Source organism: Gossypium hirsutum, chromosome A12 (assembly GCF_007990345.1).
Source record: "Gossypium hirsutum isolate 1008001.06 chromosome A12, Gossypium_hirsutum_v2.1, whole genome shotgun sequence".
Taxonomy (NCBI): Eukaryota; Viridiplantae; Streptophyta; class Magnoliopsida; order Malvales; family Malvaceae; genus Gossypium; species Gossypium hirsutum.
The window spans coordinates 2,380,385-2,431,909 of record NC_053435.1 but is presented as its reverse complement, the minus strand read 5'-3'; the positions used below and the strand labels follow the sequence as shown (position 1 = coordinate 2,431,909).

The 51,525-nt window shown below is 32.2% G+C and overlaps 6 protein-coding genes and 1 long non-coding RNA gene across 16 annotated transcripts; 3 read left to right on the top strand and 4 right to left on the bottom strand.

Moving 5' to 3' along the window:
- The first annotated feature begins 1,804 nt into the window (after positions 1–1,804).
- On the top strand, positions 1,805–5,581 carry LOC107947395 (4-hydroxy-3-methylbut-2-enyl diphosphate reductase, chloroplastic). 3 transcript variants are annotated; one of them, XR_005906009.1, is made up of 11 exons: positions 1,805–2,345; positions 2,464–2,660; positions 2,799–2,978; positions 3,075–3,206; positions 3,294–3,368; positions 3,455–3,560; positions 3,659–3,753; positions 3,928–4,113; positions 4,217–4,303; positions 4,811–4,908; positions 5,375–5,581. XR_005906009.1 is itself a non-coding variant. In XM_041082462.1 (10 exons), exons 1-10 carry the CDS (start codon positions 2,081–2,083, stop codon positions 4,829–4,831), a joined length of 1,344 nt encoding a protein of 447 aa, XP_040938396.1. In that variant the 5' UTR covers positions 1,805–2,080; the 3' UTR covers positions 4,832–5,028. The 3 variants fall into 3 exon arrangements, 2 of the variants coding, with proteins under 2 accessions (XP_040938396.1, XP_040938397.1); XM_041082462.1 differs by lacking the exon at positions 5,375–5,581 and having other exon boundaries at positions 4,811–5,028; XM_041082463.1 differs by lacking the exon at positions 5,375–5,581 and having other exon boundaries at positions 4,217–4,314; positions 4,811–4,865.
- A 304-nt stretch (positions 5,582–5,885) lies between these two features.
- On the bottom strand, positions 5,886–8,746 carry LOC121210815 (deSI-like protein At4g17486). Of its 3 annotated transcripts, none has more exons than XM_041082465.1 (5): positions 8,436–8,678; positions 7,712–7,822; positions 7,577–7,606; positions 6,701–6,988; positions 5,886–6,318 (listed from the first exon to the last, which is right to left on the bottom strand). In XM_041082465.1, the coding sequence occupies exons 2-5, from the start codon at positions 7,785–7,787 to the stop codon at positions 6,077–6,079; spliced, it is 636 nt and encodes a 211-aa protein (XP_040938399.1). In that variant the 5' UTR covers positions 7,788–7,822; positions 8,436–8,678; the 3' UTR covers positions 5,886–6,076. The 3 variants fall into 3 exon arrangements, with proteins under 3 accessions (XP_040938399.1, XP_040938400.1, XP_040938398.1); XM_041082466.1 differs by having other exon boundaries at positions 7,724–7,822; XM_041082464.1 differs by having other exon boundaries at positions 7,577–7,822; positions 8,436–8,746.
- Positions 8,747–22,337: 13,591 nt separating this feature from the next.
- Positions 22,338–23,448, top strand: LOC121210814 (mediator of RNA polymerase II transcription subunit 32). Its single transcript, XM_041082461.1, has 2 exons — positions 22,338–22,510; positions 22,646–23,448. Exon 2 carries the CDS (start codon positions 22,666–22,668, stop codon positions 23,101–23,103), a length of 438 nt encoding a protein of 145 aa, XP_040938395.1. The 5' UTR covers positions 22,338–22,510; positions 22,646–22,665; the 3' UTR covers positions 23,104–23,448.
- A 1,916-nt stretch (positions 23,449–25,364) lies between these two features.
- On the top strand, positions 25,365–31,641 carry LOC107920824 (dehydrodolichyl diphosphate synthase complex subunit nus1). Of its 5 annotated transcripts, XR_005906008.1 has the most exons (9): positions 25,365–26,571; positions 28,670–28,730; positions 29,023–29,293; positions 29,399–29,460; positions 29,914–30,112; positions 30,215–30,311; positions 30,813–30,895; positions 31,322–31,471; positions 31,503–31,641. XR_005906008.1 is itself a non-coding variant. In XM_041082458.1 (8 exons), the coding sequence occupies exons 1-8, from the start codon at positions 26,429–26,431 to the stop codon at positions 31,327–31,329; spliced, it is 915 nt and encodes a 304-aa protein (XP_040938392.1). In that variant the 5' UTR covers positions 25,365–26,428; the 3' UTR covers positions 31,330–31,641. The 5 variants fall into 5 exon arrangements, 4 of the variants coding, with proteins under 4 accessions (XP_040938392.1, XP_040938391.1, XP_040938394.1 ...); XM_041082458.1 differs by having other exon boundaries at positions 28,670–28,721; positions 31,322–31,641; XM_041082457.1 differs by having other exon boundaries at positions 31,322–31,641.
- Positions 25,579–26,231, bottom strand: LOC121211281 (uncharacterized). The gene is made up of 2 exons (XM_041083921.1): positions 26,224–26,231; positions 25,579–26,086 (listed from the first exon to the last, which is right to left on the bottom strand). The coding sequence occupies exons 1-2, from the start codon at positions 26,229–26,231 to the stop codon at positions 25,579–25,581; spliced, it is 516 nt and encodes a 171-aa protein (XP_040939855.1).
- A 321-nt stretch (positions 31,642–31,962) lies between the features above and the next one.
- On the bottom strand, positions 31,963–38,517 carry LOC107928877 (fatty acid amide hydrolase). 2 transcript variants are annotated; one of them, XM_016860155.2, is made up of 20 exons: positions 38,143–38,517; positions 37,922–38,031; positions 37,742–37,802; positions 37,343–37,533; positions 37,134–37,263; positions 36,942–37,019; positions 36,699–36,846; positions 36,422–36,534; positions 36,257–36,332; positions 36,005–36,076; positions 35,757–35,808; positions 35,484–35,564; positions 35,321–35,404; positions 35,117–35,220; positions 34,870–34,962; positions 33,764–33,832; positions 33,318–33,382; positions 32,994–33,055; positions 32,268–32,363; positions 31,963–32,171 (listed from the first exon to the last, which is right to left on the bottom strand). In XM_016860155.2, the coding sequence occupies exons 1-20, from the start codon at positions 38,219–38,221 to the stop codon at positions 32,109–32,111; spliced, it is 1,827 nt and encodes a 608-aa protein (XP_016715644.1). In that variant the 5' UTR covers positions 38,222–38,517; the 3' UTR covers positions 31,963–32,108. The 2 variants fall into 2 exon arrangements, 1 of the variants encoding a protein (XP_016715644.1); XR_005906007.1 differs by lacking the exons at positions 31,963–32,171; positions 32,268–32,363; positions 32,994–33,055 and having other exon boundaries at positions 33,371–33,593; positions 33,681–33,832; positions 38,143–38,456.
- Positions 38,518–47,818: 9,301 nt separating this feature from the next.
- LOC107928885 (uncharacterized) lies at positions 47,819–48,696 on the bottom strand. Its single transcript, XR_001692721.2, has 2 exons — positions 48,475–48,696; positions 47,819–48,181 (listed from the first exon to the last, which is right to left on the bottom strand). It is a non-coding gene; the product is annotated as an uncharacterized lncRNA (long non-coding RNA).
- Positions 48,697–51,525: the final 2,829 nt, after the last annotated feature.

Below are 51,525 nucleotides of genomic sequence, written 5' to 3'. Positions count from 1 at the left end.
CCAATCGAACTATCACTCAATTAGCTGACGTTATTTTTTTCTTTTTAACTTTTCTATAAGTTTATATTATGTGAAGCTAAGTACTCTTAAAATTGTTTTTTTATCCATCTATTATTTGCTCGGTGGTGAAAAATATTTCATGTGTTTGTTTTGAAAAGAAATTCCGGCGATTATTTAAAAACTAAAATAAAATAAACTATGTATATATTTATCATTATATAGGTAACAATAATTAAAATATATTATTTAAAAATTAAATGCGTAATTGCACATATAATATTAGAAACTAGTTAATCTTAAATGAACGAATGAATTGCTTCGTATATTCATTATTTAATACTAGTAATTTTATCACACAAATATGTGTATGGAAACCATATAGTTAGAACCTAGATATATAATTAAAAGTAACCTTGTACTAAATAATAAAATGTAATATTTGAAACTGATTAAAAATAACACACGAAATATGTTTGATATTAAAATTAAAAAAATTAAATTATGAGTAAAATTAAAATATATAAAAAATCAAAATATTATATTTTACTAATACAAAATGATATTTTAGTAATTTCACTAACCGAGTTAATCGATTGACTCACGACACCAACTCAATTAAGTGACTAATTATTCAAGAAACTAACAAATTTTATTAATCAAATAACCTAACTAAAAATATTACAATAAACTAAAACTTCATAAGCTTAATTTTATAACATTAAGGTTTTAATTATATTAACCTTATAATAATGCTTCGTTAAATCATTCTGGCCATGTTTCTACGTTTCAATATTTATTCTTTTATTTGACATGTCTATATTAATAAGGTAGTTCACTTTTTTCTACTTCTATTTTAGTTAAATTTAAGAAATAATCTTTTAATGAAACTTTATTTATTTGTATCAATTAAATTAAATTCTGATTAGTCTAAATTATTTTATTATTATTTGATCTATGAAATTTAATAATTTTTTGTTTTCGAATATGATTTTTTATCCTCTTTGGAGAGATTTTTTCACGTTAAATTTGTGTGTTTAATTTATCAATTTATTCTGTTATTTTTTTCCTTATTGTTTTATCGGATCGATCTCAACAACTAATTTTATTATATGCAAACCACACAAAATGAGATTTTATTCCCACTTTTTTCCTTGTTTGAACTAATTTGTAATGATTTTGAGCTTATTTCAGCAAAGAGAGTTGAAGGTTAAGTTCGAGTATATGGAATGAAATTGTTAACTTAAATTTTAGAAGTCTTGGTTTATATTCTCCAATTTTTTTCTTTGATTTAATGATATTTCTCTCATTTTTTTTCTAAAAATACAATAGGTTTTATTATTTTAACATTTTAAAAAATAAAATAAATTATAATTTTAAAATAAATTTTAAATTAGATGAATGATGAAATTAAAAATTTTAAGATTAATCTTTGATTTTTGTGTTTTATACCCACCTACCTACAGCTCGGGTGTCTTTCAAGGTTTATTACTTTGTTTATATATGTTTGCAAAATCTAAATATCATGAAGAAAGAAAAGATGAAAGCCACTGACTAGTGCTGCGAAGCGCTGTTGGCTGGCAACAAGCACTAGATCGGGATGGCAAAGAAGGGAGAAGGGGAAAAGGGAAGGAGAAATTTACTGGGATGTGAAGAGAAAAAAATCGAAAAGTATCTTATCTAAAAAAAAAGGATAAGATGTTTTCCTAAAAAAGCCTCTTTTTCTGGGAAAACAATAAAAATGTTTTTCGTAAAAGTTTTTTAAGGTAAACAAACACACCTTTGTATGGAAATGCGTTTCCAACGTGAATCGCGATTATGGTAAGAACTAAAAAGTAAAGACCGTTGACGGCCATAACGTCAACGTCGACTCGATAAAGAGAACCAAAAACCAACGATCCTCGTAAACAAAACGACGAAGAAATAACTAATTAACTACCAAACAAAATCCATGGAGTTGCACCATACTTGTGCAAAGATAAAAATGCGCACGCACCCCCTGCCCTAATCACACTGAATTTAGAACATTCCCTACGCTACCCTGTGCCGGATTTCCCCCATCTTCTCTCTCTTTCTCTGTCTAATGGCCACTTCTCTGCAAGTAAACCGCTTCTGCATCCGCGCCGCTTCCGATAATTTCGGCGGAAAATCCGGAGCTCTAAGTTTCCGGAAGCCTCTCAGCGTCAGATGCTCCGGTGATGTCGCTTCTTCCTCTTCCGTAGCTGTGGATCTCGATAACTTCGATGCCAAGACTTTTCGACGTGACTTGACGAGGAGCAAGAATTATAACCGGAAGGGGTTCGGTCACAAGGAGGAAAGACTCGAGCTTATGAATCGGGAGTACACTAGTAAGTTAATCTCCAAATAGAAAAAAGGGGGAAAATCCGCTTATTTATTTAACATATAGAAAGGATTTCATTTGAATTTTGGTAGAAAGTTGATATTTTTTGGATAAAAAAATTTCAGGTGATATCATAAAAAAGTTGAAGGAAAATGGAAACGAGTATACATGGGGAAATGTTAGGGTAAAATTGGCTGAAGCATATGGTTTTTGCTGGGGAGTTGAGAGAGCCGTCCAAATCGCTTATGAAGCCAGAAAACAGTTTCCCGATGAGAAAATTTGGCTTACGAATGAAATTATCCACAATCCAACTGTTAATAAGGTCTATACTTGCTCTTTTCTCCACTACAAGTATTTTTTTACTCAGATTATACTATAAAATGATACAAAATTTCTTTGAAATTAATGAATTACTGGGTTTATTAGTTTCTTTACATAAATATAGTTTTTTTAAATGCAGCGATTAGAGGAGATGGAAGTTGAAGTTATTCCAATTGAAGAAGGGAAAAAACAGTTTGATGTCGTGAACAAGGGTAATGTTGTGGTTTTCCCTGCGTTTGGAGCTGCAGTTGACGAGATGTTGACCTTGAATGAGAAAAATGTGCAAATTGTTGATACAACTTGTCCTTGGGTAGCTAAGGTATCTTCTGCTGTAACTGGTTTGCTGTTTTAGCAATTTTTGTTTCTGTTATCAACTTTTGACCATTGAAATCACGAGTTCTTATTTCTTTTGAAGGTATGGAACACTGTGGAAAAGCACAAGAAAGGGGACTACACATCAATTATTCATGGTAAATATGCTCACGAGGAGACAATCGCGACTGCATCTTTTGCTGGAGCATATATCATTGTGAAGAATATGACTGAGGTATGTCATAAAGTGGCTAGTATTCTGCTCTTGTGTTCTTATAATTGTTTGTAAAAATTGTTTCTCCATGTTGTTTGATTTGTGGAGGCAATGTATGTTTGTGATTACATTCTTGGAGGTGAACTCGATGGATCTAGCTCAATCAAAGAGGCATTTATGGAGGTATAGTCTTTGTTTTTTAGTTTCTTCATATGTAAGATGAACCTGCCATTGTGAAAATGTTCAGACGATTATCAGCTCTTTCGCAGAAATTTAAATATGCCACTTCAAAGGGATTTGATCCAGATCGTGACCTGGTAAAAGTTGGCATTGCGAATCAAACAACAATGCTGAAGGGAGAGACAGAGGAAATTGGTTAGTGGCACTCATGCACCTATCACAAAACACCTTTTGTTTTTGCAAGGAATTGCTACTTGAGAGTTGAGCCACATGTTACATTTTTGGTTTAACAGGAAAATTAGTAGAGAGGACAATGATGCAAAAATATGGAGTGGAAAATGTCAATGATCACTTTATAAGCTTTAACACAATTTGTGATGCAACACAAGTAAGTCAAGCATTTGTGATAGTTTGGTTTCCTTTATAAATTTTTGAATCTATTTTCTTATGGAGGACTTTACAGCATATACTGCTTCTTCACGTATTCTTTCCTCTCAACTGATTATATACCAATTTTTCTGTTAGTCATTAAATTAAACTTGATTTTTCATCTTTTTCAAAGGAACGACAAGATGCTATGTATAAGTCGGTGGAGGAAGACCTGGATCTTATGTTAGTAGTCGGTGGGTGGAACTCAAGCAACACCTCACATCTTCAAGAAATTTCAGAGGACCATGGGATCCCCTCATATTGGATTGACAGTGAGCAGAGAATAGGTCCAGGAAACAGAATAGCTCACAAATTGAAAGTAAGTCTGAATCCAAACTAATCCAATTCTTAATCAACTCTAATTATGCCAGTCAAAAAATTGCAATTTTTATTCTGACTATGCTTCTGCTGGGTTGTGGCAGCATGGGGAGCTGGTTGAGACAGAAAACTGGCTACCAGAGGGTCCCATCACAATTGGTGTTACATCTGGTGCCTCCACACCAGATAAGGTAACTGTACAGTTTGGTTTACTTATAATTTGCATGAATTGTATGTCCTTGTTGTACTCCTTGCTTTGTAGGGTAGAAAAGTGAGGTTGGAAGGGGGTGTGTTTAAGAGTGAGAGAAAACATTTTCAAAAGTGTTCTGTAGGAGAGAAAGTAAGGAGGAAGAAAATAGGAAATATGATTATTTTTTATCCTTATCAGGAAAAAACAACGACAACAACATTTTGAATAAAAAAGATATATTACCTACCTAGCATATGGATGGGAAGAAAAGACATCTATTCACTCTAATGACTACTAATAAAGCCTAAATGTTTTATTCTTGCAAAGACTCGAGATCACTTGTTTATAGTATGAACTTCACAGCTTGCAACTTTATTGGATTGTAGCTAATGCAGGCAATGATCATACCGTAGATGTTGTATGAGCTGATATCATGATTCTTTTTTATAACACAATTTGGTTCGTACATTATATAACTAACCTTTTTCTGCTTAATTGTATTAACCAGGTTGTCGAGGAAGGTGTTTGATATAAAACGCGAAGAATTGTTGCAGGTAGCATAAATATAGGTTTACAGAGGTGCATCAGCCTTTTGATGCTTGTTTGGTAAGCACAATATTGTCAATATAATTAAAACAGCGCAATAGCATGTACCCTTGAACTGTAATGCTGTATGTTACTATATATATTTTTATTTATTTATGATATATGTAAACTTTGAGTACCCATTTCAAAGTACACAGATCTAGACCAGGGTGAAGAGTAGTGAACCGGATTAGTTTTCATGTGTTTTAAAGACATTGCCTTTAGTCCAACGTCCTAGTTAAATCAGCCGTCCTGTTTGATTTGAATACTAAAGAAGTTGGCGTTTTTTTTTTCTTTTAAAAAACTTTATCCGTGTTAATGTGAAGCAACCTTAGATTAGTCTATAATCTGACATTTTTAAGAGGTAACAAATAATGCATGTTTGATTTAGCCTCTAGTAAAATTGATAACGCGTAAGTGTGATAGTATTTTTTGTCATAATCGTGTTTAAAGCCTTATATTATGTTTCTGTTCTTTAATACTACAGTTTTATCCCCCAAAACATGATCCTTTCGTGCGGAAAACAAAGTGGAAGATGCTCGTCCCCTGCGTTTATCTGTTTCCCAGTTCTCCGTTACAATCTCATAGTCGGTAACTAGCAAATAAATAGTTTTGCAAATCAATCTATACAAAATCATGATGATAAAATAAAAAATAAAAAGAAAGAAAGAAAAGAAAGCCCAATAAATTTTCTTCCATCGTCACAAGGACCTACACTTAAGACGCATGAGACATAGATTTGCTCAAGACCCGAGCTACCTACACAATCTATTGGGCTGGATATTTAATAGACCACTCTTTGCATCAGGCTACGTGTCCAGTCTTATAAGCTTGAGATGGCTGGAGCCAGGACAAAGCTGGTACAGCCCATATTAATAATAAAACTAATATCTTATTTAAATCTAATTATAAGAATATATATATATGTTTTTTAATTTCAGGTTTTGTAAAACACAAAGAATGATGAAACTGTAAAAACACCTAAAAGCAAGGGAAAATACGGAACACCGGAATCAATCAGACAGTATTACATTAACATCAACAACCAATCAACTTCCCAAGCTGCGGTTAGTAGAACAGAGTCATTAAAAAAATAAAAAGAAAAACTCCATTGCTGACATTCAAAAAGAAAAAACTTGTACAGATTTTGCCCCTTCAAGTGACACCAGTGCTTCAATAATAGCTTTACTCACTGTTGTTTCAATGAGCTACTTTTTGATCTCTTTAACTCCCATGGCGGTAGACAGCCTTTATAATGAGAGTGCAAAAAGAGGGAAGACATTGACACTTCCTTTTGAGGCATTGAGATTGAGGATAAGCAACTGAAAGCACTTCTTAGCCTCTTCTTTTCACTGTCAGGTCGGAAGTTGGGGTTGTGGCGCACTGCAGACGCTTTAAGAGCCTCAGGAAGAATGCAGTTGCACAATGAACCTACAAGGAGGATCCAAAAATGACAAGGTGAAGACCGACTTCTAATGGCCTAAACAAGACAGGTTACTGTAGCCATTGATTCTGCTTCGGTCATAACCTATATTGGTAAATCATCTCTATCAACAATAATAATATAGCTTCAGCATAAGGTGTATATCATAAGCCTACTAAACACCTCGTGCTCTAGAAAAGTAGGAAGTAACATGTGATAAGCATCTCTCAATGGCAAAAAGTAAATAGAGGGTTGCCTAAAGTGTTAAATTAAAAATTCGGGTTAGAATAGTTCATTAAGGCTCCATCAAGACCAACATATATACTAAAGCATTCAAGCAAAGATATGCTGTTGACCCCAAAGAATTTTAGGCTCAATGTGTTATAGTACCGATTCTTGCAAGTCGATTCACCCACTTTGGTATATGGTTCCCTGTCAGCTTGTAACATATATCTTCACAGAAATGGTTGCAGTTCTTATAAATCAAGTTATACGAGTCACCATTGTAACTTGCAGATTGGTGTTCCACAAATTCTCTCAGCTGGACAGGATCCAAGCATGTTGTTCCCATGAAAATTGATTTCCTAAACTTGAAGCCGGGGCACTGTCGAGGTTCAACCTCAAATACACCACTAGTTGGGTAGTCATGAGCTCCAAAGGCATACTCTACACCTTGAACTGTAAGCATGCAAACATCATGAGAATACTATAAAATAATGCAAAACTATGTAACTTCTTGTTTTATGAGAAAAAAAAAAGTTTATTCAATTTCATGTCTCATGACAGCCATCAGATACACTTCCGTGCTTGTTTATAGATAACCAAAGAAACCTTGAGAATACATCTAGGAATTTATGAAGCAAGGAGAAAATGAAGGTTTTTACTTGTCATATCATAGTTAGTCTAAAGAAGATGAGTTCAGACATCAGAAATTATTAAGGACCCAGCAGAGCATTTATCGGTGAACAATTAGACGGCAAATGCTAAGTTTCTGATATAATAAATCTGCACCAATTCACTGTTTGGTCCCTCCTTCCCGGCCTAACAATAGACAACAACCTTATGCTTCCCCGGTGCCAATGCTATCGCATAGTAGCAAAAGCAATAACTAGTTACTTGAGTTGCATTACGTTCTTGCGCTTTTGCAAATTAAAAGAAAGATAATGACTGACATCTTTTGCATTCGAAGACTTTTAGATACCATTATAACAGTTTCAAGCCAAATAAATAACCAAGAAAACTGATGAACAAAGAAACAAAGCTAACCTTCAACCCCAGTGTGAAAGATACCAAGACCTGCCCAATAGACATAACCATTGACATTTGTTAAGTCATACACATTAAGGTAGACAGGAGCATTGCCAGGACTACAGCCTGCCGACTTTGCTTTCGGAAACATACAAAATTGAGTACCGGAATTGCCTCGGCGTCGAAGAGGCATAATAGTGTGCCAACCATGTTTTGGTTGCAATTTCATTGATACTGAAGAACAAATCAATACTTAGCTCCAACCTGCAGATATACAATGACACCTATATTATGTATGGAGAAATACAAATATGCGAAGGGTTTTAATTCAGCTGACAATCTAACAGCTTTATGATCCCAATGGAAGTCATCTCTTAGTCCTCAATGCTAAAATACTCAGTTGAATGAAAATACCACAATTAGTCTAAATGAATATATAAGTACACCCCAGATCTCATAATAAATTACCATTAGATTCAAGATTTCAAGCATTACTGTATTTGGAACTTTTCTTATTTTGGACTAATATAATGCAGGCACCATTACCAAGGAAATGCAAGTCTCCATATAGACTTAAAGCAATATAAAGGGGAAAAAATTCTTTCAAAGAGGCAGATCGAAAGACCCCAAAAGATGGAGTTTAAAGAGAAACCAAGTAATGGTACTTTGCAATCTTAACTCTAAACAATGAAAGTCAACTAAAAGAACATGGAGGAGCAGTGCAGCTATTTGTTGCAACTAAAGATGCAAAAACAAATCAACCAACTATAAAAGGAGCCAAACCCATGTTAGAAAACCTCCAAATCAAGCACACATTGTACACACAATGATAGAAAGGAAAAATGGAGAAAAAGAAGCATGAAAGAAAGAAACAGGCCTCAGTGGAGAGAAGTGTCAAGAGAAGAGATCCATGATTGAGAACACCACAAGGAAAGGTTGGCCAAAATGCAGGGAAAAGGTATCGTGAGGAGTCAGAGTAAAGAGAGGAGAGTGTGCTGCGAACTGAAAGGCTGAAACCCACACATTTGGCTCTGCTGTTTCTTTTGTTTCTTCTGACAAAAACCAAAGCTGGAGTTGCAGTTTTCAGAAACTATTTGTCCTTTACATTTCTTTGAAAGCTGAAAATCTATAAATTAAGAGAAACACGTATAAAATTAAATTTCTAGTAAAGTATTGTTTTGCTGCCATAATAAAAAAAAGTTAAATTTATGAAGATGTGGATTTAATCCATTCACTTTAATTTAGTCATTTGTAGTTTTTGTACTTTTTAAATTTTAAAATTTCATTCATTTCCAAACGATAACAGTTAAATTTATTAAGTTTAGCTATTTTTAAAATTTAATGCGATAAATATATTATCATGCTAACTTGCTGTTTCCGCATATTACTTATAAAGAATTTAGTTAATAGATTAATGATTGTAATTTCCGCCAAGATTAAAATTTCAAAATCTAAAAATTATAGAGACTTACAATGATCCAATTGAAAAAGATGGATTAAACCTACAGTTGTACACATAATAAATGACTAATAATTAGATTTAACCAAACGAGTTTAATTGTCATTATTTAAGTCAAGATCAAATTTTCAAAATTTAAAAATGTAAAGATTAAAAGTTTCAATTCAAAAAATATAAATACTAAAATTAATCAAATTAAAATATAGGAATTAAATTCACACCTCTCACAAAATATAGGGATTAATTGCAGAAGTTAACCTAAAAAAGCCTCTAATTGCTAGAATATTTTAGTTTTCCCTTGCTAGATGCTTTTTTCAATTTCGTCAGACACAGAAAAAGATATATTTTATGGTAAAATTAAGTAAGGTAGATGGCAAACGTATATTGTACTAGATTTGAATTTACAAAAAAATTAAAACTCTATTTACCATTTTGTATGGGAAATTACTATACCATCCTTGTGTATTTGAAATGAGCCGTATTCTCGTAAGAATACTTTTCTCTTTTCACTTTTTCCTAATAAAATCAATGTAAAATTTGTATATAATAATATTTATTTTAAAATTATTCTTTTCACCCATATTATTTATATATGTATATATATATTTATAATATAGTTGATTTAGTGTTATAAGTCTATTCGACATCAACTCAAGCCAATTACGATATTGTAATAAACAATCGGAATACATTTAATATTTTTAATATAATATTATATTTAACTTTCTAAATTTATTTTTATTTGTAATTTAAATTATTTTTTTATTTTACGTACATATTACGTATATGTTACTGTTATTATTATTATTATTATTAATTTCAAATATTACCCTTCATTATTTATTATTTATTATTTTTAAACACATATTTATATCCTAAATACAATAATGTAGATACCATATTCGAATTCCAAGCAAATTCATCTATCCATCTCAATATACAATCTATATAGTAGCTTTCATATAAAAAAATATACAAATTGTAGCAAAAGAATAATCCTCTACTTTATATGCCAGCTTTAATCTGGATAATCGTGATTCTAATAGTTTAATTATTAATTGAGAGATTTGAGAAGAGATCCAGTAATCATGTTCTAAATTCCTTACATCAAAACTAAAACCATCAACCCAATTCAAACTAATGAACTAAATCCATCCAACTCCCCCATTGAACAAGCCTCATGAACTGAACCGAAGCCATCCAACCATACCCATGAACCGCCTATTCATTAGTTTGGTTTAGCTCAAATGAAATGTCGAAGATTTATCCAATCCTATATCATGTTGTAATTCTTGATTACGAGGAGTTGGAAGTTCGATATCTGCAATTGCTACCATGTGTGGAAGAATATCTTTAAAGACGAATTAGAAACTGAAAAACGAAAGTTGATGACTCACAAGCAAAGCATTTTAATAACATGCACTGGTCAATGTAGAAATATTAATAATTCTTCTATCAACCAAAAGAAGGGCACTCCACTATGGTTGAACAAATTTTGAAACAAAACTGGAAACACGTGAATTCATGATCATTGAGGTAAAAAATGATCACATGTTATCTAGTCAAGGATTGGATTATGGTTTCGGAAAACAAAGCTCGCCCTTCCTTATTCGGATGCATTTCAAAAAAAAATGTAAGATCATGAGAAATAAACTTTAGGTCTCCAAAACAAACAATACCTTGGTAACAAAAGCAATCCAATTCCTTGCAACAACAAAGATCAGTATATGTGCCCTTCAAATTTTATAATAGGTAAATCTAAAAAAATATCAGCTTAGTAATAGATTGGGAAAACAAGATATAGTCATGCCAACAAAATATAAATATTTAAGTTGCAGATTAATGCTTAAACAATACCCAAAGCAGTGATGATCTAAATGTTGGAGATATCAAATGGAGATGATATATTTGGAGACTATATGGAATTAAACAGTAGATTTTGAGCTGTGGGTAACGCTTTCCAAAGAGAACTATTTGTCCCGCACAAAGTTGCTAGAGGGTTAAGACAAAGGTCGTCCTCCCGAGATACAATGAAGCTTTTGAATTTCTTTTGGTTAGCACAATCGATGAATTCTCTAACTCTTACTCTAATTTCTGAAATTGGATTGACTGTAATGTACATTGTGACCATCATGGTCTCTCTATTTATATGCACTCAATGGATACTATTTTGAAGAGTCACAACCCTTCATGTTGGGCATACTTCTTAGAAGAAACATTTCCCATGGAAATGTATCCACTGGATGATAAATGATCACTTTTTAATTTTAATAGTGTTCATGAATAATTAATTTGCAATCTACAATTTCCAACAATCCCCCACTAGATGACTAATTCCAGAAAATAAGTACACAACGATTATGCATAAAGAAGGGTGTTCGCAAATTAAACATTCCTTTAATGCAAACTCTTAAAGTATTAACAAAGTGAATGGTGGCTAGTCGCTTGAACCATCACACTTAAAGTTAATACTGGAAAAATTTCACATAGCCATAACATATTAGAGTAAGAGTTTATTTGCTTTAGCACCATTATGGCCATGTACTCATTCTGTTTCATGAACATGTACGAGAGAAAACCATAAATAAAATCTCGTTGAAATGACACCACTTTATGTCCATATAGGTGGATTTCATGGCAATTAATGTCCATCCATTAAGAGTAAAACCCATCCTCCTAAAGCATAAACACTAAACCCTTTGAACCTCGAAACTAACTTTTGGCTAGAATAAGGTAAGGTTTCCATTATCAATGACGCGATTAGAATGGTTTTGATCTCATCTTAGTGGTGGTACTCTTAACCAAATCCCTTGACAAACCTTTAGTCAATGGATCCGCTAAATTGTCAATTGACTTAACATAAGTAACAATTATCACATCGTCTCTAATCAATTGTCTCACATACTTATGTCTCAAACTTATATGTCTAGAATTTCCATTGTACACCTTATTGTACACTTGAGACATGGTGGATTCACTATCATAATATATGGAAATGGCAAGCCTACTTTGTGGCCACAACTTTATATCTAGCAAGAGATCTTTTAGTCATTCCACTTCCTTGCAAGTAGCTGTTAAGCTATAAATTCAGCCTCCATAGTTGAATGTGAGATACAAGTTTGTTTCTTAGAGCCCCAACTAATGGCTCCACTTTTGATCGTAAAAAATCATCTTGATGTGGACTTATTGTCACTTAGACTTGTAATTCAACTTGCATCCGAGTAACCTTCTAGTACTGCGAGATAATCATTATAGAATATTCTCGAATTTTTTGTTTTCTTAAGATAGCCAAAAATCCTACAAATTCATTTCCAATGATCGACACTAAGATAATTTGTAAATCTCAACAATTTGCACATAGCAAATGCAATATCGGGTCTAGTGCAATGTATTACATACAATCGACTTCCAATTGCGCTGGCATACTCAAGTTGCACTATAGCCCTGCCATTATTCTCACTTAACTTGAAGTTTGAATTGTATGGAGTGTTCAAATTCTTGATATTCAAGTGTTTGAACTTTTCCAATACTTTCTCAATGTAGTGAGACTAGCTTAGTGCAAAGCCTTGTTGGGAAATATGCCCATATTGTAGTAAAGATGTAACTATTTTCTATTTATTTGAACGATGAATAAATAAATAAAGTTAATTTCACATTTCACTATTATGTCTTTTGTATTTATGTCTTTTATATTTTTCATGCATAGCAAAATTGTAACAAGCAAATATTAGCTCATTATTTGTCTAAAGTTCAAACCGAAGATAAGTAGCATTGTAAAGAACGTTTATATTGTGAGAAAGATAACTTACTTCAGTAGATAATCTAAATGAGTCCATAATCCTGTAAAAGAATCAAAGTGAACATTTGATTCAAATACTGAGGAGGATTATTATGTCATCTACAATTTCAATTGAGAAAATGACTACTCTTGGCTATCGGAGCAGTTGACTCCATGAGTAGAGACATAGATGTATTCATTGGTAGAATGATACATTAGACTGGACCAAAGATGAATTAATTTTGACTCCGTTTTTGAACTAATTCACTTGTGACGTTCATGGTGTGATTTACCTAAATCCTAAGTTAGTCAATGACCATATGTATGCAACTCATGTGCTTTGCTATAAGTGGATGCTTATGCTCTAAATATGATTGAGCCTATAGCCAGTATTTTGGGTACATGATTTGTGTATGGCATGACTTTACTAGCAATAATGGAATTCATAGTTCAATTAAAGAGTTAATTATATTATCTCATTGGCATTGTATGGATTGATAAATATGGAACGTGGCTACAGGTTGCTCATTCTCGAACGAGCAATTTATCACATTCATCCGTTGACAGTGGTCATATTAATTATTAAAAAGACACAATGGTGACAATGAGATAAAATAGGATTGTATTGAGTGAACAGATTTAACTCAAAGGAATCAAGGATATCATATGATGGTAACACACACATGACGGGGCATTGGATAAAATAGTTGGATGAATTGCATTCGTAAAGAGTATACAATAAGGAGTTTTCAATCATGATACTTCTTATAGACTGACTCCATGATTAAGTAATTGTGAATTATTGGATCAATGCTTCTAGACATAATTGCAATCATTAGAGCCTAATGTATATGTCCGATTGGTCCCTCCGCTAGCTCAACAAAAGCTTGATCAGACTGCATTTGAATTAGAAGAAAATTCTACGATTTTGAGAATAGTTTAATTAAGTCAATTTATTCAATGTGGAATTAAATTAGGTGGTCGTGAGAATTGTTCAACTAGAGAATTTGACTAAAGAATTTTCGTGAAAAATTAATTTGGAAAATCTAAGTGATTTTTGGAAAAATTATTTTTGATCAAGGAAATTTAAATTAATTAAATCGATTAAAATTAATATGATATTTTTAGAAGTTAATTTTCAAGTCAGACAATTGACCCAATGAATAATTGAACTTGAAAATTGGACCTAAGATCATAAATTAGGCCAGAGAGCCCAAAACCGAGACCAAGACCCAAAAATTGGTCAAATCGCACTCGGTATGTGAAACCGAGCTAATAGTCCAACCGGTGGCTAGATCGGACCGATCAGGTCGTCATTGACCTAGACCGAACTAGCAATAGCCTAACCAACTCGAGGTGTCGTAAGGGTGTCGCACTTGCATCACTAGACACGACGGTACCGGTGGCGTAACGATGGCGTCCCGGTGGTCGATGGCGGTTGGTTGTCGGTGCACTCCTACTGGGACTCTACTAGAGAATTTGGTTTCAGATTAATTATTTTAAAATTAATATTATTTTAATAGTTTAATATTAAATTTAATTTAATACTTATTTTAATAGTATTTATTAATTTAATATTAAAGTTATTATCTTAATATTAAATTTAATTTAATGTTTATCTTGTAGATAAATATTCTATTATTTTAATAAGATTTAATATTAAATTAATATAATAATTATTAAGATAAATATTAGATTAAATTTAATATTAAAGTGATTAAATTTAATCATAATTGAACTCTCTAAACTCTCCTTATATAAAGAGAGTCTTGTGTCATTATTTACACACACTTGCATTCAAGAGAAAGTTGTAGAGAGAAAATTCTCTGAAGAGATTATTCCATAAAATTTCTAAATATATTTTTTTAATTTACAACTTGACCCAAAAGTTTAGAAAATTTACAAAATTACCCCACTGGTAATTTTTGTGGAAAATTTTCTAATTCAAAGCGAGTCCACACTCGGTAGACATGAGCTTGAGAATAGTAGAGAAGACTACTCGGTTAAAGAGCTCATCCTAGAATAATCGAAAATGTATAATTTTAATTAAGTGTTAATTACTTTAGATATCGCAACCAAGATCTTGTTTTGGAAAAAAAACTCTAGTTTTTCCCTAAATTTATTTTTCCGCTACGTTTTCCAAACCCATTTTTCCAACAAGTCCCTTTCATGCTTTTGAACTTTTATACCTAGAATTGTATATACCTCGTTGAGATCCTTCATCTTAAAATTCGAGGCTAGATACTTTTTGGTCTCATGATCACCTTACATATTCGTCCCAAAAATCAACAAATCATTTACATAAAGATAAATAATTACACCATACCTATTGGTGAATTTAGTGTAAATACATTTATCTACACCATTATGTAAAAAACCATATGACAAGATAACCGAGTCAAATTTCTCCTGCCACTGTTTAGGCACTTGTTCTAAACCTTATAATGACTTGATCAACTTACATACCTTATGTTTATTCTTAGAAAGCAAAAAGCCTTCCGATTGTTTTATATAGACTTCTTCTTCGCGATCACCATTCAAAAAAGTCGTCTTAAAATTCATTTGATGTATATGTAATTTATGGTTAGATGCAAGTGCCATAAGAATTCGAATGGAGGTCATCCTAGCCACTGGTGCATAGGTTTCAAAATAATCCAGGTCTTCCTTTTGCCTAAATCCTGTAGCCACCAACCTAGCTTTAAAGGTTGAGGACCCCCTGTTGGAGTATTCTTCCTTTTAAACACCTATTTAAACTCGATAGGTTTCAATCCTTGAGGAAGATCAACTAGAATCAAAGTATTGTTGGATAATATTGAATCCATTTCATCATTAATCGCTTCTTTCCAAAATGTTGCATCCTTAAAAGTCATGACTTCACTATAGGATTGTGGATCACCATCCACATTAAACATTATGGGGATCTTCCTAATTACAGATTCTCTATTTCCCTCAATAAGGAATGCTAGAGATTGCAAGGAAATGAAATCGGGACCAAAGTCCTTTATTTTTCTCACTCTTTGACTTTTCCTCTGCTCTATATCCTTATTGTCACAAAGACTTCTCTTGGTTTTGTCACTTGAGATCATTGGTTGGTATTCTTTTTTCCGAATCCGTTGAATCATTGAAAACTTTATTTTCAATGAATACAACATCTATTGTTTCAATTATCACATTTGACACTAAGTAAAGAATACGATAAGCCTTCGAGTGTTGGGTATATCCAACGAATGCACTATTAACAACTCTTGGTCCTAACTTTATTCTCTGTTGGTCGAGAACTCTATAATAAGCCAAACACCCCCTACACTTAGAAATAATCTAAGTTTGGCATCCGACCCTTCCATAACTCATATGGAGATACTTTGAATTTTCTCGATAGTATTCTATTAAGGATATAACATACAGTCAATAATGCTTCACCCATAGATCATACGGAAGTTTAGCATTTAACAACATCAAGTTAACCATATCCATTAAAGTATAGTTCTTTCTTTCTGCCAAACCATTTTATGGTAGAGCATAAAGCATGGAACACTCGTACGACACCTTATTCCTTACAAAATAAATTAAATTCATTCGAAAAATATTCACCACCTCTATCACTACGAAACACTTTGATTTTCTTACAAATAAATTCTCAACCTCATTTTTAAAATGTTTAAATATATCAAAAGCCTCGTCTTTACTTGTCATAAGATACATAAAAGAAAATCTAGATAGGTCATCTATAAAAGTGATAAAATATCGTTTTCCACCTTTTGTTAGAGTTCCATTTAATTCACAAACTTCCGAATGGATTAAATCTAACACTTATGAATTCCTTTCACACTTATTAGAAAACCATTTCTTGGTAATTTTTGATTGAATACAAACTTCACATTTACCCACAAACTTATCATTACTTAGATTGATATAACCATTATTTTTCATATATTGTAAATTTTTAAAATTAAAATATGTTAAACACACATGCCACAAAGGATATGATTCAACGATATAAGTAAAAGAATTAACTTTATTCATATCAATGCTCGACTTGAACATGACATTGTTACAATATCCTTTTCTTATATATATATATATCACCCTTAAGCAAAACTAACTTATCGGATTCCAAGATAACCTTGAATCCTTTATTACATAGAAGACTCACACGCACTAAATTATTTCTCACATTGGGAACATGCAACACATTGGTCAAAGTCAATTTCTTCTTAGATGTGAAGTTGAGTTACACCGTCCTTTATCCGAGCACCTTAACCGATTAATAGTTTCCCATTAGCACTTCACGGTTTGACATTAATTCATAACTCTTAAATTATTGTTAGCCATTACATACATGGATAATAGCTCCGGAGTCGAGCCACCTGTAACACCCCTAACCCGTATCCGCTGCCATAACAGGTTTTCGGAGCATTACTACCATTTACAGATCACTAAAAAAATTTAAATACTTACCGATTCAATGCATCATATAAATAAATATATTATCATTCAATCAACAGTTTGACACTTGTATAAGCATCAAACAACAACATTGTTAGTATACTTGCACATATCTCATATAAATTCAACATTGATATATCTATTTTCTCGACATATCGCACTTGAGTTTAATAATAGTCTCAACTTACATAATTTCCTTGTATCAACATATCAAAGATAATCATATATGTACATGTCATGAAACATATCATGCTCTTACCGTTTCTTCATAAGCATATATCATTCATTTCATTATATCAATATTTCATGCTCCATCGTTTCCATATATTTTATGTATATTTATTCCGGTAATAGCTTATATCAAACTTAATATAAATTATATTCCATGTACTTATACTTATTTCGTTTATCTATCTTCATAATTATTTCATATAACCATTCGTCATCTGATACATATTACCTGAATATCAATTGTTCAACAGATGTTAGAGCGTCTCCCATCCACGGTCTTATTTATCTTTGACATGATGCCATAGTGTCTTTCAACTATGGTCTTACTCATTTTCTGTCATGTTGCCATGGTATCTTTCAACCATGGTCTTGTTCATTTCATATCACGTTGCCATGGTATCTTTCAACCATGGTCTTACACATTTCATATCAGGTTGCCATGGTATCTTTCAACCATGGTCTTACACATTTCATATCAGGTTGCCATGGTATCTTTCAACCATGGTCTTACACATTTCATATCAGACTGCCACGGTATCTTTCAACCATGGTCTTACACATTTCATATCAGACTGCCATGGTATCTTTCAACCATGGTCTTACACATTTCATATCAGAGAGCACACTCCCGCGAACCTCATCCTTACAGTGGGATTACCAGTCCAGGCTAAATCCCTTGTAGTATAAACTCATAGAGTATTGTCGGGATTACCAGTCCAGGCTAAATCCCCCTGCAACTACAATTACTCTAATGAGCTTGGATCTGAATTACCAGTCCAGGCTAAATTCAGACCCTAATTCGGATTACCCGTCCGGGCTAAATCCATTTTACAGGTATTCTTCGGGAGGGCTATATCAGAATAGGATCACCCGTCCGGGCTAGATCCTTTTTACCGTCAATTTCTTTTCAGAAATCCATCGAATTTTTCTTTCATTCAACTAGGACTTATTTTCAATTTATATCGAGTATTATCAATATTTCATCAAATATCATGAATTGAACATTCAAATCATATTTTCATCACATAACCACATATTTCGAGTATTTAAAATACAATTCAAGTTACACAAACTTACCTCATTGCTTGTTTGTGTTTATAATTTCATTAATCCGATATCTTTTCTTTTCCATGATCAAGTCTCATATTTGAGTCGTCCAGATCTTTATAAATAAATTTGATCATCATTTTCATTCATTTCATCTTCTAATACATTTAATTAATGCTCTAGGCAAAATTACCATTTTGCCCCTAAACTTTTAATTAATGATGATTTCGTCCTTAGGGTCAGGAAAATAAAATTCTTGCAATTTAATCCTTATTTCCAGCTATTATTCTCATATATATTGATAACAGTCCATGAATTCTATAAAATATCAGAATTTTCCATAATTTTAACACTTTTCAATTTAATCCCTAAAACATGTTTTCCCCCGATCTTGAACTAAATTAATAATTTCATTCAATTTTGTAATTTAAATAATAAAATAATCCATTTCATGCAATTTGGTCATTTCTGACATTTTTACAAAATTACCCATAAAGTTTTACTTTTATTCAATTTAGTCCCTAAGCCTAAAATATGCAAATTAGCCATGCTTAATGAATATTCATATATGTTTTCCTCCTCCTCCTCTCCATTCCACATCCTTGATGTATGTAGCACACTTGTAAGTAACATTATCTATAATCTTTATTATTTACTTTTATGAATATTCAAGTTGTCCATCTTTGTCATAGTCACTAAATTATTTATATCTGGAGCTATAGGACTCCAAATTAAAATCCACTAATTTTCCTTGAAACTAGACTCATATATCTTCTTACCATAAAATTTTCAGAATTTTTGGTTTAGTAAATAAGTACAGTTTATTCTTTAAAGTTACCCCTATTCTGCTGTCTGACAGTTGTGACCCTTCTTCACTAAAAATTAATTATCTCCTTGTTCAGAATTCGAATGATGTTCATATTTGTTTCTATTGAAAATAGACTCATTCAGGATTATAAAAATATAAATTTAAGCCCATAATTATTTTTATCCAATTTTTTTTATGATTTTACAAATTCAGAACAGGGGAACCCGAAATCATTCTGACCTTGTCTAGAAAAATTCATCATATCTCATGATTTAGAATTCCATTGCTTACATAATTTATTCTATAAGAAACTAGACTTAATAAGCTTTAATTTCATATTTTATTCATCTTATAATTAGATTTATACAATTTTTGATGATTTTTCAAAGTTAGACTACTGCTACTGTCCAAAACTGTTTTAGTACAAGATATTAATTACCATGTTATAACATCCTTATTTTCTTTTTCTACACCATTTCTCATCACTTTCTCTTATTTTTTCTTCACTAACATATCAAGAACATTGGACCTTATGTAAGAAAACTCTACTATAACATTATTTCCATGCTTTATCAATAATAACAAACTTAAAAACATATTGAAATCTTGATGTACTTACCTTTTCTTATTGATTTCAATCTTTAACTTGATTTTTCTCTCTCCTCCAGCTTCGATTTCTTAAATCCAACTTGATATTCTTGCTCCCCATCATCTCCTTGCTATCTTTCTCTCTTGATGGCTATGGAAATTTTTTCAATTTTTAGGTGAAAATAATGAATTTTTGGTGGAAGGACTAAATTGTAAAGAAAGCAAACTTCTTTTCTTCTTCTTATCTTACGTTAGTTTGCATGGGAAAGGAAATGTGTTGATAATTCTTCATCTTTCCTTCCTTTTATACTAAATAAATAATAATATAATAATAATAAACATCTCATAAAATATTAATAAAATAATATTTATCTAATTAATTAATTTAAAATATCATCAACATAATCATTACATTCTAGAATTCTCTCTCTTACTAATTGACCATTTTTCCCTTCATGATCTTTTAGAATTCCATCCTTGAGTCATCACTTAATTTGGTAAAATTGTGATTTAGTCCCTCATAATTTTTTTACCTATTCAATTTGGTCCTAATTCATCAATTTTTCTTGGTTTATAGATCATTCCACCCTTAAAATATTTGTACTATTAGTCCTTCAACTTTTTTATATTTACACTTCAACCCTTTAATTTTTGAGTATTTACTCTTGTGCAACAAGACTTTTCTCATCTTTGCAATTTAGTCCTTTCTTGAATTAATATATCATAATATACTTCTCAATATTGAAATCACTCAAAAATTCCCTTTTTGTCACTTTATTTCCTTATTTTACTATATCACGGATAATATTTTACTGTAAAAATTTTCGGGGTATTACACCACCAATTATAAGACTTATTGGTCATGGCTATGTTGAGTTCAGTAATCATACCAATCTCTAAACTCTTGATCCCTTTCGTAACCATGCCAGTAAAATTTATCTAATCATATATCATGTTGTAATTCTTGATTATGAGTTGGAATTTTGATGCCTGCAATTGCTACAATGTGTTGAAGAATATCTTTAAAGAAGAACTCGAAACTGGAAAATGAAAGCTAGCAACTCACAAGCAAAGCATTTTAATAGCATGCACCAGTTGATGCAAAAATATTAATAATTCTTCTATCAACTAAAAGAAGGGCACTCTAATATGGTTGAACAAATTATGAAACAAAACTAGAAACACATGGATTCATGATCATTAAGGTAAAAAATGATCACATGTTATCTAGTCAATGATTGGATTATGGTTTTGGAAAACAGAGCTCACTCTTTCTTATCCGAATGAAAATTGACCCAATAGGTGATTGAACTTGAAAATTGGACCCAGGAAACAAAAGTAGAGCACAACCACAATAAACTTGATAAGAGAAACAAAGAGAAAAAATAGAGGAAATATCAAATTTATGAACATAACTATCGGTTTGTCTATACTTTCTAGAAAGAACTAGCAAAGATAGATAGGAACAAATACAAATGAGATATCAAAGTCAATATTACTACGATGATAGTGACCTGGTAAATGCCGAACAATGGTGACTAGTTGTTGTTAGCAGTAGGGATTTTGGGAGATTTCAGATGATTTTTAATTTAGGGAGATGAGATTAGGGATTAGGGATTTATGGTTACTAGGTTAGGGATTTCATAAGAGATTGGAGGATTACGTGCATGTCGGATGGTGGTGATTAGTGGTGAGTGTGTTGTCAGTGTTGGAGTATCGACAATATGGATTTTGGGAAATTTCAAAGGATTTTTAATTTTGGGATATCAAAAATCAAAATAGGGTTAGGGATTTTCAATTTTTTTTAGGATTTTTTATTAAATTAATTTTAGTTTTTGGAATTGGGTTGGATTTATTAAATGTATATTGACTAGGTAAGAGTGCTAGGGGGTAGGCTGGTGGTTGGGGCCTGGATAAGCAGTGGGCTAATAGTCTAATACATATAATATATAATATATAATATATAATATATAATATATAATATATAATATATAATATTATTTATTAAGTTCAGTTAATTTGGTGAATTACTCGATTTCGAATCGAATTAACCGTTAATTGAAATTCCAAAAAATCTTTAATCAATTTCTGACTAAACTAGATCGGTTAACCGAACGATTAACTGAATTAGATCAGTTCGATCAGTTAATTCAATTTTAACCTGAAGTTTGAATACCCCTATTAGTCACGGCTTTAATTTACTTTTTTAAAAATAAATGTTTTTAAAATGTATTTTTCATTAAATCAATTTTTAATATTAAAATATTTTTAAATATTTTTAAAATGAAACGGAAATTATTTTTCAAATGTATTTAGATAATCAAATAAAAAATTGCTAATAATAAGTATTATTGAAAAATATTTTTATTAAATACACTACATTTAATTCATATTTAAATATTTTATTTATACAGCCCAAAAATAAGCGAAACAAAGGACTTAATGATCTAGTATCCGAATTCCGAACAAAAGCCCACTGTGATTCCCCAATTTTACGGCAGTTTCTCTTCCGCATTTGGCGGCTGTAGTAAAATCTCGTTTCTTTTTTCTGGTTTTCTTTTTAGGATTCTCAATCAACGACAATTGAATTCCCAGGTATCCCATTAATTGCTAATTTTTTGGTTCTATTTCGGGATTATTTGATTTCTTTGCCCTACACTTGTAATTTTGGTATGTTCGTATAAGTTAGATATGGAAATTAATTCAAGGTTTTTGTTATTTAACTGATAGTTACAAGGAATTGAAGAGTAATGGACAACATAGTAGATTCCTTAAACAGCGCCTACCAAGAATTTGTTGGTGCGGCAGCTCATGTTCTCGAAACTAAGGAATCTTCAGCTGCCCAAAAGACGGCAGCCACCGATGCTGCTCTGGAGAACTTCAAGCAGAAATGGGAATTATTCAGAGTGGCTTGTGATCAAGCTGAGGAGTTCGTCGAGTCCATCAAACAAAGGATTGGATCCGAGTGCCTTGTCGATGAAGCCACTGGCTATATGGCTGGGAAGTCGGGGCAGCACTCAGCCGGCCTTCCTCCCATCAGTGCCGTTCGTTTGGAGCAGATGAGTAAAGCTGTACGGTGGCTTGTGATTGAGCTGCAGCATGGTTCGGGAAATGCTGGTGGTGCAGCGGCTCATGCCCACCCTTCGGCACCTTTCGATGCTAGATTCCCTGAAGATGCTGCTCAGTAGGTATTGTTTGCTCTTCTTCTATACACTACAACTCCAACAAGTGGTTTTGAATGCTGACCCATGTTAGTTCTATGATTCAATTCTAATGTTCATTTCCTTATTTACATTGAGGAGACATATCGTAAGCGTTTAAAGTTGCTGGCGAAGTGATAATAATCCGTTGGTATATGAGTGGTTATGTTGTAGCATTCTATGGCATCTTATGTTTTACTACTACAAATCTATTTAATGATGTAAATCATACTGCAACTCTGCCAGGATATTGGTTACTGGGAAGCATCCCATCTCAATACTATGTACTTTTTTATAATCACGAGTTCAATAAATTCATTTGTTTTTGGACAACTATCATTAGACGTTTAGTAAAGTGAAATGAGATTCTGTATTTCGTTTGTCTTTGTTCCTAGTATATAATGTTACTGTTATTGACTGAGTGTTGTCTGTATTGCTTGGACTTGGTTGAGGCGTGGATGGGGTGCGCGGTGCGCGTTTTGCATTGGTATGTTCTTTTACTTTTATTTTTTGAAAAAAAGGTTTTCTATATATCCAGTCTTTAGAGGATTATCCCCATACTCATGTCCGGATACACGTCAAACATGGATTTTAGACTCCGGTACATCAACAAAAATTAAGATTTGTGGCAATATGGAGCAATGTCATGTGTTAGTAGAAAACAGTGTATGGGCATCTTGACAATTCATGGTTTACAGATTGTTATAGTGCATGTTTCAACTTTTAACATCCTTTGATAGATCTTTTTATGTTTCCTTAAGTGCCCATGTTCAACATCCTTATCTGACACTCACCTCTGAGTCCTATCAACACACATTAGTTAAAAAAGGTTACTAGATTGCCTTACCAAACCTGTCGTTGTCAACTATGTTGTTTAATAGCTTATTTTGCTTCAATGTTGATTTTTCCAACAGTTAATATCTAACAGTTTTCTTTATTATTTCTGATGACAATTACTGTTCATATTACCCTGTTCAAAACTTTCAACTTTTACGAAGAACAGACAATAAGGCTTCCCCTGGTTTTGATGACATAGCTCATATTTCATATTTTCATTGGCACAAGCACACACATATACGTCCACAACTCGATGAAAACATTACCATATCTACATGTTTTTGACAATTTATGATATTGTAAACATATACTTGATCGAGTCCTCTCTTTCTTGCTGAAGAATCATAGAAAATGGAAATATTCCGTAAATGATACGTATGAATATGATTGCATGAGCGATTTCGTGAAAATGTGCTTTATTATTCTGATTAATGAAAATTCTTTGGTTTAAAATTAATCCTAAGTGTGCTATATTACAACTTTTCAAATTAAAAGAAAAAAAAGGAATTATACTGAAACGTGGGGATTTCTTTTTACATTCAAGATGGGAGTATTTTGAAGGTTTTCTAGTTTTTTAGTATCTAATACACATTTTCTTCGATCCATAACTTAGGATATGATTGGTAAAATAGCCTTAATAAGTTGGAGATGTTTGATTTTAATTTTCAATTTATCGATTAATATCCATCCATCCCCACAAATCTTAGGTAAAGGTATATTGAGAATTTTGTATTAAGAGTCAGATTGCATTTTGTCTCATCTACTTAAGAAAATGAGCAAATTGGTCTTTGTACATTAGACCAAAAAGTAAACTAATCATCTCTGTTAAAAATTTATCAATTTTTACAGTTAAAAACTGACATGATTGATAAAATAACTAGACAGCGACATATAGCATGTCATATACATCTCATGCTGACATATAGTGATAAGTTTTTAATAATAAAAATGGACGAAATTTAAAAAAAAAAATTCAGTTGCTATTTGATTTAACTTAGAAAAATTAATTTATTCATTTTTAATATAGAGAATAAAATACAATTCAACTTTTAATACAAAGATTTTTATACAAAGATTTCTATCATATTTTTACCCAACCGTTAGTTTTTGTGTCTTTTGCTCATAAAATTGTAATCATTAAAATGAAAATGAATGTCTTACACCTTTATAACATTAAATTTTGCCGTGTCAATCTCAAATGTATCGACATGATTAAATTGCCAGGTTTATGCACCATTTAATACCCTAATTTTTTATATGCACAAATCTGGAATACTTAGTTCATCACTTCACTGAATAGGTTAAGGGTAAAAATAGAAAAAAAAACACATAATTACTTACTTAACCCTCTTTACATGAAAAGTTATTTTAGTTTTCGATTAAACTTATATTATTTGTCAAATCATTTAAAAATAGATAGATGAACCAATAATATACAAAATTAAGACAGATGAAAATAAAAAGACAAATGAAGAAGATGGAGAAAAACTCAACCTTCAAACAATCATGGCAGTTTTAGCATCTAAACCATACTTATCAGTGTTCATGTGCATGAAAAAATGTAGAAATGTCTAATTATAGTGGAGTTTGATACATACAAGTCGGAGTGACATACAATCATGCTATTTATTCTGGAAGGCCTAACTTTTGCTCATATAGTTTCAGTAAATAAGGATCTTTATAAGGGATGACAAACCTTTGAAGGAATTTCTTTTCAGTAGACTCCACCAGAAGATTAAGACTGAATTTCTGGATCAAACCTTTGGATAACAAAGCTTGAAGAACCAAACACCTGGGGATAATTCTCCTCTCCAAGTTATACGCAAGAAGAACCGGACGCTTAGCAATGTACGACGATTTCCATCCCATTGTGTCGACAAAAAGGCTCATTATCGCACTGATCTTCTGCTCTGAAAACATCATGGTTTTCGGATACTTCTCGAAAGCTGAAACAACTTCTTCATTAGACCAACCCCATTGTTTTAGAAGATCGATCTTCCTTTCCCATGTCGATTTGCTAAGCTGTAAGAATGCTTGAACAGCTGTAAGGAAACTACGTTTTGAAGGATCAAATCCCAGTTTCTTTACTTCTTCAACTATTCCTCTAAACTTATCAGGCTTGACTGAAAAGATTCTTGGGTGAAGGACAAGTTCAACAATAATAGTTGATTCAGGCACGCCGGATTCTTTCAAGATTGCAAGATTAGGAGCAAAAACGGATTGAAATTTACGCGTAAGAATGCTAGAATCGTTCTTGTATGCTAAAAACACCTGATCATCGTCGCATCTAGTGAATTCCTTGAAGGAGTTGAAGTTTGGGATGATGGAGTTATCTAAACTAGTTCTGAAGACACTTGGGTTTACAGCCAAGATTCTTAGAAGTTGAAAACGTGAAATCCTTCTGGAGTAAAAGAATTGAAGTTTGGGAAAAAGGGTTTTCTCAGGGTTGCACAAAAGAGATTCAGGCCATCTCTGAATGATGTTTCTTATCTGGGTTTTTGAAAAGCCATGTTTTTTTAAGAAGGAAATCACAGTGTCTGGTTGTTTAGAGGTCTCAAAATGGAGCTTCTTAGACACTGATACAGCAGATTGCGGAGACAGCCCAATTGTGTTTATGAGGTAAGAAGTCTTAAACCAGTGTCTACTTTCTGCGATTCCAGATTCATATCTAACAACTAACGCTGAAATTATTCGAAGAAAACTCGCATTCTTAGCACAAGTTGGTGGAATCCAGGAGCCATTTCTAATGAAGACTTGGTTTTTGAAAATGGAATAAATCATTGGTTTTAAAACTGAAACGTCAACACTAAAGACTGCAAAATTAAGATCAAAACACTGAGACGAAAACACACCTTGATTTCAAACAAATCTAACTTCTACTAAAACGTCCATTGTTGTTGTCCCGCTTGACTAATTGACTTCCACATTCTAATTGCTGCCGCATGAAATCATTTCACTCCATTCCTAGGTTCCCTTTTAGCTTTCGGTAAAGCAGATTTGGTTGCAAATTCAGATAGAGAAGGTTTTTTGAGTTTAGGGATCCACTCGATTAAAGCCTATCATGTGTTCGACAATTTGCCTGTGAGAACCTTCCTCACGTCTCACGCGGGCATAAAACGGTTGCTCGTTTTCCATCACGGCTAACGTGCGTATGAAACTTTTTTTTTTTTACATGTGGTGCCACGAGTAAAGTTGTGGTGATGTAGCATTATTTTATTTTATATCATATTAATAAATAATTAAAAATTAATATTTTTCATACAAAAGAAATTAATATCTTTAAAAATATAAAATTATTAAAAATTATAAAAATATTTATTAAAATTTTATATCATGTTATTGTTATGATATCATTAGTTAATTTAAATAATTATCACTTTTGATAATTTCGACAATTGATGTTGATTTATTAAAACATTTATTTCAATTCAAAATACTGAAATAGAACTTCTTTTTGTTAGAATAATTTTTTTATTTATAAAAAATATATCAAAATTTAATTAAAATAGTTAATGATATTAATTATTTGAACTAACTCATGACATTATAAAAATATAGAAATTAAATTATGTTAAAAATAAAAATTTAAAATTTAAAATTTAAAATTTAAAATTTAAACATAATAAAATAACAAAATTAAAATATAACCATTTTTATAAGGTGAAATAGGAAAAGAAGATCACTGTCACCTTTTAACAAAGCCATACTTTTTTTTTTGTATATTTTAAAGATTTTAAATTACATGAATTAATTAATATTAGAAATATTATTACATAGGTATGTATGTGAAAATTATAGATTTAAAATATAAATGTGTTTAAAAATAACATACAATAAATAATGAAATGGTTTAAAATTAATTAATCATAATAGCATATAAAATATGCACGATATTAAAACAAAATGTTAAATTAAATTATGAGTAAAACGATATTTAAACATATAAATACATTAAATAAATAATATTAAATGCATTACAATTAAAATAAAGATTTATCCGAGTGGTTAATTAAAGGCTTTTCTAATACTATTGGTACGAGTTCAAATCTCACTATATGCATATTTTAATTGTTTTTTTGTTAAAATGAAAAAACTAAAATATTGAATGGTATAATTTATTTTAATTAAAAAAGAGTATTTCCATATTTTTTTAACTAAATTGATAACCCAATCGAGGGTGAGACTAATTTAGTAAAATACTTAATAAATAATATAATAATTATAAAAATATAATAATTAAATTTGATTAGAAATTAAAGTATAAGAATTAAATATTAAATTTGAATGAATGGCACGTGTGAAGAAGGAAAGCCTTTTACATACAGTTAATAGATATTTTTGCAGTTGCAGTAGAAAACGTTGGGTGCGACTGAGGAAACGGAAACAAAAACGTTATACAATTTTCAGTTCTGTCTTCACTGAGTTACGTAATTTTCACTTTCTTCCTTCTTTTCTTATATCTTTAATCTTCAAAACATGCCCTTTTCCTCTTTTTCTTCGGGTCTTACGCACTCTCTCTTCTCTTGCAAAGCTTTTGATTTGGATAAATTTCCTTTCGCTCCAAGCTTCGATTCCACTCAATAACAAGAGCGTTATCCTTCACCTACTTGGTTTAAATGTTAGAATCTTGATTGATTCCACTTTCTTAACTCATTATTCCCTTCAAAGTATATATATTCTCCTTTGTTGACTAATTGGGTTTCTTTTTCTTTCTAAGATTAATGGATTTCAGCAATGAATCACGGGTGTTGCATCGCTGTTCTGCTCAAGTACGTGATGTATATTTCTTTTACTTTTATTACTAGCTTTACTTTTGATGTCCCTTTTCACTGTTCAATTTTCTATGGATAGCTATTCAACGCTTTGAATTGTGATCCGTTATCAATTGTTTTACCTTTTTTTTTTTGGGGGGGGGGTAACAATTATTTTAGTGTGTAACAAAGGACTTTAAAGAGTACTAGAGATGAAAGTTTTGTGTCAAGTTATCATGGCTGATGTGCTGGTGTTGTTTTAATGTCATTTATTTTTCTTGAATTGAATTAGATATTCATCGTTTAAGGTTTTGCGCAGATCGGAAATCTTCTCCTTCGATCATTGTGGCATCTCGTACATTTTATTATCAGCATATGCAACTTTACATTGGATATTGCTAATGTGCTTGAAAGCTATCTTATCTCTTCGGGACTGCTGGGTAGATACAAATCCCTCCATATAGCCAAGCTCCGCTATCTGGCTATTGTGATAGAAAGCGAAGGAGCTTATCAAACTTCGAAAATTATCGAGCTTTTGCAATGGCTGGAAGCTGTTGGTGTCAAACATGTTTGCCTTTATGATAATGAAGGTAGGAGTTCCGGTTTCTCATTGTCACTAGGTTCATTAGGTGAATGATATACCCGCAGTTTTTATGTTTATGCAATAGTGTTGTTGTAACATTCTGTTGTTCTAGGAATACTGAAGAAATCAAAGGATTTCATCTTGGAAAACTTGGATGGTGCAATATTGTTTCAGGTACTATCTCTCTGCATAAGGTGGAACCACTCTTTTATGTAGTTTACCATGTCTTATTAACATCGTTTACTCAATATAAATTAACCAAATTGCTGATCAGTTGCCAAAACAAACTTGCATGTTTTGTAACAGCATATTGATCTTTGATACTCAAGGGTTCTTTATGATACCAAGCAGCCAAAAAGTTGTAGTTATAATGTCAACTTCACGCACAGTCTTGAACCTCCTATAAAAGCTTGATGCATATTTGTAACATTTGTATTAGTCTTATTGTTGACTGCTTTTATACTCTTGCACTCCTAGGTTTCTTTCTGAAAAATTTACATCCTAGAGCTATTCCTTATACCTTTTGTTTGCTTGGCTCCAAACTGGTGTGAAGCTATTGATTACTATTTTGATGTGATGTTACGAAAGGTACTAAGCTACTGGCAACCTTCCATATATGCTATGTAGGATGCTCATGAAAATAATGTGCTATTAGACCAACAACATATGACTCTGGAGTTTGTGTCATTTTCTGATGGGAAAGAAGCAGTTGCCAAAGCAGCCAATGTACTTTTTATGAAGTACTCAAAATCAGGTGTGACTGACCAAAATCAGAAAGAGAAAATCTTCACTGAATCTCAAATGACCGAGGCACTCAAAACTGTTGGTTTGTTTTTCTTGTCTGATCAACTTGGTGAACTATAGGTGTTATTATCAGTTCTTTTTACTATTTGTTAATTTGACTTTTGAACTTCATCTTTTCTGTTAGGGAGCGGAGGGCCAGAACCGGATCTTTTATTAGTATATGGACCTGCCAGGTGTCACTTAGGTTTCCCTGCCTGGAGGATTAAATACACTGAGATTGTGTAAGTATTCTCTTAACGTAAATTCTTTGAGACTTGGAATAATGGAAACTACCATTGGTTTTTTCTTCTTCATCAATGATGCTTAGAATAGGACTCTGTCTGATGAAAGACTGAAACTTTCGAAATGGTCTTTCTTGCAATTTATCAATGTGTTTTATAAAAGAAAAAAATGAATAAATGTAGATCCGGTGGATGTGTATTCCTCTTTCCGTTTTATGTTTGAAGGGAAAAAGTAAAGATTGCCATTGAGGAAATACATAAAAGCTCAATTAGTTAATTTTTGCTTCGAGATTTTTAAGGATTTGGTTTTATCATGCATGATCAGGCATCTGGAAGTATTCTTAAAGCAATTTTAGTCTTAGCTTGAGTGCTGCTGTGGTGTTTGCATAGGTTCTAGCGTGTTAAGAGATATAGTTAGCCATTTTAGAACTTTAGACTTTTTTTTTTCCATGAATAAATCTGCTCCCTTATGCCTAATTATAATCTGTTCTTTTTAAACAGACATATGGGTCTCTTGAAGTCCATGAATTATGGGTCACTAATTAAGGCTATTTACAAATTCACAATGGTACGACAAAACTACGGTAAGTGTTCCTTTGACTTACACTATAAGTTATAGTAACCTCACAAAAAGGGTCGAAGGAAAAATAAAGAATGGAAATGTTTTCAATAGAAGATAAAGAACCAAACTGATATATATGAAATGGTGTCCCCAAACTAGAGTTACTATAATTTATGCGATCTTTTTCTTTCAATTTTTGAAGCTCCAAGTTTGCTTCTGTCTTTGTTCTAACACAGTCAATTCTAAACCAAGCCTAAGTTCCATGTGTTTTTATCTATATAACTTAGCTATTCAAGATCTCCATCTGAGGAAATAATCTTGTTGTCGTGTGAGACTGGCATGAGGTTCTTGCTAATGTTTTATTATCATTATTTGGTAGAATTGAGCGTGTTGTGGAAATGACAATTGCATTTTGGTGAAACTGATCTAGGGTTTCATGTTTCAACAGGTAAATGAAGTGCTGAATTAAGAGGTCATTTTCCTGGACAAGTCGTCATGTTATAGATAATATATATGTGAGCTTCAAGTTTGACCAGTAATATGGAAACCTTGTTCGCTGATAAATTTCTAGATGCAATCAAACATGTATTAAAACATATTTATAGTTGTTAATTAGAAAATTAACCCTTTTATTGTAAGCAGACAGCCAAGTCAGGTGATAAAAAACAGGGTTTCAGTTTTAATGATTAGATATGCATGTATTTGATAGAATTCATGTAAACTCTTGGCATGAAAAATGTTTACTTATAGAGCACTTTTAGTAGTAAATTTGTAAACATCAATTGGAAACGTGATTACAGTAGGCAATGGCTATGAAAGTAAGCTCTAGAATATCAAGGGTGGTAAATAACAGCATAGCAGAGAAAAAGGCTTCATCACTATCTGAGCTCAATTCTCTGTTTCCAGACATCGTCAGTGAATCTATACTCTCTAGTCTGTAATTATATAGATGAAATATTTTGATATTGACAAACGAAAAGGTAACTATTTGCTTCCTAGCAATCCGTTCCATGTAGCTTCAACTGAAAGCACATGGTGTGGTAAAACTGAAGTCAATAACAGCAGGTAGTTTATAGAAAACAATGTAGATGAATCAAATAGATAATCGGTTTATTTCCAGTATGGTTTGTCGAAATGATAGCAGATATCAAATAAGCAAACAATGTTTACATGATACATCATCATAGGTGATATAAACATAGGTATCTGCAATAAAACGTAGTCCATGAATGCTTTTACTTGGTCTTTAAGAGGTCATGGAACGAAGCAGGCTTCCTCCTGGATTCAGCACAAAGTTCCTGGAAACACGAGATGATTGCCTTATATTTAGTTATACAAACTCGAATATAAAGTTGAGAGCGTTATCTTTGAAGGAATATAAACTTTGTTTGTACCTCAATTGCAGAAGCCAAACGTAGGATTGTAGCTTCACCCCATGGACGACCTATTAGTTGTAAACCTATTGGAAGTCCTTGTTTGTCATAACCAACCTGGAATCGACAAAAGAAATAAGAAAATGAGCCAAGAATGGTGATGGTTTCACTACAACAACAGTTTAGGTATTCTTATGGCAAAACATGATAAAATCGACCCGGTTTAGGTTTCGAGGTCGAGCTGGAACACAAAATTTAATAAGTTTGACGAAAATACACCCAAAGTTTGACCTTGACTCAACTAGTTTTTGTCCTCTTTCCCCCTTTCTTTTGGCAAATATCATTCTTGACATTTCCGTTTTCCTGATCAAAGTCTAAGCTGTTATGCAACAAGGCATAACCAAATCCAACAAAATATAAGATCGCTTTTGGAATCTCAAGTAAAAAGGCAGTGCTCTTTCAAATTCAAGAGGCAAGCCTTTTTCAATCATTCGCTCAAGAAAAAGCGATGGAAATCACTCCAATGTTTCCAGGATCCTTGACTCAAAGTGTCAAATTGAGTAAAGTTAAAGTAAAATGTTCAAATTCTTAGCACCGAAGCTGTAGGAAAAACAAAGGTTCCAGTAAGTACATCAAACTGGTCTGCTCCATTACAGAAATAGTAGATTTGAGTTTTGACCCTTTCTCCTGTCAATTGTTAAATTTAATGCTATACCATTACGGAGAAAAGAAATGCATCTCACTTACAGGGACAGTAATGGCAGGAAGACCAAGAAGATTAGCAGCAAGAATGAACCGCATGAGATAACCTATAACAAAGTGAGCCACGTATCAGAAGACAGTACAGTCTATACGATACAAAGAGTAAGCCATATGTCACTCTGTATGATGATATGAATTAAATTGTTCGGACTCAGATCTGAATATCAGATATATGTCCAACACCGGTTTCTAAGTTTTTTTATGTATTTGGAGGATCATCTATCCATTTCCTAGTCTGGGTATGCTTGAGATATGGGTGTCAGATATGGGTTTTCTAAGAAAAGAGTTGAAGCAAAATAGATGACAAACCTGAAACCTGCATGTTCGATTCTCCATTTTCCAGAGCACCAGGTGGTATTTTTGGTGCTGTCATGCTGTTGCAAAAAAAAAAAAGTCATTTATTGAAAGGATTACTGAAAGATATTCTCATATGCAAATAATGCGGGAATAAGAACTAGTTCTTAAGCAGCAGGGTTTGAGCAGAGTTCCTCCAGCGTGCAAAAGAATGGTATCTGGTAGTTTTGCAAGTTACACCATTTCCCCTTTTCTAATGACTTGGTACATCCTCCCACCCTAGCACCATAACTTACCCAAGAATGGCATGTTTAGTCAAACAGAATAATTGTTTAAAGGCTAAACTCTTCAAAGAAGAGGCTTGAATCAGTTCAATACCAGAAGTCGTTGCAAATGATGATGATAGATGAGCCCACTGATAAGAATTTCATCAAAATAGTTGAACGATTAAGTTTACATACCCAGTTGTCGGGGTCACTATGACATCAACCTTCTTGAAGATCTCCATGTGATGGTGCATTATCCTTCGCCTGAAAGACTGAAACAAGTAAGGCCAAGTAGGAAGTAACAAATGCATTCAAGTTTTAAGTCAGTGAGGGGGGTGGAGAGGGGGAAAAGCGTTCATCAAATGTGGGTTTAAGATAGAAGTGTGAACTCTCAAAGAATGTGCCCAATACACTGCACTTTCATTTCTTCTCTTTCTTTTAATTAAACTTCCAATTCAAGTAAAGACAACATTCTCAATTATTATCAGATTCAAATCCAAGATTTCAGGGCAATGTTGCTCCTTATCTCCCTGACATCTTCAGCATTCTATGGTTAAAAAAACCAGACCAGTGGTAAAACTAGTCGAAACAATACTGGTCGGTTTGATCAAAACCATTTTTAAATATTCAAAAAATAAATTTAAAGTTTAAGAAATAAGAAATATAGTAAATAATTGATAAGGATATGTTTTTGACTTAGTGGTAAGGTTTTTAATATAAATCTAAGAAGGTTCAATCTCATCATTGTTAAAAAAAAAAAAAAAACTATAGAAAGCAAATACTAATCTTTACCGGTTTAAAAATATTAGTTATATGCATTATATTTTCCAGACAAACCTCCAGTTTCCAGTCTGACCAGCCAGTTTGGCCCGGTTTTTGTTTTCCTCGTTGTATCCTTCTTTTGGTTGACTATGCCATCACCCTTACTTTTGTTCCCTTCCCTCTCTTCATTTTACTTTTTTAAAAAAAAATAGAATTCACAGTTCGATACTAAGAACTCGGCATTCTATCATCCAGCAAGCTATGGCAGATCTTTCAAGAGAATATTTAAATGGAAACCAGATTACAAATATCTCTAACATCTAAAAGACATTATTTGCCAACAAAAGCAAAGCTCTTTCTCCTTTAAGGATCATAAATGTTGAGGATTCATTATGTGTTGAATCTTCTCTTTTCTTCTTTCTTTCGCGCGCGCGCGCGTGTGTGTAATTTTGAGATGCTTGCTGGTTGCAAATAGCTACTATAGATCCCAAGATCAAGCAACAGAGTTGTAAATCATACTATTGTCATTTTTGCCTTACCTAAGACACTGGGCAGCAACATAGTCTGATGCAGTGAATGTTCGAAAAAGTGCCATACAAGTGCGAGTATCACAATTCAATTTCACACCTTTCCTACAAAATTTAGAAGGAAATTAGGCCATATCTGTCTAAACTAATAAGGCATTGAAGATAGGGAACTACAATAATACTTTTATACTTACAATCATTAGTGTTAATAAATCCCCAGTTTTAGTTAGGCTAAATATTCTAAAGCAAAGAAGCTTACCCATCTTCTATATCAGGATTTAGCGAGCATAGTGATTCAGATCCAATTGAAACAAGATGAGCTATACGCATCTCATGTAGTTCTGGTATTACTATCTCTATTGTCTTGAAACATAACAACATCAGTTGTAAAACATGAGTATGTCAAATGATAAAGTTGAAGAAAATGGGAAAAGACAGCAAACAAAAATGGTAACCAACTTACCTTACATCCATGGCTTTTTGACAGAAGGTTGAGAACATCTTCACAGACGTCAGAGATATCAGTTGAATGCACATCATTAAACCACTGCAGGGGAAAACTGCACACTGAGAAACATTTATTACAAGAAATAACATTACTTGAATTCAATCTACTTCCAGTTTACCTCTGTATACTTCCCCAGTTGCAATGATCCCAAAATGTTAACATTCTCAAGTGATGACAAAATAGGCAAACAAGGGGGAGACTACAAAATACATTACAACAATGATTATTAACAGATGCAATGAAAATGCAAGGCTGACTAGCTTAACTCAATTAGTAACTTAGAAAGAAATTTACGGTTCCTTAACATGGAATAGGAAAGATGGAATTAAGAAGCAGTAATTCAGTAGAAGTAATATTTTTGGACAAGTACTACTAAGGCTGTCGAGGTTACCGGTTTCAAACTGATTCTGTCCTCAGGACTGGAACCCAAAATAGCTGCATACCTGGAAAAGGCCTCAGCACACTTAGCAATATTACGAAACACCAGTTTATCAATATTTTCCAAGTTCCACCACTATCAGAAAGTTTAGCTGCTCAGTTTACCAAAAATCCAGAATTTGCATGATCTAACTGCTTAGAGATTACATCAATTTGTTACCACACAACTGTAAAATCTATTGACAAGCACCAGGTTCTTACACTAGTATGACATCTTCCACTGTTGACGCTATTGGTCCAGCAATTTCCACAGTCCCAGATCCACATAATGATCTACGCAGATAAATCATTGCAAAAACAATAAATTTAGTCCTGAAGGTTTTAAAAAAGGTTTGCTTGAGCATTATAAAATTTTGGTTCACAATTTCCATGATAACCAACAATGAAGTATTCTTATGTTTTCAATAAAATATAAATCAGTAATTTGTTATGCGGCCTAGAAGAAGAGCTTACCCTCCCATGTTTGTCCTTCCATAAGTTGTTTTCAAGCCCACTACACCACATAGGGATGAAGGAATGCGAATAGAACCTGCCTTTTTTATTCAGTTAACCAGTAGAATATCAGTATATGGTAAATGAAATAAAAAAGATTCAAACTAAGGTAATAATTTTTCCAACCTCCACCATCTGTTCCTAGGGCAGCAGAACATAGACCAGAAGCTACAATTGCTGCTGGGCCAGAGGAAGATCCACCTGTATATCTTTCATGTGCATAAGGGTTTCTGGTTGTTCTGCACCTCAATACATTAACAAGTATAAATATGAGATAACTTCTAGAAATTTGGGTGGAATAATAGTCAAAAAAAGGTAAATACAAATAACTGCCAATAGAAACATTACTGAAGTAGCATATGCAAGTGTGCATCTTTATACATCTGGAAAACAAAAAATTTACCCATAATTTGGATTGTTTCCAGTTGTGCCCATGCCAAATTCATGCATATTGGCCTTCCCAATAAAAATCACACCACAGCTCCGCAATCTTGAGACAGAAACTGCATCCTTCTCAACAGACCTAACCTCATGCATCCATGTTGATGCACCTGTCATTAAAAAGAAAATCTAATCTGTCCTTCCTGCCATTAAAACCATTTCTAGGAAAATTTATTTTGAGAAAATAAATGCTAAGCTTATTTACCCTTAGTTGGATGAGGATAGCAGTCTATGTCATCCTTGATTGCCATGAAAATTCCATCCAAGATTGACAATGGATTTCCTGCATGGCTCACAGCAGTGAGATTTGAATTTACAAGATTTCTGCAGATAGGAACCCTATAGTAACCATTATATGTGGATTAAAAAGCTTCGTGAACAGATAATGCTGATATACCTTCCTTAAACCTTTGTGTTGAAGCTGCTGCTTGCTTCCTGATATCCTCAGCATCAAATGAAATCAATAATGGTGTTGGGGCCTTATGATATTTACACCCCTCAACAAGTGTGATGATTTGTTCTGCTATCTATACACCAAAAGGAGAGAATCTTCATTGTAACTGATTTAGAGCCAAAAAAAACTCTCTAGCATTTCATATGACTTACCTTAGAAGGTGTCACAAGTTTTGATCGATAAGCATAAGCAAAGTCACGAATCTTCCAGTACCGGAACGATGGAAGTGTATCCCCACTCCAGCAACTAGCAGGATCATAATGAGGAAGACACTTAAGGGCTGATTGAACTCTATCAGTAGGTTCCCCTTCTTCATCCACAATGACAACAGAAGGTTCTGCTTCTGGTTTGATATCACACAAACAGTCAGCTAGGTTTCTAACTGACCAATGACTCATGGGAAAATGCAAAACTATCGAAAAATTACTCAACAGCTAGAATCAATATTCATGGCTTGAAACATGGTACACTTTTCATCAAAGGAACAAAAGTTTCTTACAAAAACAATCAAACAAGAAAAAGAAGGTGAAAAAGGGGGTGATGAACTAAACCTTGAGGAGGAAATTCAGGTTTAAACATGGGTTTTTCTGGTATCTCAGTGTTCTGCAACATCTGCAAATACAAAAATCAAAATCATCATTAAAATTTTCTTAAGAATACCCTATTTTAAACTGAGTAATAACTAGTAAGGATATTAAAGCCGAAAGAAAGAGCGACACAAAATAACGAACCTCAACCATGTTATTCTCCTTTTTCATGAAAGATATGATCAAAGAACCTATAATTGGAATTTCAATTATCCTCACAAACAACTTCAGTATCGATCCCATCAAATGAGGAGCTGCACCCCAATCGATCCAAATAAATAAGAGAACAAAAAAGTTTATCAAATTCCAAGTCAAAGGGTCGAATTGTATCACATTTCCCATATATAATTAATAAAAATTGATACCTTGGATTGTTTCTTTCTCGTATTTAACGGTCGACAATTCCAGTTCCTTGGCCGGAACCATTACCCGCTTCTTCCCCATCGTTGGTAATCAGTGTTTTGGTTGATTTATTTTCTCGTGAATTTATGAATCTGGGAGTTGTTATTATTGGATGGTAAGTGTTCAACAAAAGCACGTGAGTCAGTCACTCTGATAAAGGAAGTGGTTGGTAGCCATTGTTACGTAAAAGCTGCTTTGTTACGGTGGGGAGCGTGAATTGGTCGTTCATACTTTGTGGTCCAAATCGATAGAACTACACCTAGAAATTGACTACTTATGCTTAGCTTTATGAAAGGATAACACTGTGTTTTAAATATTTAGTTAGAAATGAGTAGATGGGAGCACGTGAGTCTTGACGTGAAGATACAAAACGAAACTTCATTTGGAATCATCCGTCTCAATTTTTATTTGAATACAAATTACATAATTTATATTTTTTAAAAAATATTAATTATTATAAAAAAATTATTACCATGATAAAAAAAGTTATTAAACAAATAATTAAAATTAAAATTAAATCATTATATATATTATGTTAGTATAAAAAAGTAATTGATAATATAATTACTACTAGAAATAACAACAAAAATAAATATCATATGTATTTTTATCTAATTGTTCTAATGTTCCAGATTTGTCAAGTTATCCCTTATTTAATATTTAACATCTCATTTTCATCAAATGTTGATCATTGACTGAGTTCATCACCATCATCATCTAAATCTGTTTCATTAAGATTATTAACATCTCTTTCTTTCAAACACTCTTCGAAATATAAATCATCTCAAATCCACTTATCAATGAAGTTATAAAGTTTGCAACATGCAAGTATAATCTAACATTGTTTTTTTAAGCTATACTAAGGTGATGTTGTTAATATGAGGAATATTTTTTTAGAACAACAAATGTCCTCTCAACCACGTTTCGAAGTCTTGAATGTCTCAAATTAAAGAGTTAACGAGTCATCTCTAGTTTTTGTGTCTAGTTCTATTTTCTCAAATCGTATCATAATTCCCACAAGATAGTGTAAGAAAACTTTTTGTATTTAAATAATTAACATCTACCATATAATATTTGGATTCTTTAACGTCCTAAAAATTTGAATATTTATCTGATAAATTCTATCAATAGTTAAGTCTCTATATCTGTGGCTAACTGCTTTGTTTATGTGATTGAGGTCAAAGGTTTGAGCCTTGTTTTTGAAAATTTTTGCTATTCTAATTTGACTTAATCCTTATCTTTAAACTATCAATTTAAGTTTAATTTTGTCTGAATTTGAATTTGTGTTAAGAATGAGTTTGCTGGTTCAATGGTTAAGCTTCTATATTCTCTCTGGTTCTGTGTTTTAGTCTCAGTGCATGCGTTAAGAAATATTTTTGCTAACAGTCAAAATTTTAGTTATTAGTTAAATTAGAAAAAAATCTATTTAACGTTCCTTCTTCTTTTTCTTTTTTACTTTTACTTGTTCTTATTTCTTCTTCATTTTCTTCATTTCTTTTTCTTTACTTTGGATTTGCTTCAATAATTTTGCTACCGGGTCTAATTGAGGGTTTACATTGATCGTTGCGTCAATTGGAAGGTGATTGAGTAAGTTTTTGCTGTTATCTCCTCTTATTTCTGTGAAATTTTTGCTGTTCTTCATTCGTGTGTTTGAAATTGGGTTTTTCTATTGTTTAACTTGAATTCTTTGTTAAATGATTGTTTGGCTTTCTTTTTAGGTGTAAATATCAAAGGTAGTGATTCCCAACACGTTAATTTGGGTAATCGCTAATGATTTGACAGTAAGTGTTGCTTTCATTTGAAGGATTTGTGTCGAAACTTTCGATATAATTAGTTCTGTGCTAAAATATGTGATTTTTGTCGAATAAGTTGTTTACTTGGTTATTGGATGGTCGTTTTGGGCCCCTCTGCGTTGTTTCTACTTTGAAACTACTTCAGGTGTGTAACAAAAACTCGATTATCTACGAATTTCAATTATTAGAAAAAATGGTTGTCGATGCCACACGACCGTGTGTTCGATCGTGTAACTCACTGTTTGCAAATTAAAGTCACACGGGCATGTGTCTAGGCCATGTAACTCACTGTTTGTGAATTAGAGTCACATGAGCTAGGAACACGGACGTGTGTCTAAGCCGTGTAACTCACTATTTGTGAATTAGAGTCATATGGGCCAGAGACACGGGCATGTGTCCAGGCCGTGTAAGAGATATTTAGAGCTTTGAGTCACACAGGTGTGCACGTGGCCATGTACTGGACCGTGTAACTCACTGTTGTAAGCCACACGGCTGCGTGTGACATAAAAAGGGCCACACAGGCGTGTGCCAAGCCATGTGGACCACACGGGCTAGACACCCAAGCCATGTGAATCCACATGAGCGTGTGGGTCAAAGTACTAAATGTTACACACCAATTTTGCCCAGGCCCAATTTAACCTAAACCTACCCCAACCTATACAAAGACCCATTAAACCCAAACCCAATTAACATATCCCAAACCTAAACTACTAGCCCAAATTAAACAAACCCTAACCCACTAACATCAGCCCACAACTTATTTTCTGAAATCAGAAACCCTAGCCCCCCTAGCCGCCGCCTCTGTCCCATCGCCCATGCCTCTGGCAGCCACCTGCCTCCACCAACTCTACCACCGTTGACCTCATCCACCTGCAACAGAAGTGATAGAAAAATTAAAAAAAAAACAAGTTGCAAAAATGGCTATAAAAAGCCACAAAATCACTTGTATTGGGATTTTTTTTTACTGACTAAAATACAAAAAGATTCAAGCATATGCAAAAAAAGGCAGTTTTTGAAATAATAAAGAATAGAGGAGATTGATTCAACTATTGAAGGTTATAATCTTTTTTTCATTTCTTTCCTTATATTTCTTATTCGAAATTATATACATATACCTATATTTTTTTATATGTTCTTAAAAAAACTGTCTTATATATATGTATATCAATAATATATAAGAAAAAGGGAAGAAAATTACCATTTTTGGGGCTCCGGCCACCGTGGGCAGTGGCCGACGGTGATGGACGGCGCCGGAGAAGTCGTCGGAATTCCTCCTACAGAAGGCTGTTTGAGAGAAAATTTTAGGGGCTTTAGTATTTTTTTTTAAGTGAAATGAAAGAATGAAGGTTTTTTGTAAAAATTTTAATTTTTATAAGGGATCAAAACGGCGTCGTTTTGGCCTAAGCTCATAAGCCTTAAAACGACGTCGTTTTGCCTTGGCCGACCCGAATCCGACTCGCTCCAGGCCTAGGATCCGCGTGTTTTCATTTAAAGGGGCTATTTACCCATTTGGTCCTTCCGCCTTTTAATTACTCCACAGTTCACTTTTCTTTATTTTTAATCTGGCCTGATTATTTCAGTTTTATTTCATTTTAATCCTGCATGAGGTGCAGCGTTTTGAAAGGCAGGGATATTTTCCCCTTGGTCCTTCCACTTTGTTTTCGCGTTCAATGTTAGCCATTTTTTTTATTTTTCATGATTTATCTCCTTTAACCTCATTTAATTTCGATTCGGTCCTTATTTGTTATTTTTATTATAATCTAGGCTCTAAATTTCATTTCAAATTTCGATTTAACCCTTTGTTCATTTAATTTCAATCTTTATAGATTGTTACGTTTCATTTTATTTGTTTATTCGTATATCCATTAATTTATTTATTTCTTTATGTGTTTGTTTTGTATTTTAAATTTGTATTGTTATTCATTCTGGCATTTGCATGTTTCATTATTGTAATTATTATTATTACATATTTATCTATTTATCTAGTGGTCATCATTTCTTTATTTTTATACACATTTAGAATTGAATTGTCTACATTTTACTTGTACATTCTTTACATATCTATTTATTGATATTATTATTATTATTATTATTATTATTATTATTATTATTATTACTATGATCTTTATTACTATTTTATTATTATTATGATTATTATTTTTATTTTTATTGCTATTGCTATTATTATATTTTTTTTTATTTTCTATTACTATCATTTCTATTATTAATCTTCTCATTATTACCATTATTATTTTTATTATTTACTACTATTATTTATTATCATTATTATTATGGTTATTCTCATTATCTTTTTTTTACTATTCTTAGTATTATTTTATATATTATTATTATCATTATTATTTTTACCGCTAATATTTATTATCATTATTGTTATTATTACTATTATTATTATTGTTATCATCATTATTTTTGTAATTACTATTACTATTGTATTATGACTATTATTACATTTTCACCTATATTTATTTTCTTATTACTCCTCTATTATATTTCTTATCTATTTATATTTTCATTATTATTATATTTTAGGTGCTATATCTATGTTTATATTTAGGTGTTAACATCATTATTTTACTATTGTTACATTTTTCATATTATCATTATCATCATTATTAACTTATATATATGCATGTGTATTTTTCATATTCATATTAGTATTTTCTACTATTATTACAAATATATTATTTCTTATATTATATTATTAGAACATTATTTTTTATTATTATTTTCTTTATGGTGAATATTATTGTTATTTTATTCTAATATTGCATTTTAATATTTTTCATTAATTGTATCATCGTTCGCATTATTTACAAATTCCTATTGCAAATGATATTGTTTTTTTTATGTTTTTTAATAAATAAGGCAACGTACCGATTTCAATATTAAGTCACTGATTTCATCGCTATGTTGGGTGAATATCATTGGCTCGTGTTAAAAACGAGACATCCTTCTAAAAAAAATCAAAAATTTCAAATTCTCGTATTTCAATCGGATCGCAATTAAATATTAAATTAAACTTGTATTTTTAAGAATTAAGACAACGCATGTTTAACAAGATACCAATTTTGGGCGTCGCGAGGGTGCTAATACCTTCCTCGTGCGTAACCGACTCCCGAACCCTATTTTTCTCTGGATTTTTGCGTAGACCCAAGTTTGGTCTTCATTTTTGTTCAAAAATAAATTTTCTTTCAAAAGAAAAAGAGGATTTATTAGGTGTCCGATCACACCTAGAAAAAGATCTGTGGCGACTCCTTTTCTCTTTAAAACCAAAATCCCATTTTCAAATTTTTAAATAATCGCCTCAATTAGCGACCGAAAGTAAAATTTTTACGTCGCTACACTAAATTTTTTCCCTAGGGTCGTAAACGACGTTCGACTTAAAAGTAGGTTTTCTGTAGGATACGTATGATCTGAATTAGATCGTATAAGTTACTATCCAATGATCTGAGGCTGAGTAGCTGATTATCTGAACGTATACTAAATGCGATGACTGTTAATGATATTGATCTGTACTATTTGATTATAAACTGTATCTGGATAACTGTGTGTATGTTCTTGATATCAAACATATGTAATCTGTATTTTCACTTGGTGGGAATCGAGTAAATGGAGATATGATCTGTTCTGGTTCAATGACTAAGCCACAATCTATATATGAATTTGGCGTTTTATCGTAATCTGATCTGGCAGCTAGTCTGCAATCACGTTGAACGTGTCGTACAGACACCATGTGGTGTGTAGGGCTAGATGGGTGTTAAATTCCCTTTATGGTGTGTTAGGTTGGTCGTAGATGGTGTGTAGCAAATGAGGGTAGAAAAACTACATCTGTTTTTTATTTGTTCTGTATCTGAATTTGAATTGTTCTGCCTTTCATCTGATTTGTTAACACTGTACTGAATATCCTTTGATTTTGATTTTGAACATGAGTTTGGGAATTTACCGTTATATTTATGATTCTGTTTGAATTTATATCTGTTACACACATTGAGTTATCAACTCATTTTGTCTGTTGACTGAATTACAGGTAACTTGCAGCCTTGATCGAACTGGCGTAGTGAAAGCTCGGTCATTCTGCTTTATCACCTTTTATGTTATCAGTATTTTCAATATTTTCTTTGTATTATAACTTTCTAAGATTGCTGATTTATCGATCGGGTTTTTATGATTGTTTATAATCTATTAGATGGTTTCGAACTGTTTTAAATTGCGTTTATAAAATTTGGTTTTTCCTAATAACGTTTAATATAAGTCTTCAGACTTGATATTGTTGTCTAGGCCGAGTATGGGATGTTACAAATTCACAGTGCAAATAGTTTGTAGCTTTAATCATAAAAACTTATATAAACTTAGGGCTAGTTTAGCATTGCTTTTAAGAAATCTTTTAAAAAGTATTTTGGAAAAGTGACTTTGAGAAATATTTTTAAAAAGTTTGGATTCAGATTTAAGTGTTTAGTATTGCTGTCAAAAAATTCTTTGGAGAAATTAAAATGTCCATTTTAGACATGGTGTTATAAAGTAAAAAAAAATTTAAATAATGTTTAAATTAGTTAATATTATGATATTTTAATAAGAATATAGAAAATAATTTATTATAATTTATTGTTAATATTTTAATATATGAAAAATAAATTTAAAATACTTTTTAAGCTGTAGCACCCCAAACCCGGCCCAGACGTTATGGTCGGATCCGACATGCCACATCGAAGCATTCAAAACATTTTATATTGTTGATCCAGAAAAACTTACTTAGTGTTTTAAAAGATGATTATAGGTTAAAGTGGATGGAAGCTGTGCACCAGGTAGGAAACCGAAAAAGAGGAGGTGAGTCCATCGGACTGCTTAAGTACCAAGCTCCCTTCAGATCCAATCCTAGACATGCACACCGCCATTGCCACACCTTAACGTCATGTATATTTCTAGGAAACCGATTTGATTAAGTCTTTTTTAGGAAAAGTGATTAATTTTGGAAAATACTTTCATTGGGGAAGCTTTGCTTGTCATCGTGGTATTTTGAAATCAATTGTTGTTTTTGAAAATGCGCCCTAAAGCTTTTTAACTTCAACAGTTAAAATAAGTAATACTTATCTTAGTAACACATATTAACACCATCAAAAATAATTAAGCGGCCTTATTACATTTAAAAACCCAAAACTTCAAACGTAAAAAAAAAGATGTCCAGTTCATTAGAAGAAAATCAAACTTTCAGAACGGGTGGCCACTCCGAATTTCTTCACAGCTCCAAGCCCACTATGGTTGGCGATTACCTGCATGGATGAAAATAAAAGGGGTGAGTTTGGGGAAACTCAGTGTGTAAGGAAAACCCATTCAAAGCCCAAGTCAGCTCAAGCCTATTGGGCCTAAGCCCATTCAGGTAACAGTGGTACTGGGCCAGAGCCCTTTTCAGATTACAATAAACTGGGCCTTAGCCCCTTATTCAGATAATAGTATGGCCCATAGGTCCATTTCAAAATACGTGCAACATCAGTAAACATATGCAAGCCCATTTGGGGAGACTACTCAACCCACCAACCACTACACTCCACCCGTACCAGCCATACACTCTATGTGGGGAATAGCTCAACCCACCTAGCCCAACACTCCACAGTTGCAGCCTTGCTGCTCAGTTAACAGTAAATTGAGGCAAAGCCTCCAGTACGTGGACAAGCCACTTTTAGTACTTCCTTCGTCAATATCCCAGTCCCATGCATCAGATAATAACAACATGGCATGCAGTAAATAACAACAGTCAAACATGCATTTAGGTCAATTTAACCCTATGGGTATTTCGGTAACTTATCTCCTAGGGGTAAAACTGTAAATTTTTCACTTTTAAAGGTATTTCAGTAATTTATCTATTTTAGGGTTTTTCATGCATATTCCTACCTTTCACGTACTAACAGAATCACTACCAAGGGTTCTTACCGAATTGGGCCCGTTGGCCCATCATTCCAATTTTGGCCCATTAAGCCCAAAAATATCGAGGGCACAGAAATCATGCACTTTGCAGTCCAAATTTTACAGCTTACCAAAAACATTAATCGATTTACCTCACGAGCATTCGCACACTTGCAAATCTACAAAATATCGGTTTTCGGCATTTTGGCTTTTCGACTTTTGCCGATCTAGACTAAGAAAGAGGGTGTTAGTTACACACTTGTTTGCGACGATATGCTGACGAGATCCACACGCGAACCGCCTACAATTGGATTACTAACACGTTAATCTAACTATTCAAATACAAACTACGTATTAACCCCTTACAATATTCGGCCAACCACACCTACAGATCATAGTAAGCTTATAAGAAATCAATAAGCAACTCATTAACAAATTTTTGTCAATGTTTACCACATAATCATAATTTCACTGCAAGCTGTCTTCCTGAGCAACAGTCACTAAATCATTTATAACTGGAGCTACGAAACTCCAAATCAAGTGCCGTTAATTTTCCCTGAAAATAGACTCATATATCTTATATCCATAAAATTTTCAGAATTTTTGGTTTGGCCAATCAATACCAGGTTTTTCTCAAAGTTTCGCATGTTTCACTGTTTGACTAATCTGACCACTCTTCATTACGAATCAAATTTCTCATTGTACAGAATTCAAAATATGTTCTCGTTTATTCCATTTGAAACTAGACTCATTAAGATTTAATTACATAATTTATGCAGCTTCTAACTCATCTCCCACAATTTATGGTGATTTTCCAAAGTCACATTACTGCTGCTGTCCCAAGCAGATTTATTACCAAATCACTCTTTCACACATAACTTGCATGCATGTTTTTTTTTAAACATGTATATCACCAATCAATCATCACATATCTATGATTTTACTTAAGTATAATCTCCATTTCATCATTTTAAAGCACAACATATTAGCCAATTTTTCCCCTTAGCATCTAAGGCACATGCATGCTCATTTGTTTGACTCAACTTCACCTATCTTCCATTTTTCATCAAAAGAACATGAAACAACAACCATTTCCTTCATTTTAATTCATGACCAAATGCTCACAACACAACCAAAAACCAAAATATGCTTCAAGGGTTAAGGGAGAATCAAGAAGAACTCATGAACATCAAGATAAAAGCAAACTACCATGAATTTACCTTCAATTTTCTTCCCCAAGTGATCGAACATTCAAGAGCTTTCTCCTCTCCTTTCTCTTCTCTAACTTTAGGCTATGATGAATAAAGATGGACAAAACTTTGTTCTTTTCACCCCTTTTTCTTTTAATAAAATTCCATATTTCATCAATTTCTTTAATACAAAAGACATGAAATGCCCATCATGGAACATTTACCTAAACCATTATCATGGAACATTTACCTAACCCATTATCATGGAATATTTACCTAATCCATTATCATGGAACATTTACCTAACCCATTATCAATTTGTATCAATTTGTACCATAAATTATGAATATCAAGTGCTCATATTGTCTACAACAACATGATGGCTGGCCACTTCATGTAAAATGAGAGGTTTGTCATGCAAATCCTCCTAATTTGCACTCTTATTTATTTGGCCACTTCAATTTAGCCTATAGCATTTTCAAACATTTTCACATAGGTTCTATTTCATAATTTCACCCCCTTTTTCTTATGGAACAAAAATTAACTAAAATTGTCGGGTTCTATCTTAAGCTTGGCTTTCTAGAGGCCCACTAACATAATTAAACTTATGCCAACATTTACAGAATTTCCGAAAATTGGAGCATTACATAAGCAATTAACTAGAGAAGGGAAAGTACTATGTGCTGAAGGAGTGAAAATGTAATTAAGCTATCAAAATTGCTTTTGAGAGAAAAAGGTTAAAAAATTTAACTTCTCCTTTTGAAGAAAAGTGCTTTTGAAAAGTCAAAAATTACATTCAAAAGTTGTTTGTTTAGCATTCATTTTACTTAAAAAATATTTTTCATATTGTACAACCCAATTTTGGCCCCGGCTAAAATACAAAGCCCAAATGGATTAAATCCACCCCAAACCAAATTACAACAAAATCCTAAGCTCAAGTAGCCCAAAATCTAAAAAAAAAAATTTAGCAAAAGAAGAAGTGGAAACCCTAGGTGCTGCAGCCTCCATGTGCGTCCCCAACGAGCACTCCGCTCGAGGGTCAGCTCTCACCCGCTCCTTGCACCAAAACGGAAACCTGCCCCCGTTAACTCCCAGCAGACCTGCAAAGTAACCCAAAAAAAAAGCAAACACAATGAAAATGCAACAGCAGAAGCAAGGCCGAATAGTGATATAATAGTAACATGTATTTGGCTATAAAGACACACAAAACAGATTGTAAAAGGGGGGATTCAATATTAGTAAAAAAATAAAAAACAAAAAAAAACAGATAAAAAAGGTGATTTGCGATTTCAATTTTTCTTTTAGCCTTCGGATCTCATTTCTTTTCTGGATGTTTTTTAGTCTTTCTTTCTTTTCTTTTGCATAAAGAGAATAAAAGGAGAATAACACTTACCTCCGACCTCTCATCGTGTCCTTTCTGCGCGTGATCGGCCACCAAGTCCGATGGTGGTGCGGCGACGCTCCGAGATTGAGGCCAAAACCCTAGCAAAAGGGATAAAAAGGGGGTGTTAAGAACTTGTTTTGCTGCTGGTATAAAATAGCAAATGTCCATTCAAGTTTTGTTTTTTTTTTTAGTTTTAATAAACATGAAATGGCACCATTTAGGTGCAGACCCGTGGAGATCCGACCCGATGGAGGCCATGACCCTCGTGTTTTCACGTCTTATGGGTTATTTGTGAAATCGGTCCTCCCACTTTTTCGATCCATTTCGTTTGGGCCCTTTTTTGTTCCTTCTTTTTCTTTTAATTTTAGCACAGAACTCTGCTTGTATCTCATTTCAGTCCTGCATAAAATGTGGCGTTTAAGAGTATAGGGATATTTTCCCTTTCGGACCCTCTATTTCACTCGCGTGTTACAGTTTGGTCCCCTGCTTCATTATGTTTCTTTTTTTTTTTTGTTCTTTAAATTCCTTTAAACTTTTACTCAAGCCTTTTATTTCATGTATTTATCTATTTATTTACTTATTTGTTTAGTTATTCATTATTCATTATGCATTTATTTTATTTGTTTAAACACTTACTTTCTTATTCGTATATTGTCATTTTATTTATTTTTAATCCTTGCATATATTTATTTACTATATTTTGTTTTATTTATTCTCTTATTATTATTATTACCTTATTATCTATTATTTTATTATCGTCTATTCGTTCATTTATCACTTCTTTTTTTTGTATATTAAAGAAAAATATATTAGATTGTATATATATATATATTTTTTATTTTTAAACTTATTATTATTATTGTTATTATATTTTCTTTTTACTTATGTGGTATTATTATTATTATATTAACCAATTTAACACTACTGTTGCCATTATTATTTTCTTTTTACCTACTGGTTATTATTATGAGACTAATTTGGTATACTATTACTATTATTATTATATTTCTATTTCTATTTATTTTCTTATTCTAAAACTACTACTATTTATCTAATTTTTTTATCTATTCCTATTGTTGTTATATTTCTATTTATTGTATTATTTTCATTGTTATTTTTTAAATAATCGTATTTTATTTTTACTCTCGTTATTATTTTATTTATTTATATCCTTTTATATAGTTTTTAAATATTAGGTTTTTGTTATCATCATTATTTTTATTATCATTTTATTATTATTTATTTATTCGTACCTTTTTTAATTCTTAGCTTTAGATCATTATTTTACTTTATTTTACCATGTATTTATATCCTTTTTATAATTTTTAAAAGTTTTAGATTTTATTATTATATTATTATTTTTAATCATATGATTATTATTATTCTTATCATTATTGTTGTTGTTTGTCGATGATTATCATTTTTTACATTATAGTTTCCATTATCATTATTATTATTATTATCTATGCATATTAATATTTCAGTTTATTGATATCAATGTTATATATTATGTTGTATTTTGTATGTTACGTCATTATTATGTCAAATTTGTAACATTACCATTATCCGTCAAGTATAACCCCATTCATGTTTCAAATGATTTTTCTTTAAAACATAATCAATTAAAATGTATATCATTTTTAAATGTTTCATTAATTTTATCTAAATTCGTACAAAAAATAATTTTAAATAAAACAAAGGCGATGTTTGATGTTTAGAAATTCGAGGGATCGTGCCCTAATGTGTTGGGTTTCGATCTTTCGTTTATTTAAATAATCAAATTTCCCTTTGAAATCTCGTCCGCATTTTCTAAACTTTAAAACAAAAGCGACGCTTGATGTTTGGGAATTCGGGAAATTGTGCCCTAATGTGTTGGGCTTCGATTTTTTTTTTGTTTATCCAAATAATCAAACATCCCTTTAAAATTTCGTCCACATTTTTCTTTAAAAAACAAGGCAATATTTTGTATTTGGAAATTCGAGAGATCGTGCCCTAACGTACTGGGTTTCGATTTTTCTCGTTTGATCCAAATGACCGAATAACCTTTAAAATTAAAATACGTGAGTTTTGAAAATCAAAAGACCAACTTATTCTCGAGGATCTGAAATGTTGTGTCCTAACGTACTGGATGTGGCATTTTATTACTTCGGAACAAGAAAGTCTTTACAGTCTATTTCAATTTACCCAAGCAAATTCTTCGTATAGATCAACATAAAAGGGATCGTATTCTAAATTTTTTTCGAGTTTTTCAGTTCTCGACATTAAGACATTAATTAATCAATTAGGTACCAATTTTGGGCGTTACGAGGGTGCTAATCCTTCCTCGTACATAACCGATTCCCGAACCCGTTTTCTCAAATTTCGTAAACCAAAATCGTTATTTTAGTAAATCGAAATATGTTATTAAAATGACTCAAATTTCTAGGTGAGCCGATCACACCTAAACAAAAAAGGATTGGTGGAGACTCCCATATTCTTTCTTTTCAAATATAAAGTCGATCCCCGTTTTTCAAAAAAATAGTTTCGACACATATCAAAAGTGCTTTTAAAAAGCACTACTAAACACAACCTTAATTTAAAGAAAGAATTATGCTAGGTTATAATATTTTTATAACATGTAAATTAAGTAAAAAAATAATATATAATATATAATAAATATCCTTTATAAAAAATAAGTTTTTATAAAGTGTCAAATAACTTTTGTAACACTTCTTATAAATAATATAATTCTTCTTCATCACTTTAAAAAGTTATTTTTTTACAAATAAGTTATGATAAAAAAAACTAAAATAATTTTTTTTTACAAACAAGCATATTATTTTTATAATATATAACATGGACATATAAATAAGTTATGTTAATACATCTTGACCATAACTCTTTATAAATAAATATATTATAATACTTTTATAACATATTTTTATAATAAAATTTCTGGACATAACTTTAAAAAATTAGGATTTAAATAATATAAATTTTTGTTATAATTTTATAAATATACATAAATTATTTTTATAATATAATTTTTTTAAGATTTATAATATAATTCTTTTAATATAA

Bases quoted from the DNA above. Each gene is read 5' to 3' on its own strand.
- LOC107947395 (XM_041082463.1), top strand. From the start codon at position 2,081: ATGGCCACTTCTCTGCAAGTAAACCGCTTCTGCATCCGCGCCGCTTCC. The intron at 2,346-2,463 runs GTAAGTTAATCT...AAAAAATTTCAG, and splicing joins TATGAATCGGGAGTACACTA to GTGATATCATAAAAAAGTTG. The intron at 4,315-4,810 runs GTTTGGTTTACT...TGTATTAACCAG, and splicing joins CCAGATAAGGTAACTGTACA to GTTGTCGAGGAAGGTGTTTG.
- LOC121210815 (XM_041082464.1), bottom strand. From the start codon at position 7,787: ATGAAATTGCAACCAAAACATGGTTGGCACACTATTATGCCTCTTCGA. The intron at 6,989-7,576 runs GTTAGCTTTGTT...GCATGCTTACAG, and splicing joins CTTTCACACTGGGGTTGAAG to TTCAAGGTGTAGAGTATGCC. The intron at 6,319-6,700 runs GTACTATAACAC...TCCTCCTTGTAG, and splicing joins GAATCGACTTGCAAGAATCG to GTTCATTGTGCAACTGCATT.
- LOC121210814 (XM_041082461.1), top strand. From the start codon at position 22,666: ATGGACAACATAGTAGATTCCTTAAACAGCGCCTACCAAGAATTTGTT.
- LOC107920824 (XM_041082457.1), top strand. From the start codon at position 26,429: ATGATGTTTCTTATCTGGGTTTTTGAAAAGCCATGTTTTTTTAAGAAG. The intron at 26,572-28,669 runs GTAAGAAGTCTT...TTTCTTTCTAAG, and splicing joins AGCCCAATTGTGTTTATGAG to ATTAATGGATTTCAGCAATG. The intron at 29,461-29,913 runs GTACTATCTCTC...TATGCTATGTAG, and splicing joins ATGGTGCAATATTGTTTCAG to GATGCTCATGAAAATAATGT.
- LOC107928877 (XM_016860155.2), bottom strand. From the start codon at position 38,221: ATGGGGAAGAAGCGGGTAATGGTTCCGGCCAAGGAACTGGAATTGTCG. The intron at 37,803-37,921 runs GTTCGTTATTTT...TTGTATTTGCAG, and splicing joins AGGAGAATAACATGGTTGAG to ATGTTGCAGAACACTGAGAT. The intron at 36,847-36,941 runs GTAAATAAGCTT...TTTTAATGACAG, and splicing joins CTATCCTCATCCAACTAAGG to GTGCATCAACATGGATGCAT.